This window comes from Cupressus sempervirens, chromosome 3 (assembly GCF_028749045.1).
Source record: "Cupressus sempervirens isolate cs-2001-9-10 chromosome 3, ASM2874904v1, whole genome shotgun sequence".
Lineage (NCBI taxonomy): Eukaryota > Viridiplantae > Streptophyta > Pinopsida > Cupressales > Cupressaceae > Cupressus > Cupressus sempervirens.
The window spans coordinates 1,026,596,631-1,026,668,719 of NC_143120.1; positions in this window are offsets into that span (position 1 = coordinate 1,026,596,631).

Consider the following 72,089-nt stretch of genomic DNA (forward strand, 5'->3'; position numbering starts at 1 on the left):
TTGTTTCTACCAATTCTATAGGGCACCTATTTGTAGTCCTTACCAAGTTCACTTAGTTCCTTTATCGACCAAGTCCACTCAATTGATGGTGTTGGTTGAGTGTTGATCCTACTGAGCTCTACCTTCCCATTGTTGACTAAGCTCATTCAGCAACCAATGTGGTGAGATTCACCTTCCCTTTAGTGAGTGAGATCACTCAACATCCTCTTGTGTTGAGTTGCCTCTACTACCTATTTGACTTGGCTTCTTTGTGTGCCAAGTTAGTTAGCATCATCTTCTTATCACTCAACACTCTCTTGTGCCAAGAAAAATTGTTGCTTAGTATCCTCTTCTGCGCAATGAAATTTTAAGTTGTGAAGTTGAATTATTTACATGGCATCAGAGCTTTGAGGCCCCATATCCATAGTGAATTAGGGCATTTTTTTGGGTATATTTGACATGGCAGGAGATGTAGGAAAGATATGCTAGCAACCACTATCCTTTAATAGAAATAACTATGATACATGGGTGAAGAAGCTAAAAACCATAATGGTAGCTAATTATTTGTGGGAGTTTTTTAATCAATGGACTCAATGTTCTTATAGCACCAACATTGTATGCTACCCTCACAAACACACATAAGACTCAAATGAAGTCAAGGAGCTAAAAGGATACAAAAGCATTAAGTCTAAGAGAGGCAGCAATGATAGAGGCAATCTTTCCCAAGATTGTAGCAACAAATTACTCAAAGGAAGCATGACAAATGCTTGAGAAAAACACCAAGAGGACTAATAAGTTCAAAGTAGTAAAGCTATAGATGATCGGAAGGGAGTTTGAGAACCTTCAAATGAAGGACAATGAACCTATTGTAGAGTTCAGCTCACGAATCTCTAGTTTCATAAACCAACTCAAATCAAATAGAAAAGATTATGAAAAGCAAAGGATTATGGAAAATATATTGATGAGTTTACCTCAAAAATATGACAACTTTGAGATGAACATTGAGGAAGTAAAGTACCTCACTACATTGACAATGGATGAGATGATGGAAACTCTTCAAACCTATAAGCACTAAATAAATAGATCTACAATAACTTCCCAAGAGTTGTCTTTCAAGGCTCGAGAGAATTCAACAAGTAGGGTGAGAGGAAGAAATGGGTCTAGTAGAATTCATAGAAGGAATGGTCAAAAGAATGTTGGTGCAGAAAGCTCAGGACAAGTAAGCAACCAAGAGCGAGCAAGCACCTCTCAAAATATCTCTAGAGGAGATAAGAAGAATTATAACTCTAATAAGAGAAATGTAGAATGCTATTACTATCATAGGTATGGGAATTATTCTAGTGAATTCTAGAACAAGCAAGGTGATTAGTCAAAGTAGAATGAAAATGTGGCTAATGTGAACATTGGAAATGCAAACAATTCCATAGCCTTCATCATGTGCAACATTGGTAAAGAAGGTAGCCTTAATATATGGTACCTAGATTGTGGTTGTACCAAACACATGAGTGGTAATAAAAGCCTATTATCTTCCATTGATAATAATACTTTTGAGTCTTAAATTAAGATGCGAACTAATGGAACCATTCTCATAGTGGGCAAAGGATCAATCATGATCTACAGCAAGAAAGGTGAGAAGAAAGAGATACAAAGTGTATATTTTCCCTTGTATGAAGCACAATTTGATTAATGTTGGACAACTCATACAAAATGGTTACAAGGTGTTGCTGGAAAATGACAAATGTGTCATTCATAAGAAGGACGAGAGTGATAGATTACTTGTAGTAGTCCAAATGGAAAAGAACTAGGTGTTCCCTTTGAGGATAGAGATGTGTTTCTCTTCTCAAGTAAGTGTTGTACCTCCCAAGCATTCATGCACAATAGTATGTCAAAAATCAACTCCAAGGAGTTTTATTTAAGACCCCTCCAAGCTTTGGCATCTTAGGCATGGAGATATTGCCTTTGCTGGTTTGAATTTTTTGTTCAAGAAAAGAATGGTAGACAATTTTCCAAGCATAGTAGATTCATATGACAATTGTGAGGCATACATTTTGGGTAAGCAACATAGGCTTCCCTTTAATTAATAAAATTCTAAACTAGCTAAGGAGCCATTAGAACTAGTTCACTCTAACTTGGTAGGCCCAATTCAACCCACTTCTATTGTAGGGAGTACATTTTTTATGACATTCATAGATGATTTTAGTCATAGGACATGGGTGTATTCCTTAAAGATCAAATTTGAAGAATTTGATAAATTTCTTGAATTTAAAGCCATGGCTAAAAAAGAATGTGGATACTATGTTAAGTTCCTTTGTTTGGATAAAGGAGGGAGTATACCTCCAAATTATTTATAATTTTTTGCAGGAAGAATGGTATTTATAAGCAATTTACAGCTAGTTATACTCCACAACAAAATGGAGTGGTCAAAAATAAGAAGACAATCATTGTTGAAATGGCTAGAAACATGATGAAAGAAAAAGGTCTCCCAAATAAATACTTGGGAGAGGTTGTAGGAACAAAAGTATATTTGATTAATAGGTGTCCTACAAGATCAGTTCATGACAAGATTTCTCTCAAGGCATGGTTAAGAAATAAATGAATAGTTGAACACTTGAGAGCATTAGAATGTGTAGCATATGCACATGTGCTAAAAGAACAAAGGAAAAATTTGGATGAAAAAGGTGTGAAGTGTATCTTCATGGGTTATAGCATAGAACCAAAGGCTTATAGGCTATATCATCCAATCACCAAGAAGATCATCATTTCAAGAGATATGGAGTTTCCTGAAAAGCAGCCATGGGATGGCTTGGTTGATGTATCTTCAAGCACTTTAAGAAAAGTGTCAAGTATTGATGAGGAAAAGAGAGACATTGGTGATGAGCAAGATGATGGAGCAATAAGAATGGATTGCAAACAAAGGAAAAAGGGAAATCAACCTCTTACATGTAGAGTGACAACTCAAATAGTTTAAGACAACCTCAAGCTAGTATGCAAAATAGTGGCAGAAACAATACTGAAAATTTAGATCCCACTCTCACCTCACTATTGCAAAGAAAGACTAAGAGTCTAAGGGAGTTATACCAAGATGAAAGGTACAAGAAAGTCCATGATGAGAGTGTTAATTTTTCATTATTTTATCATAGTGATCCAATTTTCTTTGAAGAAGCTATGAGGGAAAAAAAATGGTGTAATACCATCAATGAGGAAATAGATACTATTGAAAGAAATGCGGCATGGGAGTTAACTACTTTCCCTCCCAAAAAACAAGTAATTGGAGTAAAATGGCTTTACAAGACCAAGTGCAATGCTGAAGGAAAATAGATAGGCATAACACATGTTTAATAGTCAAGGGGTACAAGCAGCAATATGACAGAGATTATGATGAGACATGTGCCTTGGTTGCAAGAATGGAAACTGTGCATGATGTCATAGCAATTGCAACCCAACATAAATGGAATGTATATGAAATCAATGTGAAGTCTTCCTTCTTGAATAGTGTATTGAAAGAAGAAGTATATGTGGAGCAAACACCTAGTTATGAAGTCTTGAGTGAAGAAAACAATGTGTAAAGATTGAAGAGAGATTTATATGGGCTCAAGCAAATTTTGAGGGCATGGTACAGTAGGATTGACTTATACTTGATGAGAAATGAATTTAGCATAAATGATGGTGAGTCCACTCTTTACATGAAGGCAACATGTGGTAAAGTATTGATTATTTTCTTTATTGTAGATGATTTAATCTTCACTAGAAATAATAATTTTATAATTGTTGAGCAGAAAGAGGCCATGAAGAATGAATTGTAGATGACAAACCAAGGGCTCTTGAAGTACTTTCTAGGAATAGAAGTAAAACAAATATACAAGACAAATATTGGAGAGATTCAAAATGTAGAATAGTAAGGCAGCCCCCACACCAACAATGGTATGTTTAAAGTTGAGCAAGGAATATTGCAACAACAATGTGAATCCAACACTATAAAAGAGTATGGTTGGAACCCTGATGCATTTGACAACAACTTAGCCTAACATGATGCATGTAGTAAGTTTGATTTCCAAATTTATGGAAACACCAAAGGATTATCATTAGCAAGTAGGAAAGAGAATCCTAAGGTATGTGAATGGTACTTAGGGATTTGGGATTTCTATATACTACAAATAATGATTTTATGTTGGTTGGTTATAAAGATAGTGAATGGGCTAGAAGTCTAGATGATAGGAAGAGCACTTCCAGATACATGTTTCATATGCGATCAGGTGCAATTTCATGGGCATCCTAGATGCAACCTAGTATTTATTAATCTACAATAGAGACTAAATACATAGTAGGGAATGCAACAACATTGCAAGCTATTTGGTTAAGGAGGATTTTGATACATTTGAATGAAAGGTAAGAGGATGGAACTGCACCTTTTTGTGACAACATTTTCTTGATTGCATTGTTTCAAAATCTAGTAGTCCATGGGAGAAGAAAACACATAGAGATCAGATATCACTTCATCAGAGAGTTGGTGGAGAATGGAGATATCAAAATATGATTTTGTAAGTCTAAGAAGTAGCTAGTAGACATATTTACTAAGCTTTTGGGCATAGGAACTCTTGTGAACCTAAGAAAGTCTTGGTGTAGTTGATTTGGATCAAGAGTAATCCTTTCTTTGGTTGGCTTAGGAAAAAAGGGGAAGTGTTGAAATTAGTCATACATTCATGGGGGGCCCTTTTTATAGTAGTTAGCTATTCTCAAAGTGACAAATAGTCTCTTTGGTCCTTAAAATGTTTATGTAGTCGTACTCCTAACCCATCCTAGTCCATTATAGAACCATGTAATACCATCAACTTTTGTAATAACATGGATGTTGTAGACATTTGCAACTTCTTGAATGTGTTCTAAGGGAGAGATAGAAGTTTCACCGATAAATTTAGATATAATTTTAAGTGTAGCTACTGGAATATCATGTCTTTGGGCTAATAAAAGAGGACTTCCACCATTAAAGGTGGCAAAAAAATGACCTCTAGCCATATAAGCAAGTAGTCTATTAATATGTGTTGATGGCTTTCTTGGTTGAGATCTCCCAATGGGAGGAGTGAAGATTGATCTTGCAAGGGTATGTATTTTCTTTGTACTCATATCTAGTGATAGAGACAATCTTTTCTTTATTCTTCTAGGATATGAAAATGAAAGCTCTTGATACTGAAATTTACCTCTAGAAGATGCCCTTGTTTCAATTTTGGGCATGAAACACAACAACTTTGGTTTGGAACTCAATATGAAGGGTGTAGAGTCACCAAGTTCTTTGTAGAAATGAGCCTCTCGAAGGCCTAGAATATTGAGAGCAACATTATCTTCTCAGCATCAACTTTAAATTCTTCTCTTTAGACACTAGTAGACTTAAAATCTTCTAAATATTTGAGTCCCACTAGGAATTTAGAAAATCATTCTCACAAAGATTTTCACCCTTGTCCAAAGTATTTACCTAAGGATAACCTTGTGAAAAAAAACTACCTCCAATCTATGGGACTTTGAACTATAAGGTTAAGTCTCTAGAGAAGGTAGGCTTCCTTTTTTATTACGATGCATCTAACTACTCTTGGAGAGCAGAAGCGAGAAGGAGTGCATAGAATCAAACTACCTAATCTATTTTAAGATGGTGATGAACAAAAATAGAGTGTTCAAACCCATCTCTACCCATACATGCACATTTGAAGTATTATGACATCAAAGATGTATAGATTCAGACTTGTTTAGATCCAACAATCAAATGTAGACCAGACAACCAAAATGGATAATACTAGGAAGGAAAGAATTCACTTATATATTATTCATAGGTCAAAAAGATATACAATCATGCAAATTGTAGATAGCCACAAAACATTGAAGAAAGGAAAATAGATCTTGCATAGTCATCAATGTCTGAAGGAGATAAGGTAGGATGTCATTAAGTCTAGAGGAAAAGGGAATTTATAGTGAACTTGCAAAGCAATATTAAAGAAATAGAGAAGGGTCTACCATAAGAAAGAATTACAACTTTTCCTTTATAGTTCAAGCATAACTAAGATATTTCTCACTAAAGATACTCCACAACCACTTCCATTCAATGCTTAGCAAACAATCAAGATAATCTAAATAATAGATTTGATTTGGTACACTTGTAGAGACATGAAAAAAATGGAAATCTTTATTAGAGTAAACCCTGAAGTGATGGAAATGGTGCCAATCAATGCATAGTTGGGTAGACGAATAACCAAGTGATGAGTGCATACTCCTTGCAATTTCTAGGCATCCAAAATGCTAAAAGCAATCTACAGATGATAAAAAATCCAATCTACCATTAAAGAGTTATTTTTTACTCACTATTAGCATGCCAAGTTAGATGCATATATGGGTCAATAATATTCAATGTTCATTCCATATTTTTCTTGCAACTCTATTGGATGAAGACTCTTATCCTTTCCTACTCAAATAAGTAAAACACCTTTATCATGTCAACCATGTTGGGTGATGCGACACACTCCCCTGCCCATAGGTGGTTAATTATGTGGTGTTCCATGTTCACTAACAGTCATGGCTTTTGGTGCAACGACAAATGGGCCCTACAAGATTGCATAATATTGTTATCTTATTATTTTATTTTATTATGTAATGTTGTTCCTAGATGGGCGTGCAACATGTAAAGATTCCCATGGAATATTCTTGATGAGTTGTATTGTAACATTGTGAAAATATTTCATGTAATTATTTAATATTGGGGAAAAGAATTAAATGCCCAATATTAAATGTGGGGTCAGTGGGTTAGGTAGCACATTGTTTTAGCACATGGTTTATGTAATACCACTTGGTGGTTTTGTGGGACTTCCTACTATATAAGAAGCCACAAGGGTAGTTTTTGTAGAGTAAGAGTGACAAGGAGAAGACAAAAGGCAAGAGTCGAGCAGGACAAGGCTTGACAAGTTAGCCAAGGGAACATTTGTGAAGGTTGAAAGCATGGCATGGGATGTGTGGATTCATGCTTGTTCACATAGTTTGCTCGGTTGTGGCTATGGCCATGAAGGCTTCCATGGTTGTATGGCAATGGTATTTTTTGCTGAATAATACATGGTGATGGATGCTTTTGGAGGTTGGGTTTTTTCCTCAATGAGGGTTTCCCAGGGTATATCTTGTGTCACAATTTTGTGGGTATGTTGTCTATTCTCTTGCATGTGGATTTTAATTTCGTATTTATTTCAGATCTATTATGGGTTATGTGGAAATGGTGGTTATATTCTTTCTTGCCAAGTTTCCTTACAAGTGGTATCAGAGCTTGGTTTTGGCCTAGTCATGGGTTTAAATCTCCTCGGTGCCTTCCCGACCTGCGTAAGCACCTGGTATGTGCGTCAAGGGGGAGATTGTTGGGTGATGCAATGCACTCCCCTGCCCACACGTGGTTAATTATGTGGTGTTCCATGTTAACTAATAGTCATGGCTTTTGGTGCAACAAAAAATGGGCCCTACAAACCAAGGTTCTATGATCATAGAATCATCAACCTATCTTATGGTTAGACATGATAATCTCTATGATCTTACAATTGTTAGCTTCTCATAATATTGGGTCTCCCTTGAAGTTTCTTTGTGATCTTATGATCATCATGATGCTATGACAATTCCTTTATCTTCATGCCTTTAGAAGACCTCTATGGCTGCACTTATGATCTTACAACAACCACATAACATAAGATCATAACCATTCTTACCATCTTCTATGACCATATGCTTTTATGATGTTGTGATAGCTGAATATCATAACATCCACAACATTGTTAATTAACTTCGTGATCTTATGCTAGATCATAAGATCATAACATGGAACATAGTCATATTATCATAGCCTTGACCATACACCATTCATGATCTAAAGAAATAGTGGCTTGCCAAACTAACGATGTTAGAGACTCATCAAATGAAATGCCCATCGTACGCCAGCTTAGTCTATCTCATCACCTTGTCACATCACAACCCACATAACACAACCTAGCCCACAAGTCCACATGTCATTATGTCATTTCCCTGTATTATCATAAAATTTGACAAAATATAGAATGAGAGAAAGAAAAAATTGATAGAATTCTAGTCATATTCAAACTCACATCAACATGCTAGGATAGTCAAAAGATGATCCATCAAAGAAGCTTAGACCCACACATACACATGACTAGATGTTGCATGAAATAAAGAATGTGCACTTCTACAAAGTCACAAACTATTGGTTGTAGATCATGAAAAGATCTAATGGTGGGTGAAATATAGGCCTACAAAGATATTAAATCACATAAACACTTATGGAAAAAGGTGATAACCTAAGTTTAATATAAAGTATTTTCATGCCACATATTTGAGTATTTGAATATTATGAACATTAAGTGGGTTTGAATTCCAATATGGAAATTTTTGTGGGAAGGCAAAAAATGATCAATAAATCTGGTGACTCAAGGGGAATGCAAGCTAACTTTGTATAGACTAGTATCCTACACATTCATTCAGCAACATAGTCATAGTAATCATGAAGATTTTCCTAGCAAAAACCCTAAAATCATAGAAAAAATGACCATGAACCTCAAAACTACCTCTCTACAACTGAAACTGGGAACCAAAATCTTCTTTAACCTTTACAAAAAATAAATGTTCTCGTGCACTTCTTGGAAAATAGGAAACCATAGGAAGGAAACTAACCTTACTATATACATGAAATACTCATATTTTATCAAAAGTAGGACTTAAGATATAATCCATTAACTAGAACATGCAAAATTTTACCATTAGGTCTACTTAATTGAAAGCATTTTCCTATTTGCAACTAATAACCATGTAGGGACCACTCCATAGTGCATCAAATTTTGATTATCTCCCTAGTTTTTGTCTATCTATACCGGACTTGAGCACAAGGTCACCCTCTCTAAAAATTGTGACCTTAGTCTTCTTATCAAAGCTCTTTTACATCTATTACTAATATGCTTCTAGGGTCTACATGGCTTGATTTTATTTCTCTTCCAACTATATCAGCTCCACCATTCTTACTGTCATGTCATCACTTTCCATTAGCTCCAATTGATGAGCTAGTTCTAGAGATGGTAATTCTAATGAAATTGGAAGCCTTGTTTCCTTGCCATATACCAACATAAAGGGTGAATTCCCAATTGCCCTCTTAGGTGTTATTCTATCAACCCACAATTTTGTCTTCAAATTTTGATGCCAACACCTTTGGTTATTCTATATAGTCCTTTTTATAATCCTAATTAGGTTTTTTCCTAGTTATCCTCCATAGTCATTTTTATAATCTTGATTAGGTTTTTGCTATATGACTCAATGAATACATTTCCATGAGGATAGTAGTTTAAGGATGTTGTCAAATAGATATTGTGATTAATCATCCATGCACAAATTGAAGTTCCTACAAAATGTTTTTCATTATCTGAATTAATGGTTGAAGGGGCAATAAACTTGGTTATAATTCCACAAAGGAATTCAAAAAGTGAATATGCTATGGCATCCTTCAATGATAATGCCTTTATCCATCTAGTAAAGTAAGTCATAGTAGCTAGAATCCATTTTTGACTAGATCTAGAAGGTGAATTGATAGGGCCTATGAAATCCAATCCCCATTGAGAAAAAGGTTGATCCACCTAGAAGGGGTGAAGAGGAAGAGTTACAAATCTCTATTTACTTGAAAAGAAAGAACATTTTTCAAACTTCTTCACATACTTATGACAATCATGAAACAAGGATTTCCAATAGTAACTAGCTCTCATGATCTTCATTGTAGTTGTCTTTGCTAAAAAGTGACCACCATTAGAACCATCATGAAGCTCTTTGATCATTCTTTCAGCTTGGTCTATATCAATGCATCTCAATAGGGCTCCATTGAAATCCCTCATGAAAAGGATACCATCAAGTATGGCATAAGGAATTGATTGTAGCCTATACTATATCCTTTTAGTTCTATCCAACCCCTGAGGATATCCATTACTTGACAAGAAGGTCATCATTCCATCCATCTGATTTCTTGGATTATCATTTCTTTCTTGTTGTTGTTCTGTTAATACCATAGTGACTTCCTCATTTGATACCAAATATGAAGTCATCTATTTGCACAATCCCTTTCCCTTACCAACTTGGTAATCTAGATGTCCACATCATACTCCATTTCCTTAGTGATCCACCCAACTCTCTTCTCACTAATATCTTTTCTCAAAAGATATTCTTTCATACTAGAACGGGGTGCTAACAAATGGGTCTTGTTGTGTGATAGAAGGTGCCTGATTTTCTTCAAATGTATTATGAATGCAAGGGCTTTCTTTTCTACATAATTGTATTTATCATCGTATTCCTTAAGGCCTTCACTAAAGAAGGCAATAGGTTGCTCTTTATTCTTATTATTTGTTTGATTCAAGACAATAGAGATGCTCGACTCATGCCCTAAGGTAGAAAGAATAAAATCCTTCTCAAAATTTGGATTGATGAGAGTAGGAGTTGAGGCTATGGTTATCTTGATCTTTTCAAAAATTTCTTTCCCTTCCTTGGTCTATGAAAAGACCATATTTTTCTTAAGCATGACCATTTGAGGTATAACCATATTAGCTAAATTAGGGATAAATCTCCTCACAAAATTTATTCTACCAAGAAAATTTTGTAGACCTTTCTTATGACCAGGAAGGGAGAGAGAAAGTATGTCATTTTTTCTTTTTGGATCAATGGTTAAACCATCATTAGATACAATAATATGTCCTAACAATTTCCCTTGATTAGTATCAATGACATATTTTCTTGGATTCAAAGATACTCCAAACTCTCTACATCTTATGAACACATGTCTAAGATGACCCAAATGATCTACTATATTCTTTATATATACTATGATATCATCAAGGTAAACTAATAGAAACCTTTCAATCATGATCTTGAAGGCCATGTCCATTTCCTTTTGAAATGTGGCTCCCGCATTTCTTGCCCAAAAATCATTTTACTATAAGCATAGGTGCCCCACTTCATTGTGAATACAGTCTTATATCTGCCAGACTCTTTGACTAGCTCTTGATTATAACTAGAGAATCCATTAAGAAATGAGAACCTCTCTAAACCACTAACCTTGGACAATATTTTCTCCATGGAAGGAAGGGGATGATGATATTTAAGGGAACCTTGGTTAAGATCCCTAAAATCCACACATAGTCTAATTTCTTTGTTCTTCTTCCTAATAGGGACAAGGTTTTCTACCCATGACGAGTGTTTGATAGGGAAAATTATATTAGCATCAATCAAATTGGATAGCTCTTTTTTCATCAATGGCTCAATTTTAGGATTCACTAGCCTCTATTTTTTCCTTGTAGGTTTGGCATTATCAATTAAATTTATGGTATGCTAAAATAGACTTGGGTCAAAGCCCTTCAAATCATCATATGTCAAAGAAAATACATCATTAAATTCTTGACATAGATGAATGAAATTTTCTTTCTCATTTTAAGAATATACCTTTCCCATGTTTAAGAACATTCCACCATCAACCACAATTAGTGTGTAATCATCTCTATCCATAGCTAGGTTCATGCTTCTATTCCTTTCTTGGTCATTAGGGTTGAAGACACTCTCTTAGGTAATAAGACCCTTAGGAAACTTATTAAAACTATGATTGGTGACTTGATCCTCATACTGGTAATGCAACCTAGATTGGTTTCTCTTTGAGAATTCTGCTTCATTCTATAAAAAACTTACAATTTGTGCATCAGATTCAAACACTTGCCAATTAGTATTATTATTAGGAATAGTAGGCCTTGCTACCACTTCAATATTCTTCTTCTTTATAGCTTTAAGGTTCTTTAGGATATCATAATATGTACCTACTACTGCAAGGCTATCAACATGTCTATTCTCTTTTCTAAAGATGCTTTGAAAATTAAATGCATTGAAACTTTCAAAAAAATCCCATACTCTATATGTATAAGACTTGAGCAAACTATTCTTGGTGATATTTAGATTTCTCACCTAATTAACCACCAACTCACTATCTCTATATACATTTAATGCTTAAATTATTCTTTTTTGAGCAAGGAGGAGACCTTGAACCAAGGATTCATTCTTGGCTATAGTATTGGTACAACTAAATTGGATCCTAAAGGAGAAGTAGTACCTTACTAGTGTAGGAGAAATCAACATCACACTAGCCCCTAATCCATTATTATTTCTTGGTCCATAAAAATACATATTCCATATCCCACTCATATCTTCTTTGGTCTTTATAAGGCTAGGGACAAGAGCATCCTTCTCTGACACAAATTATGTACTAAGGAATGTCTCAAGGGTTTCTAATACATGATCAAATTGATATGCACTAGCCCATTCATCTAAGAGAAAATTAGGTGTTTTTGTTAGAGAAGTGGCAAGCTCATTTACTATGTCATTCTCATCCATCTCTAGGATAGTGCAATTCATATTGATGAGATTAGGGGTGTAGGGCTCAATATGATGGAGGGCTAGAGGCTCTACTTTGATTGAAGCCTTAGTCCTATATCTTGTTGTAAAAAACATATACAACCAATCATAAGATATGTAACCACCTATTTGGGCAATGAAGTCTCTTGACAAACAAATGGTAAAGTGTGGCTTGACCTCAATAGTTGATATATCTTGAGTTATAGTACAACTAGGGCATGCATGTAGGATCATTTCAACATTCCTAAGGATCCCTACACTCTTAATAGTGCTACTATCCAATTCCAATACATCCCTAACAATGGGATCATATTTCATTTCTAAAGCATCAACAACACACGTAGGCATCACTGAAGTACTAGCCCCTGAATCAATCATGCAATAGTGGACTATTTTATCCCCTATAATTAGAGAAACATAAAATGAAGGAGTTATAACATTTTAATTTTTTTCTACCTCCCTTGATGGTTTTACTAGGCTTGTGGCACTTTCCATGCTAGGTGTTTGATCCTTTGGTTCAATGATTTCCAATTCTTCTTGCAACAACCTCTTTTACATGGGTATAATAGCAACATCATCCCACATGGAAATATTCACACCTATCTTCTTCACCTACTCTACCATAATGAACAAGGCATTAGGTAATTTGTTAGAAGTCTTAGGAGCTGCACGTGTAGGAGATTGAAATGAAATAAGTTAGGGACTATTCACATCTCCTCTATATTATTCTATCTTTGTTGTTGAGGAGAATTGGGTTGCTAATTTTCTACCCCTACATGATGTATTGCATTTGATGTTGATTCTTTATTAGGAGAAGGATGGTTAGCATCTTTTTCAACTCTTCTTTTGCTCCTAGTATTGTGAGCAATAGAGTCCTATTTACATTACAATGTTCTTGTACTTGATGATTCATCAAGGAGCAATCACCCTATGTTTGCATATGTGAGGCATCTTTAGGTTGGCTTTCATTATATGACTATCATACAATAGGCTCCTAGGTGGTCAAATCCAAAGAATATTCAATCTTTTGACACATACAATAGGAATAGGAGTAATTGCAGGAGGAGCAAAAGTATTGGTCTCAAGCCATGTTATTTAGAGTGATTGTGGCCCTACTTTGATTTGCATTTGAAGTAGAATCATGACTATACTTGGTACACAGGATTGACTTATACTTGATGAGAAATTATTTTAGTTAAAGCAATGGTGAGCCCACTCTTTACATCGAGGTAGCATATAGTAAAGTATTTATTATTTTCTTGTATGAAAATGATTTAATCTTTAATCAAAATTATAATTTTCTAATTTTTGAGTACAAAGAGGCCATGAAGAATGAATTTGAGATGACAGACCTAGGTCTGTTGAAGTACTTTCTAGGCATAGAATTAAAACAAATGCATGATGACATCTTCATCTCTCAAGGAAAATATACAAACCAAACCTTGGAGAGATTCAAAATGTAGAATAGTTAGGTAGCCCCCATAGTAGCAATGACAAGTTTGAAGTTGAGCAAGGAAGATTGTAACAATAGTGTGAATCCAACACTATACAAGAGTATAGTTGGAAGCTTGATGTATTTGACAACAACTTAGCCTAACATGATGCATGTAGTAAGTTTAATTTCTAGATTTATAGAAACACCAAAGGATTCTCATTAGCAAGAGGGAAAGAGGATCCTAAAATATGTGAATGGTAGCAAGGGATTTATGATTTTGTATACTAAAAAAATGGTTTTATGTTTGTTGGTTACATAGATACTGATTGGGCTACAAGTCCATATGATAGGAAGAGCACTTCTAGATACATTTTTCATATGGGATTGGGTGAAATTTCATGGGAATCCTAGAAGCAACCTATTTTTTCTTAATCTATAATAGAGGATGAATACATAGCTACGAATGTAGTAGCATGCCAAGCTATTTGGTTAAGGATGATGCTGATAAATTTGAATAAAAGGCAAGAGGATGGAATCACAATTTTTTGTGACTACATTTTCTTGATTGCACTATCTAAGAATCTAGTATTCCATGGGAGAAGAAAACACATAGAGATCAGATATCACTTCATCAAAGAATTGGTGGAGAATGGATATATTAAAATGGAATTTTTTAAGTTTGAACAACAGCTAGTAGACATATTTACTAAGCCTTTGGGCATAGGAACTTTTGTGCACCTTGGTCCACCTCATAATAGGTGTATCAGAGTCATGCTCTAGGCTATACTTAGGAATAATATATTCAAACTAAGGACTATTTTTCCCACTATGAGGTGCATCTAATCTTGTCAACCCAGGGATGTATACTTGAAATGGTCACATGGTATGTGCACTAGGTCTCTTAATGAGTCACTAAGGTTATGTTGTAGGAAAGTAAAATGCAAGGAAAAGAACTTACACTATTTTTGTAGGAAACTAACACACTTAACTCTATGAATACTACAAATACAATGAAAGAGTAACAAATAATTTGACTTAGTTCATCCACTATAGCTATTCTCACATATGTTGTAGGAACATTCACAAAGTGTAATGCTATAGGAAGGAACTTACAACTTCTACTTACAATACTAAGAATGCTTAGAAATAAATCTATACTAACCTAGTCTAATCCACCTACCCAAGTGGGCCCCCTTGGTCGACTTCAAGTAAACTACTAACATGGGATAGAAGCCAAAATCTTATTTCATTACATTTCAGTAATTCATTACATAACACATAGAATTGTAAAAACACAACTCACTATAAAAGTTAATAGTCTATTCTCATAAACTCTTTCTTCTCTAAAAACTTGCACACAACTGGTCTGATCCCTATATATAGGAAATTGACACTTATTCCAAAAATAGAAAAACTAACTAACTAACTAAAAATCTATAGATGAGAAAGAAGGAAGAGTAATAGTTCATGGTGGGAAGAACAAAGTCTAAACAACAACCGCTTGACCTAAATGCAAAGAATATAGTAAGTCTTTAGAGTTCCTCAATTCTCATAGACATGCCCTTCAGTAGTGGTATGATTCTTCTCCACCATGACTTAAACTTCAACATTCCTTCTCCTCTCAAATGCTATTAACTATATTCAACATTCATCTTTAACTTCGCCCAATCATCTTTTAGCTTCATTGCTAATAGGTTAGTTATGATATAGAGATAATTGCAAATAAGCATTTTCAAATTAAATTCAAATATAAGAACATGGCATAGTATCTATTGATAGGTTTATCATAGGTTTTGGTAAACATAGGTCCACAAATGTTTTGGAAAAAATAAAATAGAGTATCAACAAAGTGTTTTAAAACTATCATAAAATAAAGGCAACATTTGGGCTCATCATCTGACCCGGCTAAACTAATGCATGTCCTCAAGCATTGCACTTTCTTTTTAATGACCTAAACTCTCCAATCTTAGTCCTTAATTTATTACTACTCTTGAAGGTATACTAAAGTCCTCTTGTTCTTTCCCACACTTCCCTTCTACGATCTTCCTATATCTTATCAAGTCTGTTGGCATTAATGTCATATAAAATCCATAGGAGCATTGGAGGCTGCATGGTTAGGGGACACCACAATTATGGTCTAGCCTGATTCCCTAACTCGAGATACTTTAGAACCCTGTGAAATGTTGCCTCTAAGTTAATGGAACTATGTGGTTGTGAATTTTTAACTAACTTAGGTAATCTGGCCCATCCACTTTTGACACTAGTCATAGCTCTATGGAAGGAAAAATATGGTAAGTTCTCATAATTAGCATAGGCTTTGGTTCTTGTAGAAAAGATTCTATCCCTTAGTTCTAGATTCTTCTTTCCATAAGTTAATGTGAACCAATCCCTAAGAACTTCATCTAGCTTGCTACTCTTGGATCTTAAAGGCAAGGGCTCTGTCTTTTCCTCATCCTTGTAATTATTCAACTGCTTGTCATAATTTGCTTCATTGGACACCTAGGACATGAGGGCTCTTAAATGTATATCTCCTATATAAAACAAGGGATTCCATTTAGTCTTTGAAGGGATAGTAAAATTATGAACATATAATTCACAAAGAAAATTCTCTTGCCAAGGTGGCAGAGTTTGATATAATCCATAAAATTCTTGTGCTGATTTGTTCTTTGCATTAATATCCTTAAGAGTTAACATTAGTTGAAACAAAAGAAATTTTAATTTTAAATAGAGAGCATAAACTCTTTGTGGTGGTCTACAAGTGCTTCATCAACCAACTTGAGTGCATGATACATCTATTGCTTTTGACTTGCTAATTGTTCCTTTAAATTTGCAATTTCTTCACCTTGAGATGCTATGACTTTATTCATCTTTTTCCTCTCTTCTTCCCATAAGTCCTTAGCAAACATATGTTGTCCAAACAACTAAAAAAGGAGGTTCTACAATGTAATAGAACCACTATCTTCTTCATGATTTCTTTTTCTCTTCCTTTATTCCTTCCATAAATATTCTACAAAACTAGTAATCCATGTTGATTTATGAGGAACAAGGGTAGTGTTTGGATAGTCTTTCTCAAGAACGGTTTCATCTTTACTACCTGAAATATCTAATTGACCTACTAGGGTATCATTTGGACTTTCTTTTATTTCATCCCTACATTCCTCATTACAATTTTCAAGAATGCTTATAATTTCAAGATGGGGAGGAGAGTGATCAAAGACAATTTGCATAGTGGATTCATTAGTAGATGTTTTGGACAAAGTAAAATCTTTAGAAACTTGCCCTCTCATCCTTGGGCTTTTCCTTATGGGGGTTTCTTCTTGTATCATAGACTTTTATCTAAATTTCCCTTTGGGTGTCTCTACTATAGGAGTACTTGTTGCAATACTTTTCTTAGTTCTCTTTTGTCTCACAATTGTAAGGTTTAGCTCTTCCTTTTCCTAAATAGAGATTTCTTCTTGTAGTTTTCATTTCCTCTTTGCTCTACTAGAAGTAGGTTTCTGAGTTTCTTGAATAGCTAAGGTATATTCTCTTTAATAGGGATAGTTTCTTACACATTTTCTTGGGTATTTTTTGCTTCAACCTCTTGGTTATTTTGTTCAGTAGGTTCATTTGTGAGGACTACGTTTTCCTCACTAGGTTGTTCACTAGGGGCAGCTTGGGGTTGTAGAGTTTTGGCTTGTACAAATTCATCCCATGTCATGGGAGACACATCCCTAAGCAACCTTTCTACCAATAATTTAATTAGGGCATGATGGGTAATAGAATTATCTTTTCCTTTTTGAGTATCTTATGCACTAATATAGAGCATATTGTACAAGAAATTTGGAATGATTACTAAAAAATCTATGCCTTATACAACTAAGTAATTTGAAATGATGTGCATGTGAGTATGAGAATCACCCTTTTCATGTAAGGTACCTAATAATATGCATGGCTAATTCATTGTATGGTAGTAGCAGTGACAATTTTTTGCAACCTTGCTTTGTAATTTCAATTTGAGGATCAGTCGGTCTAGTAAATTGAGTTCTTCTTGACCTCGTATCATGTGTGCTAAGATAATGTTCTCTAATTATAGGCAACCCAGTTACTTTAGCAATGTGTTCATCTATTGTAGTCACCATTAAACCTTAAATGGAAGCTTCACCTTCATTAAATGTCCTTGTGAATTTTGTGATTGCCTCCTCATCAAATGCAGTCAAACTTAGGAAATGCCCTAACCATCCACATGTATTAAACCTTCTTACAACCTCTACATTTGAGAGCAACACAATATGTTCCATTAGTTCTCTCCTCTACAACTATCCACCCATTTTCTTAACACTTTCTCTATCTAGTTTGTTTCCCCCCTTTTGAATTCAAGCTGCTTTGTTGTTTTACAGACTCAACTCACATTTCTTTGTTTTAACAGGTAATTAATTTCATAACAAATTGTTATGCACAATAATATGGCTTTAATGAAGGTAAATCATGAATATTTGTGAGAATCATTTGAAAATGAGGTTCAGATTACATAAAATCTAAACACAAGTCATATCACAGCCTGAAAATAAAATCATTCAAAAATAAGGGGTACAAAAACTCACTTGTGTACTTATGGCAATTGAATTCCATCAATGAAGGAAATACAAAGATTTGGAATAATCTTTATGAATAAATAGAAATGTCATTGGATATTAGTAACCTTCCATGCCCCGTGCTAAATATGGACAAGTGTTACACCTAGTATAGGTAAGGGACTAGCATAATGCCACCATCATATAAAGAATGCAGTATTAAATATAATTAAAAAAATCTATGGACTATAAATGAATTATAATTTGAAAATTTTATACCTATTAAATTATCTTCACACATATCAAAAAGGTGGTGGAAGTGATATCAGCAATAGCATCCATTAGCATCTCGTGAGGTTTATTGAAAATATGAGAAATTGATGACATGGAAAGTGGGTGGATGGAAGGTAAAGAACTAAGATGGGGTGGATAGGTGGAAGGTAAAGAGATGAGATGGAATGATAAAATAAACTTTATGTGGTTATAAAGTTTTTATTATGAGCATACTCAAAGAAACTAATGTTGAAGTACAACAGGCAGAAGGTTAACACCTTCTGTCGCAGGAAGAGCTACCTTGGTTGTATTTGAATTTGGCCATTGGAACTATTGCAGGAAGTCTTCTTTTATTTGTGTCCATTTATATAATTTGATTCTATGACCATTGAATAATAATTTCAAAGGTACTAGATCAATGGTAGTTAATTGAACAGCTCCATTATCAAAGACATGACTAATTTCATATAGTCCCAGCCATCTTGTCAGCAACTTTCCTAGGATATCTTTAAATTTGGAATCATATAGTAGTGCCCAGTCACCAACTTGAAATTGTTTACTGATAATATGGGAGTCATGTCATCATTTCTTTTATTTCTGTATATGTTTAGTGTGTTCCAAAGTAGCTTTGTACATTTCATCCAAAGAGTTAAGATGTAGAAGATGTTCTCTTTGTGCTACAGGAAGTTCAATTTCTAGCTCCATTATAGTTCTCAAAGTTTTATGTTCAAATTCAATGGAGATCATTGCTACGCTTCCATACAAGAGCTCAAATGGTGTGAATCCTATAGTAGTCTTCCATGTTGTTCTCTAAGCCCAAACAACTTCTTTTAATCTACTAGTGCAATCCCTATAATGTAGATGAACTATTTTTGTTAGGATGTTCTCCAGTTCATAGTTTGTGACCTCTGCAACTTGAGGGTGATAAGTACTAGATTTCTAATGCCTAATGTTATATTGTTTCATTAACTCTGTGATTAGATTAGAGGTAAATTGTGCACCTTGGTCAGTGACTAGCCCTTTGGGTACACCATATCAACTAAATATTTCTTCATACATAAATTTTGCAACTTTTTCATCACTAACATGCTTCATAGCTTTAACTTCAACCCATTTTGTTAGGTAATCAGTGCACACAAGAATATAAGATTTCCCATTAGATGTAAGATCAATTGGACCAATGAAGTCCATGCCCCATTTGTCAAATGGTGTTAACACCATTTGAAAGTTAAGAGGCATTTCATCTATTCCTTTTGGTCAATCCATCCTTTGACACTTGTCACACTTCCATGTATAGTTGGTTGCATCATTGTGAATTGTAGGCCAATAATAACAAGTTGTAAAGATTTGCAAGGCTATTTATTTTGTGGAAAAGTGTCCTCGATATGGTTCATTATGATATGCATGTAGAATATCATATATTCATCTTCTCTCACAGATCTTCTCAAGATTTGATCACATCTAATGTAAAACAAGAGATTATCTATCTAGAAGAAATGAAAACTTTTCTCTACAGATAGTTTCTTTTCCTTCTACAAAAAATGTTCTAGTATTTTATTAACTACAATGTAATTAGAAATGTCTACATACCATGGAGTTTGAACAAAAATATGAAATAAATTCTCATCCAAAAATGCATCATCTACCAAAGTAGTGTTAGTATCATCATGATGGATTCTTGATAAATAATTAGCTACAACATTGGCTTTTCTAGGATTATCAACAATAGTTATATCAAATTCTTGCAATAACAGTAACCATCTTTCTAATCTACCATCTATAGTAGGTTTATTCATGAGATATTTAATTGCCACATGATTAGTATGAAAAAAATTGGAATAGTCAGTTATGTATTGGCAAAAATTTTTTAGGGCATAAATTACTGCAAATAGTTCATTTTCTATCACCGTGTAGTTTAATTCCGGTCCATGAAGGCTCTTGCTAATATAATAGATTACATTTTCAAGATTTTAGGATTGATGTGCTAGGACTGCACCTATGGCATAATCAAAGGCATCTGTATATATGTGAAAAGGTAAATTCCAATTAGGGCCTTGTAAAACTAGGGCTGTAGTTAGAAGTTTCTTAAGCTATAGGAAGGCTTCATCACATTCGGATGTCCAAGTAAATTCAGCTTCATTTGTGAGTAACCTATACAAGGGACTAGCTATTTTTCTAAAATCTCTAATAAAACATCTATAATATCTAGCATGACCTAGAAAAGATCTTACATCTTTTGATTTTTTAAGTAAGGACAATGTTTGAATTACCTCTATCTTAGCTGGATCCACTTGTATTCCTACAACTGATATGAAATGACCAAGTACCACACCTTCTTACATGAGCATAAAATACCTTTCACTATTAAGTATCAAATTATGTTCTTGACACCTTACCGAAACCTTTCAAGATTCACTGTTGCTTCCTCAAAAGTGACTCCAAATGTTGTGAAGTCATCCATGTATATTTCCATACAATCATGTGATATATCAACAAAAATGCTAATAACTACTCATTGGAACATTGCAGAAGCTTTACATAGACTAAATGGTAAAATAAAGTATGCAAAAGTACCCCATGGGCATGTCAATGTGGTTTTTTCTTAGTCTTCAGGAGCAATATTGATTTGATTATAACCACTATACCCATCTAGAAAAGAAAAATACTTCTGTCTAGCTAGAGTGTCTAGAACTTGGTTTATAAATGTTAAAGGCAAGTGATCCTTTTTGGTGGCCTTGTTCAATTCTCTATAATCTACAAAAATTCTCCATTTTCCTCCATTTTTAGGCACTATGACCAAGGGTGACACCCATCTACTATCAGATATAGGATAAAGAAAACTAGCATCAAGAAATTTTCACAATTCAGTTTTAACTATCTCTCTAATGCTTGGATTTATCCTTCTCTGGGGTTGATGGAGAGGTAGAAAACCTTCATTGATGTATATCCTATGGGTGCATAGTGTAGGACTCAAGCCTTTTATATCACTATAGTCCCATGCAAAGACCTTTTCATGCCTTTGAAGTAACTCTTTTAACTGTTCCATCTGTGTTGGTATTAGTTTGGGATTGACATGGAGATTATAGCATCTTCAATAGTGGTGGACTCTATCATAGCATCTTCAAAGATTGGACTTGCTTTTAATTCACATGGTAAGAGTGGATGAAGAATATTAGGTTCTTTGAGAAAAGTACAATTCTTATCACATTCTTCATATGTGATTAATTCTATCACAAAACTTTTAGATACATCTATTAGTAAGGATATTTTGAAGTACTAAATCTTCCACTTGCAATTTTAGAAAAGATTGTCTACACAACATCATGAGTTGTACTATAGAATTTAACCCTTCTTCTTCATTCCCTAAATCTGACCAAATAGATGTGCCCAAATCTAGTCACCATTGTGTTGGATGATATAAATCAAATTTCTTTGTTGCTTGGCCATTTGATATGGTCATATTCCTTGATATGCAACTTATATTTGCATCAATTGTGGCTAACCACAGTTGACCTAGTATGATAGGGTAACTAGATAGATTAACTTTGGGGGATAAAATCATGAAGTCTGTAGGATACTCTAGAGATTTTAAGGTTACAAGTATGTTTTCTACCATCCCATCAAGGGTGACAATAGAACTATTTGCATGTTGTAGAATTTTTAGTGTAGCCCTTAGTCCTTGTATTTTAACCTTCTTCATAGTGTACTTGGTCATGACATTTATTACAACACCAAGATCTATTAAAGCACTTTTAACAAACTAACCATTTATACTAACATTCACTACTAGACTTCCTAGATTAGAATATTTTTGTCCAATCAATTTCCTTAACATGATGTCAGCCAATTCTCCCAAAACATGGACTATGGTGGGGTCCTTTTTCTTCCTTCCAGGCTTCTTTAGGCAAGCATCTCTAATGGATTTTCCATAAACTGGAACATCCTTAATGGCTTGAAACAAGGGTATTTGGACATGTATGTTTTTCAACTGATCGACTATACCAAAAGGTTGTTCCTCTTCTTGTATAGGTTTTCTTTGTATCAACTTTTCTAGAAAAGGAGATTCTACTATTGGTTGAGCTTGGGTTGACATGGTAACATTGGTTGGGTCAACTATTTCAATAATTAAGGGTTCTAATTCTATAGGAGCATCTAGTATTTTAGTTATAAGAGGTGGTTTAGGTGCTAGTAAAGTTTTATAAAAACTTAGATGTATATCTGCAACACCTAAAATGTAAGCAAGATACTACTAAGCATCAACACTATACATGGGCTATTGTGGCCATTGGCTATTTTAGCTTAGCTGAGGTTGTGTAGGTAACTATGTTTGCCTTTGAGGTCCTGTTGGTGTTTGAAACTACTAAGCAACAAAATGCCCAATATCACAATGAAATGATCCACACAATCTAAGGATTAGCCAATTCCCAGTCGCAATCACATGAACAAACCACTATGACCCAACTTCAACAAAACCTGAGGATGGTTTCCTACTCTTTCGGTTTTGCCAAACCAAGGTTGGTATACCTAGGGATGATTCAAATGCAAACTATGGTATACAATTATTTTAGTTTCATTCTTATTCTCATCTTTTATCCTCTTGCACATACATATTTTATCAACCTTCCCTAAAAGCTTCTCCAATTTATATACATCCCCTATAAATAGATCTGGTTATAAATCTCCTATAGTTTACAAGTATTTTTGGAATCAGCAGCTATCTAAAACTCAGAAAACTATATGCAAACGAGTTGTAACCAGCATTTGTAACTCTAAACAAAATGGAATGAAATGATTTTGATTTTTAAAAAATGATTTGATATGCAGCAGCAGAATTCACCCTTGCTTACTTCTGACTTATGAGACCAATGCCTTATCCATTAGGCAGAGGATTAACTATTGGTAGGAGATCTAATTCAAACAACTTGTAAATGAATTAATCAGTCGTAATCATCCATGTCCATTCTTATTAAATATCCTTTCTATAAACTCATAAACCCTACTGATTCATTGAAGCATTTCTATAATTCCTTGAAATTAAAAGCAATAGTGATATTAGCATACAACCCATCCATATTGCATTTAGCCAAATTAAACCTTATTTAAAATGACTTCAAAGTAGAAAAACCCATAAAAAGGAGATAGAAATTGATGACACAAATATACTGTAAGTACCCCTTTGTATTATCCTTTTAGATGACTAATACAACGACCAATAAAAACCAATTGAAAGCCCATAATAGATTTCTTTTTCTGTGATTTCAATTTGTTATTAGGGAGTACGATTTGAAGCAAACTCAAAACACCTACATACTATTGGACTGACTGGATGTACTTTTCTTGAGAAACACAAAAATTCTACAAGTTTCAAACCATCACATTGCCTTGAAATCTCACTTATATAAGCATGAGTTGCAACAAGCAAAGGGAAAATGTGATTAATAGGTGTCCTTTTACAACAATGAGTATACTACCCCTTTACAGAAATATCTAGATACCTTAACTCGAAAAGAAACAATAAAAACAATCGTAGATGATAGCTGGAGCATAAAATCTTTAACTTTGTCCTTTTCTCCAATTGCTCCCTATTGGTAAAGCTTTGATTTTTGTAATTGCTTCCCACACAAATATTTCTCTTTTGGTGGGCCATTCACATTACTTGACTGTTGTTAATTCACTAATAGTTTTCTACCACCTGGCATCAGTAATCACCTTCCCCTCTATGATAAACCTACTCATTTCAATTTCAACCTTGAATAGGGTATCAACTAGTTTATTGAAAGCACATTCATTAATATCATCCATGAAGATTTATGCCACCTATGGAAAGTCTACAATATAATCAAAAGAACTAGACCATTCATTGAAATCTTTTAGTTTGTAATCGGGATTAATAATAGAAAGAATTAAAGAATAAAAACCATTTGTTAATACTTTCATTTTACTTTGAATTATTGCTAGCTTCCCTATGAAAATTCACAATAAATCTTTCACCTTATCCATACCATCCTTCACAGTGATAACTTTTTCTAGGAGATCTGGTTTCTTGGCTAACAAGGGTATCAGTCTGTCAAAGAATTGCATATATAGCCCCCATTGTTGAAAATTCTTCTCAAGCCATCCAATTGCATCCTTACATACCTATTCTACAGACTATAGATTTATGAATGCATTATAAGCATCTTGAGATATCCTTTCCAAAGTGCTTATTATGTGGTTTAATACATTCATCAAAACATCTCTCTTGGTAGCACTATCAGAGTGAGAATCTCCTGACTCCAAACTGACCATAGGCACTGGCACTGTCACCCCTATAGGTAATTATTCTATTTCGACCTTTGCTTCTACAATGTTCCTTCTTTCTTCCTCTTCCCTTGCTGCATGTTTTTCCTCTGCTACTACCTTGAGTTGTTCTTTGAGGGATATTATTTATATTTCTAGATTTTTAATTTTCTCCTCCAACTCTTCTATTCTCTGCTTTTGTACATGGCTCATTTTGAGCTCTTCTTCATGCATTTTTCTAATGTCAAGGAACTCATTGCACATTGTAGCAACCTTATCCTCAATTTCATCAAACTTTTCCTCATTCATGAGAGCAAAGTGTTTAACCAAAATAGAAATCTCTTTCCCAGTAGTGTTCTCCAATGTCCACACAATCATATTGCCCTCCGTAGTCTCCTCTGTATCCATCATTTTGGGCTTCTTAGTGTGAGGGGCTACACTCCATACTACTAGGGTTTTTGAGTCTATATTAAAACTCAATCCTCTTTTGAAACCCTCACTACTAGTGGCTTCATAACTAATGGCTTTAACTTGTCTTCTCATTTGATCCAGAACAAAGGCCCTCTCAATATCCCAATGTGGTATTAGACTCATAGCACACCTATGTACCAACTCCCTGGCTTCTGTAGCAGTCATTTCTTCACTCTCACGATCATAAGCCAATAGTTTTTCAACTAATTCATTATTCTTCTCTGGGTCCTCTCTTGGCATGAGACTCAATGTGAGCTCATTCTGTTTGATTTTGTAAAGAAAACTTTTTAACTCTAATGATTTAATGAAATCATCATCCTCCATGAACTTTTTAGATTAAATGAGCTTTTCGTCCAATCTTGATCCTGCAACTTGAAGATCAGTAGAGGCCTTCCCTACTTCTATATCCTTTTGGTGAAAATAATTTTTCCTAATATTAGCAAAATACTCACTACTCCCTAACATTACTTGTAGGGCTCTGCTTACCACCTTTTCAGGGATGTGCATTGTATTTTTTCTCTCATTTCCTAGTGTCACCCAAGTTGAAGCTGATGGTTGCTCCTCTTCTAACTCAATCTCCCATTGTGTATCTAGCTCAGGGGATTCTCTATTTACAATGGCTTCCTCTCCCTCTGGCTTGTGCAACATTTGTGACATAATGTCATCAAAATTATCCACCATTCTTCTCAAGTTATTAGAATATGGAATCTCTGTATAGAAACCGTTAAAATTAGGGTTGGCGCTCTTCAAAGCCTCCTCTACTCTCCTTATCTCCTCATATTTCCTCAATAACTCATTAGCTTCCCCTGGTGCTACTATGTTAGCAATTAAGTCCTCTAGAGGGATTGCCTTGCTTGGAGGCAGAATGTGTTACCTAATGGCCTTGACCTCATTGTAATGTAATTTTTAGGGTCATACATCCTATAGGGCCCAGTAGCAAATTTGTACTGGCCTAAATACTGACTTAATTCCTCAAATGCATTCTTGCCTATTTCAAAATCTCCTACTTTAAAGGTTCTATAAACAAAAGTAGGCTTGTGCAGAGAGGGAGGGATCATTTCTTTATTCATCAATAAAAATTGCTAGAAGAATTCAATAATGGCCAATCTAGGGGGTAAATATCTAGGCAAAAGATGAGGAGGCTGTGGGCATGTAAACACTTTGATTAAAGTGCACTACTTAAACAAAAAGATACTCCCTCAGTTATGATCTAATTTGGTTTTTTCATCTAAGAATGAGGGTCTAAGAAAAGTCTTCAAGACATTGTGCCCTAACGAAAGTATGATGTAATTGCCTCATAATAATAGAACTGAATAAATAGAAGAACACCAGGACATTTGAATAATATAAATTCTTATGCCAAATACGAGTCCAGAATTGCCCAGGTAACTCACCAAGTTCATCATAAGTTTGATCATTGAAGTCCTCACTAATGTATCCAATGTTGTTATATAGGATAAGGTGCATCAGCAGTCAATAATGGTGGAACATGAAATCTTTCATCTCTCCCTTCTTTGCATACTATCAATGATGAAGGCCACATAATCATACTCCTTGTAGTGGAAAGGGTCCTGTATGTCACATGCCATCAGAAAAAAAGAACCATACATGCAATCCTCTGCACCATCACTTCCCAACACTTTGTGGAACCCATACATTGCATTTTTGAAATAATTCTTAAACCTACTTAGAGGTAGAAAATCCCCCACCTTTTTTGGAAATAACCCTATTGTTTTTACCCTGTAAGGAATATGTGGCAACATAACATTGTTCACAAAGTAGGTTTTATTCCTGTCAAACTTTCCTTCTAAATCTACAATTTCAATAGGTACATCCATTTGTCCCATTAATCCAAAGGCCTCAACAAAAGAAGTTCTGTCCAATGTGCATAATACACTCCCATTATGCCTATGGAATGTCCTGGTTATTGGATATTAAGATTTTATTAGGGCCTTCAACAAATCAACATCAATGAAAACTTCTTGAAATATCATTTTTTCCATGTTTCTATTCCATGGGCTACACACTAGCACATTTTTTGTTCTATTCTCATAAAAGTACATAAAAAGATCATAACCAGTCACTCTAGGGCATTCAACATCTCAAACAAAAAAATATGGGTCTCAAAAAATATGGTCATTTGCAAAAATTGCATTCGATGATCCTGGGAGAATTCTCAACCTATCCTCAGCATGCTTATTTGGTTTCCTGATCCTTGTCTTCTTCTTAGTCTTAATAGTAGATTTTTTCCTTTTTCCTTCAGGTGTGACCTCTACAACATTGTCACCCTCATCTTCGACTTCAAATTCTTCTTCATGCATCTCTTCATTTTCTTTGTGAACCATGTTCTCTTCAAATTATATTTTGAATTTTTTCATAGTAGCATAGAACATAGAAAACTCTAGAACTTTCAAATTTCAGAATGGGCCAGAAAACAAGCTTCTTCATAGTGGCAAATACACTGACATTAAATCAAATCTTTGATGTTTTAATCATACAACTACAAATTTTTTTAATAAATTTAGCATGCATGAGCTTTAAAACCATTAATGCAAGTTGCAAGCAATGTATATAAATGAAAAATTCTAATCTAGGTGTACTTTTCAATGTTTTATTTTACTTGGCTATGGCAGTTCTATCCTTTTTGCTTACTTGGTATGACATGTCAGTAGCTTTCCTTTGAAAATTTGGTCTTTCACCCTTATGCTAAATCAAGATCTCCAATCTTTCTAACCCTGTAAATACCTTTGGCAAGCCATTATGTTCCTCCAAAGATGCCTTAAAACATCCCATGCATAAGAGTGTTAAGCCCTTTTAAACATTGCATTGAAATCCTTGTATGCCTTTACGCTACCCTGTACACTATAAGATCTCAAACCTTCTCAATTGACACCTTCGCTATTACAATTTAACCACTCCTAGTATGAGCATAAAAACCCTTGTTAAGACTTTCTCTTTACCCTTTACGCTCACATGTGCATGTATTAGCGAAAACCCTAAAAATTTATCCTACATTACTCTGCTTACTTCATTACCCAAGACACCGTAAGACTTCAAAATTTATCTTCTGATCATATGCTCTTAGCTTCACCCATAGCATCAAAAAATCTTTTACCTTTCTTTTACTAATCCTTTGTAAAGCCCTTTCCTTTATTTCATTTATTTACCATTTTACGCGTATATGCTGAGATTGAATTCATAACCATGGAGAAATGATAAAATAGCCCTTCGCTCATATGCTTTCTTTGCAGGTGTAAGGACGTAATGACAAAACCTCTTTTCCCACCTATCAACAACCCAGATCTAATCTTTAAAAAATGAAAAAAAAAACATCGTTGTTGATTTTGTGCACATGTAGAATTTGGAACTTAAGTTGTATGCCATGAGGGTTGGGCCCATCTAACATGGATGTCGTGTCTTTAGTTGATTTTCTTGCACTAGAGCCCATTTGACACTTCAGCAGGTCCCACTTGACTCTTTTATTGCTAGAACATGGTGTTACGATTGTCTACAAGCTCAAAAATGTATGCACATAAACACATTTGAACCTTACTTTCATTCTTATGGAATCCTTTTACCCATAGAACCGTAGAAACTTTCATGCACCCTTTCAGATCAAGCTTTATGCCATGTTGGGGTATCACACCCCTACGCTATCCATGGAAATTTATAAGCATAAATCATAACTCAATACTTCTCTGCCCTTTCATTCAACTATTTACTCGTATCCCCACAAAGAAATATAACTTCTTCCTTTAAAATCATTATACTTACTCACAAATTACCTTATGTGTATGCCCAAGAAAGCCTTTTCAAACCCTTTGCACTTACCCACTCAACCCTACACCATAAGACTATAAAGGGAAAATTTTAAGTGCTCTACAAATCCTTTTGAAAATTTAAAAGAGACCTAGGGTTTTTCAGACTTAGGATATTTTTCATGGTTGTGTTAAGGGAAACACTTTGAGAATTTAATATATTTTGACATCACATGAAATAGGGCATGACTAGGGCAACCTAAAAATTTGAAAAAATATGTGGAATGAAAACCCTAATTTTCTTAATTCAAAGACGTAAATGATTTTTGACCCAAATTTTCAAAATTTTTCTACACTATGAAAAATCAGACCAACAATGGCTCTGTCTGGGGATGATTGACTACTTGAGTCTATGCAAGAATTAAAAATCTATGGAGGAGTAGACCACATACTTGGTGAAAAAATGACAACTTCTTTAGAGAGCACAAAGCACACACAAGGACAAGAAACTAGACTGTATAGAAGAACTAATTACAAGGATTTAAAGAATGTACAAAAACACCAGGAAACCCTAAAACTATTGTTCATGGAAAATAGAAAATTTTAAGAAAAGTACCTCTTCAAGAATTTTCCATAAACTAGCAATTCAAGAATATCTCCAGTTACATCCATCAGAAAATATGAATCTTCTCCATTTTATCACAAATGTTATAAGGGGAAAGCTAGATTGGGCCAGATTTATCATGCTTTCCCTTATCTTTGATTCTAGCATTCCACATTAGTACCATATCTCCTATTTCAAATTTTCTCTCAATGGCCTTTTTATCATATAAGTGCTTCATCTATGACTGGAGCTTACCATTCTGAACAGATGAATCTCTTCTTGTCTCTTCTAACTGTTTAATGTCGTCCATTCTGAGTTGCATCTCATCAATGATATCACCTTCATATAGCTGAATGAATTTATACATCTCCCTTAGATTATTCTAGGGAAGTCTAGCCTATATACCATAAACCAAGTCAAATGGGGCACAACCAATGGCCTTTTTCATAATAACCCTGTCAGCCCACAAGGCTAGTGGCAATTTTGAATCCCATGCTTTCTTGTTCTCCCCCAAAATCCTCTTGATAATCTTTAGTATACTCTTATTGCTTGATTCTGCATGACCATTCACTTGAGGATGATAAGGTGAGGATGCATATTCTGTAATGCCATATTTTTTGCAAAACTCTTTGTATTCATCACATCTGAAACACATAGCATTATCAGTTATTATCTTCTGTGGGCAACCAAATCTAGTTATAATATTGTTCAAAATGAAATTGATCACCACTTTGCTTGTAGAATTCTTGGTAGGGATTGCTTCAACCCATTTAGTGAAGTAATCAGTTGCCACCAGAATCCAAGAATGTCCACCACTGGATTTGTTCAAGATTTAACCTATGAAATCAATTCCCCACTAGTAAAATGGTGCCTGTACTTCTACAAGTCTTAATGGTAAATTCCCAAAAAATTTCAACTTTCCACTGAATCTTTGACAAGTATCACATGTCTTAACAAATTCATGAGCATCTTTGAAAAGTGTTGACCACCAAAAACTAGATCTAAGGACTTTGTGGGCTATGGTTTTAGCCATGTAATGACCTCCACACACACCTTCATGCATATCTTTAAAAATTCTCCCAGCCTCAGTTTCATCTACACATTTCAAAAGTACTCCTTCCATGCTCCTCCACCACAACTATCCTTGGAATATAACATATCTTATAGCATGCAACTTAAGACTTCTCTTTTGATTATCAGTTAACTCTGGTGGAGATTTTGTTGTTTTCAAATAATAGATTACATCTTTGTACCAATCAGAGATGTCCATATCATAGAGGTCTTCTCTACAATTATCATCCAATTGGTTAATTTGGTTTGCCTCTAGATTTGCATCTATCATTAACTTGGCCAAACCTTGACCTCTGACTAATTTAGTAATCTAATTGTCAATGTTGAATTCTTGTATTATATTGATCCACCTACACCTCCTACTAGATACCTCTTGTTGTGAGAAAATGTCTTTCATAGCAGCAGTAGGGACAAAAGCAATAATTGTAGGCCCCATTAAATAGCATTTGAAGGAATTCATTCCTTGGACCAATGCATATGCTTTTTTTCCATTAATATCATAGTTTAGCTCAGCAGCTTGCAATGACTTGCTAAAGAATGCAATGGGTTGTTCATAACCTTCTTCATTTTTTTGTAATAGTACCATAGCAACAGTGTGAAATGATTCAAAAGAAAATATATGCATTGGTTTGTTATAATTAGGAGCTCTAAGAATAGGGGCATCTTTAATAGCTTGCTTAATTTTTTGAAATCCAATACTAGGTTCACCATCCATTTTATCTCAGATCCTTTCTTTAAAATTCTTGATATAGACCTACTAATTTCTACAAAATTTGTGACAAATATCCTAAGAAAGTTGATCTATCCAAAGAATGACTAGATACCTTTAACACTCTTGGGTTTTTGAATCTTATCTATTCCTTCTACCCTTTCAGGGTCAATCCTCACTCGATGTTTGCCAACTAGATGTCCTAACAATTTTCCTTCAATGACACCAAAGTTACATTTCCTTGGATTTAAAGATATTCCATATTTAAGGGCTCTGATAAATACCTTTTCTAAGTGCATGCAATGATCATTTTCATCCTTGGAGTAAGTAGCCAGGTCATCCTAATACACAACTAGAAACTTGTTAATAATATCAGCAAAAGCCACGTCCATGGCCCTTTGGAAAGTAGCTCTAGCATTAGTAAGCCCAAAAGGCATCTTGACATAAACATATGTACCCCATGGAGTAGTGAAAGTAGTCTTAAACTATTCTTTTTCTTTGACAACCACTTGATTATATCCTGAAAACCCATCCATCATGGGCATCAATTCTGAACCACTGACCCTTTGCAGCATGGCTTCCATATTTGGCAAACCATAATTATCCTTTAATGAAGATATGTTAAGATTCATGAAATCAACACATAACCTTATATCTCCATTTTTCTTTCTTACTAGTACTAGATTGGATACCCAATAAGAATGTATGATAGGCTTAATGATGCCATCATCTCTTAACTTAATCAATTATTCCTGCATTTTGGGAGCCAAGATTAGATTTATTGGCCTTTATTTTTGTTTGAAAGGCTTATCATCTGGTTTCAAAGGGATTCCATGTTGAAATAGATCTTCCCTATAGGCCTTTAGATCATCATATGACCATGTCTATACTTCCTTAGCAAGTCTATCAAACCTTGTCTTATCTTAGGTGACAATTTCTTACCAATATATACCTTCTTAGGGGTTTATTTAGTTCCCAAATTTATCTCCTCCAAATCCTTAGCATTATAGTTTTGAGGACAACTAAACCTTTTGGTATTTTGTTTGTTTTCAATTGCACAACTTATTTTCCAAAAACAATATCTTTTCCATCTATGTTTTCTACATATGCTGCACAATCAATTTCTTGCCCTAATAACATATAATTACAATTCAAAAACCTTAAAATATCCTTATCATCCTCAAATACTTGCCAATTTTGGACATTTTCAGGAATAGAAGGCCTGATCTAAGTTTCAATTTTAGATATGCCAGCAAATGTAATATCATCAAGTTTTATTGCTATATTTGCTAGCAAATCTGCCATCTTATTATTATATATATCCTTCCAAATTATCCCAAATGCATCAAAGCACTCAATCATGTCCCATACTGCATTTCTATATTGTTTTAACCTTTTATTCTTTGATGCATAAACATTTCTCACCTGGGATACAATTAACTCAGAATCTGCTATTACATGTATACACTTTATCCCATGCTTATGAGCTAGTCTAAGTCCTAACAACAAAGCCTCATATTTTGCTATGTTATTAGTATAGGGGAAATTCAATGTGAAGGAAAATTTGTAAGTTACCCCAGTAGGAGAAATTAATAAAATACCTGCAACTACTCCATCTTTGCAATAAGCACCATCAAAGAACATAGACCATAAGTCACCTTTATTTGACTTTGTATCAACTTCCATTTCTATCTGAGATCTTTGCTTGCTTTTCTTCAAATTTAAGACCTTAGCTCTGAATGGATTGAGATTTGTATCCACAAAATTTGTCATATCATCCTTAACTTCCTCTACTATCATATATATACTTTTTGGCTCTCTATTGATCTTTACAAAATTTCCATCAACATTAAAAGTAGCAAATGATAGGTCACATTGTAAACTTCCTCCCATGGCAGCACTCCATTTTCTAGATAATAACATGCCATATTGAGATGGTATGTCAACAACCAATACGCTCATAGTAAGTTCTTTATTTGGATAGGCTACCAATCTATAGGGTAGGGCACTAATAGTGCCTATGACTATAACTTCCTTTTTATCCATGGCACAACATCTTCCTTGAGTAGTGTCAACCTTTAGACCTTATTCTTTTATTATCCCAAAAGGCATAACAGTACTAGAAGCACTAGAATCAATCATACAATTCTTTAATGTCTTACCATTCACTAGGATACTTAAGAAAAATGGCTCAACATTTCCCAAGCATTCATTGACAGAGTTATCCAAAAACATCTGAGGAATTTGAGACACGACCACTTTAGTGTCCTATTCCTTCATCTTTTTCTTTTTCTCTTCCTTAAGAAAATGATTTTCATTACATTCTTGACTTACCTTTAACTCAATGTTCCCCAACCATGCTATGGCTTTATCTCAGTGCTCTAGGATTCTTAGTAACTCAGGCAGAGGAACCTTAATATTAATCTGAGACAAAACAACAAACATATCTATAGAAAAATTAGAAAGGTTATCATTATTCACATTCCCTTTCTCATCATGCTTACCCAAAGTATTCAAAGGATTATGATGACTCTTATCTTGCTCAGGGACATTTTGTGATATCTTCCCATCTCTTTTCTTGGAGATGTTATTTGAGCACTCTATATTCTCTGGGTTGCCCCCTTTCCTTGCTTCTCATTTTTTATTTGCAAATTTAACCTTCACAGCAAGGGACTCTTTAGATTTTGCAATCTCCCCTTTCTTATGGTCGGTCCCCTTTATGAAAATACTAGCTGCCTTATTTCCCTCCTTTCCTTAAACCATACTTCTAGTCTGAACATGAGCCACCATATTAGTAGTAATTTGGTCAATTTCTTCACTATAGGGTTTTCTTAGGGTCACTTCTTCCTTTGAACCTACCATGTTACACAAATTATCCTCAACATCACTTTCATCAGAAAATACTTGTTGTTGATTGACATTATGAAAGTGTCTCTGATCATTTACATCTCTGTCACAACCTTCATTTTCAAAAAAATGTGAATCAAACATGTTACACCCTACATCATCATTGGTTTCCTCATGTTCCTAACATTTTTCCACTACATTCTAATTTCTAGGGAAAGACAAGGCTACCGCACAAGATTCAAGAGCATGAGACAATTGGCACACAAAACACCATATAGGTTCAATAGTAAATTTAGGTTCATCTACCATATTTACAAAATTTTTAGATAAGGGATCAGGGGTAACCTTGTTGTTCATATTCTTGGGGGAAGAGACATTAGGTTGACCATCTTTCCAAGTAGTAGTATAAGCGAAATTTTGCAACCTATTCTATCTCATGAAATTTGATTGATAAGGGGCTCTATTTTTAGTGGGATTCCTATCATTTTTTACTTGAGAAAGATTTAAATTCTTTATGGCATTGAGAACTTGAGTTATCTCACTAGGCTCCTATTTCTTCCCACCTACACCTTTGTTATCCTCCTTTCTATTTCCCTTATTACCAAACAATCTAGGTTCATCCCTTTTTCTTTCTAATCTACCTAAAATTCTTAGATTATTTTCAATGTTAACATCATCCCTAAAAGCTTCCCTTAAAGTTCTAGGCTCCTTGTCCCTAAGCTGATATGCTATTTTACCATCAAAAGAATTCAAATAAGTGATCAGGCATACCTTTTCATCAACTCACATGGCTTGGATTAGCTTATACATCTATTTTTGGAACCTATTGTTGAACTTAGTAATGGATTCATTTGGCAATCTCTTGATGTTATTAAATTCAGTCAGAATGTAACTCTGACTCAACTTGTCACCATATTGTTCCTTAAAACAATATTCAATATCTTTCCAATCCATAATAGACAATTCAAGAAGTGTTTTAAACCATTCCCTAGCATCTTAAGTAAGTGGCTGAACAAACAACTTCATTATAACATCTTTTGCTTCAACCTCATAGTCACTCATCATATCCAAAAAGCTTCTTAAGTGATCTTCACAGGTAATAGCATTATTTCCAGCAAATTTAGGCAATCATTTTCTCATCTCTTGTGGAATAGGATTAGGGAAGTTACTAGGAATTCCATCAAAACATATTTTCCTGTATCCTTCTAAATGGATAGGTCTTCTTTGCAAATCAATTCTAGAATGAGAGGGAATATTTCTTTTGACATTATCATTAGCATTGCTAGTACTAGCATCACCAAGAGACTTATTCTGATCTACCATTTGTGAAAAAGAAGATAAAAGAGAAAAAGGTACCTGATTCATATCTTGATCTGCCTTATCATATCCACCATCTATATTACCCCTAGGTATAGCTGTAGATTGCTTCTTAGCAATTTCTAGGAACTTGATCTTATTATTCATCTCAGCTATAGTGGCCTCATTTTTTGCAATCTCCAATTTCTTAGCTAAAGCATCTCTCTCTTTTATTTTCTTTTCTAGCTCAATATCTGATGGTGACAGAGAATCATGAATTTGGACAACTTGTACTAGTTCATTGATCCTAATACCAACTTCCTTCTATTTTCCTTTGTCCTTAGGCCCTACAACTAGTTCCACATTTTTTACTCTATTGTTATCAACTTCTAGAGCAATGTAGTTCCTAACCTATTGTACTACATGTCCCTCTAAATTCATTTTTTGAGTTTCCAGCAATTTCTGCTCCTACCTCTTAAGCTGTTCAACTTGTCCTATAATCTCAGGCTGCCAGGCACTAGCTTCTATCTAATTTTTCTTTTTTAGAGCAGCAATTCTCCTCAGTAATTCTTGTTTTTCTTCATAGTTCTTCATAATCACTTCTTCCCTTTCCTTCTAAAATCTCCTATTAATAGCTTCTTGCTTAGCAAGTTGCACTCTCAAAATTTCATTCTCATTAGTATCAGGGATAGTGAATTCAGACCCAGATGTTTTCTCATCATTAAAACTTTTGGGTTCTAAGTGTCTAGGTCTGACCTTTTTAGGGGAATAATCTGACATGAAAGGGCTTTTGCTATGCTAGAAAAGATTGTTACTAGTCCCATCCTCTAGACTAAATACAAGTGGTTGCACAACCTTTTCCTAACATATCATTTCAAGGGTATTATAGAAATCATCATCAGACAAAGTTGGATGAGATCTCGAACCTTTGGAGAAAGGGACCCTTTCAAAAGCAGAATGGTGAATGTTATCTTTCCCTACTAGGTGCTCATGTGAATAACTTCCTTTCTACATCTGACTTGCCTTCATAGCCCAATTCTATCTTCCTTTAGGAGGTAGATCAGTTTGTAATTTGATTCCTAGGTTTTTTTACACATTTTTCTATGTATTTCTTTTATTTTCCATAATTTGGGACAACAATTTTTCTAATCTTGACACTGGTTAAAACATTTTGAGTTGCTAGCCACTCTATCAGAATGGGAAAAGGAACTAAACAAATGATATATCCTTTAGCGATAGTCTTAGGAAAAATGTAGATAAATTCAAAATCCATGGGAACTTTAGCATGAACAATCTACAAGTCTACCCAAGGGGACACAAATCTCTAATAATTCACTATTTATGACAACACTAAGTGTAATTCCCCAATAGAGTCACCATTTTGTTGGTGTTTTAAACTATTGAGCAAAAAAATGCCCAATATCAAAAATGAAATGATCCACACAATCTAAGGATTACCCAATTCCTAATAGCAATCACATGAAGAAACAACTATGACCCAACTTCAACAAAACCAAAGGATGGTTTCCTACTCTTTAGGTTCTGCTAAACCAAGGCAGGTATACCTAGGGATGATTCAAATTCAAAATATGGTATAAAATTATTTTAGTTTCATTCTAATTCTCATTTTTTATCCTCATGCACATACACAGTTGATCAACTTTCTCTAAAAGCTTCTCCAATTTATATACATACCCTATAAATAGATCTGGTTATAAATCTCCTATAGTTTACACGTATTTCTGGAATTAGTGGCTATCTAAAACTTAGAAAACTATATGCAAAGGATTGGTAACTAGCATTTGTAACTCTAAACAAAATGGAATGAAATGATTTTGATTTTTTAAAAATGATTTGATATGCAACAGTAGAATTCACCCTTGCTTACTTTTGACTTATGAGACCAGTGCCTTATCCATTGGGTAGAGGATTAACTAGTGGTGGGAGATTTAATTCAAAAAACTTGTAAATTAATTAATTAGTTGCAATCATCCATTTCCATTCTTATGAAATATCATTTCTATAAACTCATAAACCCTACTAATTCATTGAAGCATTTCTATAATTCCTTGGATTAAAAGCAACAGTGATATCAGCATACAACCCATCCCAATTGCATTTAGCCAAATTAAACCTTATTTAAAATGACATTAAAGTAGACAAACCCATAAAAAGGAGACAAAAATTGATGACACAAATATACTATAAGTACCCCTTTGTATTATCCTTTCAGATGACTAATACAATGACCAATAGAAACCAATTGAAAGCCTAGAATAGATTGCTTTTTCTATCATTTCAATTTGTTATCAGAGAGTACAATTTGAAACCAACTCAAAATGCCTGCATACTATTGGATGGACTGAATGTACTTTTCTTGAGAAACACAAAAATTCTACAAGTTTCAGACCATCACATTGCCTTAAAAACTCACTTATATAAGTGTGAGTTACAACAAGCAAAGGGAAAATGTGATTGATAGGTGTCCTTTTACAACAATGAGTATACTACTCCTTTGCAAAAATATCTAGATACCTTAACTCAAAAAGAAACAATAAAAGCAATTGTAGATGATAGCTAGAGCATAAAATCTTTAACTTTGTCTTTCATCTTTCATCTCTCCCTTCTTTGCATGACAAATCTACATGTGCATATTGTCAATGATGAAGGTGAAATAATCATACTCCTTATGGTGGAAAGGGTCATGTATATCACATGCCATCAGAAAAAGAGAACCATATACACAATCCTCTGCATCATCACTTCCCAACACTTTGTGCAACCCATACATTGTGTTTTTGAAATAATTCTTAAACCTACTCAGAGGTAGAAAATCCCCCACCTTTTTTGAAAGTAACCTTGTTGTTTTTACCTTGTAAGGAATATGTGGCAACATAACATTGTCCACAAAGTAGGTTTTATTCCTGTCAAACTTTCCTTGTAAATCTACAATGTCAATAGGTACATCCATTTGTCCCATTAATCCAAAGGCCTCAACAAAAGAAGTTTTGTCTAGTGTGCATAATACACTCCCATTATGCCTATGGAATGTCCTAGTTATTGGATTATAGGAATTTATTAGGGCTTTCAACAAATCAACAACAATGAAAACTTCTCAAAATATCAATTTTGCCATGTTTCTGTTCCATGGGTTACACACTAGCACATTTTTTGCTCTATTCTGATAAAAGTACATAAAAAGATCATAACCAATCACTCTAGGGCATTCAACATCTCGAACAAAAATGTATGGGTCTCAAAATATATGGTCATTTGCAAAAATTGCATTCAATGATTCGAGGAGAATTCTGATCCTTGTCTTCTTCTCAATCTTAGTAGCAAATTTTTTCCTTTTTCCTTCAGGTGTGACCTCTACAACATCGTCACCCTCATCTTCAACTTTGACTTCTTCTTCATGCATCTCTTCAACTTCTTTGTTAGCCATGTTCTCTTCAAATTATATTTTGAATTATTTCATAGTAGCACATAACACAAAAAGCTCTACAACTTTCAAATTTTAGAATGGGCCAGAAAACAAGCTTCTTCACAGTGGAAAATATGCTGACATTAAATCAAATCTTTGATGTTTTAATCATACAACTACTAGCTTTTTAAATAAATTTAGCATGCATGAGCTTTAGAACCATTAAGGGAAGTTTCCAACAAGGTATATCAACCACAAATTCTGATCTGAATGTACTTTTCAATGCTTTATTTTACTTGGCTATGGAAATTCTATCCTTTTTGCTTACTTGGTATGACACGTTAGTAACTTTCCTTTCAAAATTTGGTCTTCTGCCCTTATGCTAAATCAGGATCTCCAATATTTGTAACCCCAAAAATAGATTTGGGAAGAAATCATATTCCTCCAGTGATGCCTTAAAACATCCTAGGCGTAAGAGCATTAAGCCCTTTTAAACACCACATTGAAATCCTTTTACACCTTTACAGAACCCTATACACTGTAAGATCTCAAAACTTCTCAACTGATACCTTAACTGTTATGATTTAACCACTCCTCATATGAATGTAAAAATCATTCTTAAGACTTTCTCTTTACCCTTTATGCTCACATGAACATGTATCAGTAGAAACCTTGAAAATATCTCCTAAGTTTCTCCTCTTACTTCATTACCTGGGACACCATAAGACTTCAAAATTTATCTTCTGATCATATTCTCTTAGCTTCACCCCTAGCATCAAAATATCTTTTAGCTTTCTTTTACTAATCCTTTATGCCTTTACGAGTTACCTTTACCTCGTATGCTTGGAGAGCCTTCTCAAATAATAGCCTGCTCCTATGTTTACCCTTTTTCATGGAAGTGTAAAGCCCTTTCCTTTATTTCCTTTATTTACCATTTTATGCGTATACACTAAGACTAGAATCATAACCATGGAGAAAGGATAAAACAGCCCTTCACTCATACACTTTCTTTGCAGGCATAAGCACGCAATGACAGAACTTCTTTTCCCACCTATCAACGACCCAGATCTTATCTTAAAAAAATGAAAAATGCATTGTCGTTGATTTTGTGCACATCCAAAATTTAGAACTTAATTTGTATGCCATGTGGGCTTGGCCCATCTAACATGGATGTCACGTCTTCATCTCATTTTCTTGCACCAGAGCCCATCTGACACTTCAATCGGTCCCACTCGACTCTTTTACTGCTAGAACATGGCTTTATGGTTATTTGCGAGCTCAAAAATGTATGCATGTAAACACATTTGAACCTTACTTTCATTCTTATAGAATCCTTTTACCCGTAGAATTGTAGAACCTTTCATGCACCCTTTTAGATCAAGCTTTATGCCATGTTAGGGTATCATGCCCTTATGCTATCCATGGAAACGTACAAGCATAAATCATAACTCAATACTTCTCTACCCTTTTGTTCAACTATTTACTCGTATCCCCACAAAGAAATATAACTTCTTCCTTCAAAATCATTATGCTTACTCGCAAATTACCTTATGTGTATGTTTGGGAAAGCATTTTCAAACCCTTTGTGCTTACCTGCTCAACCCTACACTATAAGACCATAAAGGGAAAATTTTAAGCGCTCTATCAATCCTTTTGAAAATTTAAAAGATACATAGGGTTTTTCAAACTTAGTATATTTTTCATGGTTGTGTTAAGGGACACACCTTGAGAATTTAATAGAGTTTGAAAACACATGAAACAGGGCATGACTAGGGCAACCTAAAAATTTGAAAAAATATGAGGAATGAAAACCCTAATCTGCTTAATTCAAAGACAAATGATTTTTCACCCAAATTTTTAGAATTTTTCTACACTATAAAAAATTAGACCAATAGGTCCAAGATTTGCAAGAAGTGGCATTAGAGTAGATTGTTGAACTAGAGGTGGTAATTGTGGAGTACTAGTATTTTGGTTAGGCCACTATTGAGATCCCCTCCATTGGTTCATAGACTACTAATTACCTTGGGGTGGTTGCCATTGGTTCTACTAGTTTTGTCAGTAGTTCTATTGGTTTTACCATTGGTTACTCTATTGGTTAGGCTAGGGTGGTTGGGAATCCTGAGGCCATTAGGATTGTTGTGGGTTTTTGCGCCTAGCATTGTTCCAATTAAGTTAATGTTGTGGAGGACCTTGGGGATTATAGTTTTTCCATTGATTACCAGATAAATTTTAATTTTGCAAGGGGTCTTGAAGAATACCTTGATGTTGGGCCCATGGTCAGCATTAAGTGACAAAGAATACTTGCTCATTAGCTCCATCATTCTTGATGTACTCTGTTGGAAGATGTTGGTTCTCCATGCTTGCAACTAATTTGCATTGGCAATCCTTCTTTTGCTTCTGGCAATGAGGGCAGTATTTAGCTAGTTGTAGCTTAGCTTTTGCATACTTATTCTTTGTAATCCTTGTGTCCAACTATGTAGTGACATCATTGATTGCAACTAATTTACATTGGCAATCCATGTTTTGCTTCTGGCAATGAGGGCAGTATTTAGCTAGTTGTAGCTTAGCTTTTGCATACTTATTCTTTGTAATCATTGTGTCCAAATGTGTAGTGACATTGTTGATGATGTCTTATTTGAAATCTGACAATAGGTTAGATATCTCAAGATTTAAAATGCCTTGACTGATTTCTTTAGTGACTTTGGAATGAGGTCCTCAACCTTTCTTCATGGTTAACCTTGAATAGATCTAACAGATCTTCTTGAGGTCTTCCCAAGAATCTTGATATGCATCACCACTAGTCATCAGGTCTAGTGCTTCTAGATAGTTATCATTCACACCTCTTATCAAAGACTAGCTTTTTTGAATCCTCAAACAAGACATGCTGAGGGTCCTTCTACAATGTATATAAGAAATGTGAAACATAGTCTTCCAATGTTTCTTCCTCCTTTTGAGATATCTTGAAGACATCATCTCCTCTTGAACTAGATGCTTTGCAATACTCTTTGTACTTATCCAGAAATAGAATTTGCATTTCATCCCAACTTCCTGCTACATTGGCTTCGAAGCCCATCATAGAGCTAATTCTTTCAATGTTGCTGGAAATAATTTAATCTTATGGGTATCACTATTGTAGTTAAAACTATGAAAAAGTATATCAAACTCAAACAAGAAAGTATCAGGGTCTTCAGTTGCAAGGCCATAGAACTTTGGAAGGGCAGCTATAGGTATATTCTTGAGATTATTATTATTTATAAGGCTTGGGAGAGGAAATGGAAAAGTAGGTTGTGCCATTGTTGGAGGTATTAGATTAAGAGGTTGCTACTGAAAAGGAACATTATGTACTGGATGATTAACAACTGGTGGATTCAAAGTAGTGTTATTAAGAAAGCTAGCCAAAACTTTAGTAAAAGGTTGAAGATCACTTGTATCTATTGGTTCAGCTCTTGATGATGATGCTATGAGAAAAATAGGGCTTGCATCTTCAAAAGGTAACTCAACTTCTTCTTCTTAAATTTCTTCATTCAAATTAATAGAATCCCATGGAAGAAATCTACCATATTCATCTCATTGTCTTCCTCTTCAATGCATGCAATTAAACTTTTCACACTGGTGAAAGAATCTTTGAGACTAGAAAGTTCTAAAAAACCTTTATCTAAGAAATATGACTAAAGAATGCTCCTAGCTTAACACCATCCCCAACAACGGTGCCAAAAATGGTCCACCTCATAATAGGTGTATCATAGTCATTCTTTGGGCCATACTTAGGAATAATATATTCAAACTAAGGACTATTTTTCCCACTATGAGGTACATTTAATCTTGTCAACCTAGGGATGTATACTTCAAATGGTCAGCATAGTATGTGTACTAGGTCTCTAAATGAGTCACTAAGCTTATGTTGTAGGAAAGTAAATTGCAAGGAAAAGAACTTACACTATTGCTGCAAGAAACTAACACACTTAACTCTATGAATAGTAGAAATACAATGAAAGACTAACAAATATTTTGACTCAATTCATCCACTATAATTGTTCTCACATGTGGTATAGGAACATTCACAAAGTGTGATGCTATAGGAAGGAACTTACAACTTCTACTTACAATACTAAGAATGCTTGGAAATAAATCTATACTAACCTAGTCTAATTCACCTTTCATGTGGGCCACCTTGTTCAGCTTCAACTAAACTACTAACACAGGGTAAAGGCCAAATACTTTTTTCATTACATTTCAAAAATTCATTACATAACACATAGAACTCTAAAAAGAAAACTCATTGTAAAAGTTAACAGTCTATTCTCATAAACTCTTTCTTCTCTAAAAACTTGCACACAACTTGTCTGATCACTATATATTGGAAATTGACACTTATTCCAAAAATAGGAAAACTAACTAACTAACTACAAATCCATAGGCGAGAAATAAGGAAGAGTAAAAGTTCAAGGTGGGAAGAATAAAATCTAAACAACAACCACTTGACATAAATATAGAGAATATAGTAAGTCTTTAGAGTTCCTCCATTCTAGCAGCTATGTCCTTAGGTAATTATATGATTCTTCTCCATCATGACTTAAACTTCAATGTTCTTTCTCCTCTTGAATGTTACTAACTATATTCAATGTTCATCTTTAACTTTGCCCAATGATCTTTCAACTTCATTGCTAATAGGTTAGTTATAATACAAAGATAATTGCAAATAAGCATTTTCGAATTAAATTCAAATATAAGAACACACATTTTGATAATTATATGAAATACTACATAATATATATAATACTAGAAAAAAATGACATAGTATTTACCCATAGGTCTATCATAGGTTTCAGTAAACATAGGTCCACAAATGTTTTGACAAAAATAAAAAAAATATCAACAAAGTGTTTTAAAACTATCATAAAATAAAGACAATATTTGGCTTCATCATACCCAAGAAAGAGTCTTGGTGTAGCTGATTTGGATCAAGAGTGATCCTTTCTTTCTTTTCTCAAGACAAAGGGGGGGTGTTGAAATTAGTCATACATTCATTGCAGGGGGGGAGGTGTTTATAGTAGTTAGTTATTCTAAAAGTGACAAATAGTCACTTTTGTCATCAAAATGTGTACATAGTCCTACTCCTAATCCATCCAAGTCCGTTATAGAACCATGTGATAGACCCTGTACCATTGTGGGGCTTTTTCTTTTAAAGATGAAGCTAGGAGTCTAATGACCACATAATCTTTTGTTATACCATGGATATTGCATACATTTTCAACATCTTGAATGTGTTCTAAGGGAGAGATATAAGTTTCACCAATAAATTTAGGTATACTTTTAAGTGCAGCTATTGGTATATCATCTCTTTGGGCTAATAAAAGAGGACTTCCACCATTAAAGGTGGCAAAAGCATGAGCTCTTGCCTTATAAGCAAGTAGTCTACTAATATGAGCTGATGACTTTCTTGGTTGAGATCTCCCAATGGGTGGAGTGGAAATTGATCTTGTAAGGGTATGTATTTCCTATGTACTCCTAACTAGTGGGTATATGTAAGATCATGGTCAACCAAACTATGTTCTTAAGTGGCAATAAAAAATTAGAAAATTAGGGTTATGTCAACATGATGTGCAATTTTCTATTTGTTATTATCTTTATATCAAAAAGTTGAGAGAAAAGAATCTCTAGGAAATTGAATCTAGTTTCTAAACTACTAGGACATATCTCAAAAAAATAAAAATTGATTGGTCAAAATTATGAAGTTTAATGCAATATTACAAATATTTCAGCACAAAAATAAGAAGTAGGCGTATGTCTGATCACCATAATTAAAATCAAGTAATAGTATTTTTTTATAATATTCTAGATATAAGTAGTAGACTCATGCTTGGCTGTGACATGTAATTTTTGGTATTTTTATTCTAAATAAGTAATTAATAATTAATTTTTGACTTTAGTAGTTTTGGAATTAAAAAAACTCTCGTATTTGAGCACCTTAACTAATTCAAAACTTTGCAAAATTTAAGTTTTCATTTATTTTTCCTTATAGTGGAAGAAACATAGAATGTGATGCATCTTTTGGATTTAAAAGATGTTTTACCATTTGAAAGTTATAGTTTTTTTTTCAATTAGTATGTCAATCAACACTTTATAAGTAACTCCATTAGAAAATAAGTAATAATTACTTACAAAACTCATAATTTGACAAACCTTACATTTATGGAAAGATAAGAACATTCTTAAGAAACCCTTTTCATTTCATAAAATTTTGGAAAAAAGAAAGTTGTCAGCTACATGTTTGAAGTAAAAATCACATAAAAATAGGCCAAAAACACATTTTTAGGATGTTTTAAAAGTTGACCATATAGGGTTGGTATCAAGAGATATAGTAGACCTTATAAAGATATTAATTGTTTTCATTTAGCATCAGGGTGGGTGGGAAAAAAGTTGGAATAGATTTTAAAATGGTTTGAGGCATTTCAAAACTACATAGTTTTTAGATCACCACTTTTTGGCACACCATGATCCTACACATAGCCTAGTGATAGAGACAATCTAGTTTTTTTTGTTCTAGGATTTGAAAATGAAAGCTCTTGATACTAAAATTTACATCTAGAAGATGCTCTTATTTCGGCTTTGGGCATGAATCATTGCAACTTTGGTCTAGAACTAGATATAAAGGGTGTATAGTCTCCAAGTTATTGTTAGAAATGAGCCTCTTCAAGGGATGGAATACTAAGAGCAACATTATTTTCTCAACATCAACTTAAAAATGTTCTCTTTTGACACCAGAAAACTTAAAGTCTTCTAAATATTCAAGTCCCACTAGGCATGCCAAAAGCTATTGTTGAAAAAGTTTGCACTCTTGTCCAAAGTTTTTACCTAAGGATAACCTGGTGAAATATGGAAATAACCTCCAAGCTATGTAACTTTGAACTGTGAGGTTGAGTCAGCAGAGAAGGTTGGTTTCTTTTTCTATCAAGATGCACCTAACTACTCCTAGAGAGGAAAAGGGAGAAGGAATACATAAAATCAAACTACCTAATCTATTCTAAGGGTGTGATGAACAAAAATAGAATGTTCAAACTAATCTCTATCCATACATGCACATTTGAACTATTATGACATCAAAGATATAGTGATTCAAACTTTTTTAGATCCAACAATCACATGCAAATTAGACAACCAAACTAGATAGTACAAGGAGAGAATGCACTTATATATTATTCATAGGTCAAAAAGAGATACAATCATGCAAATTGTAGATAGCCAAAAGCATTTAAGAATGTCAAATAGATCTTGCAAAGTCATCAATCTCTGAAGGAGATAAGGTAGGATGTCATTAGGTCCAGAGGCAAAGGGAATTTATAGTGAACTTGCAGAGCAATATCAGAGAAAAAAAGAAGGGTATGCCATAAGGAACAATTACAACTTTTTTTTTATAGTTCAAGCATAATAAAGATATTTATCACTGAAGTTACTCCACAACCACTACCATTAAGTGCTTAGTGAACAATCAAGATTATCCAAACAATAAATTTGATTTGGTACACTTGTAGAGGCATGAAAAGAATGGAAACCATGATCATCAACCTATCTTATGGTTAAAGTAACTCTTGATAATCTCTACAATCTTACAATCATCATGCTCTCATAAAATTGGATCTCCCTTGAAGTTTCTTTAAGATCTTATGTTCATCATGGTTCTACAACAATTACTTTATCTTTGTGCACTTACGATCTGACAACAACTACATTTTGTAAGATTATAACCCTTCTTACCATATCCTATAACCATACACTTTTACAATGTTATGATAGCTGAATATTGTAACATCAACAACCTTTTTAATTAACTTCATGATTTTATGCTATATCATAAGATTGTAACATGGAGCATAGTCATTTTATTGTAACCCTAACCTTTCACCTTTCATGATCTAAAAAATTGGGGGCCCACCAAAATGATCATGTTAGAGACTTGACCAATGAAATGCTCATCATACACCATCTTAGTCTAACTCATTACCTTGTCACATCATAGCCCACACAACATGACCTAGCCCACAAGTCCACATGTCATAATGTTGCTTCCTTGCAATCTCAAAAAATATGACAAAATATAGAATGCAGGAAAGCAATAACTGGTAGAATTCTAGTTGTATTCCAACTCACATTGACATGTCATTATAGTCAAAATATGATCCACCAAAGAAAAATGGACCCACACATACATGCGGCATAATATCTCTTTGTCATATGATATGAAGAATGAGCACTTCTACAAGCAAAAAAGTGATGGCTTGGATCATGAAAAGATCTGATAGTGGATGAAATATGAGCCCACAAAGATATTAAATCATGCAAACACTTAAGAAAAAATGTGATAACCTATATTTAATATAAATTTTTTTTGTGCCCCATATTTGAATACTATGAATGTTAACTGGGTTTAAATTCCAATATGGAAATTTTGGTGGGAAGGCAAAACAATGACCAATAGTACCTCCCTTCTGTGAGTCATGATATTTATCTCTAAGTACCTCAAAAAATCTCTTATAAGAACCAATGATCTAATACCAATTATTAGAATGTTTATAATAACTAAGATGGTGTGGGTGGGGGGGTGGTGAATTAGTTACTCATGGTCCATAAGTACCATCTAAACAATCAAACATTAAACATTATCAATTATGCTTATCATATTGTTCTTCTTATCTTAATACAGTAGACTTGTTGAGTGTAAACATTTAGAATATAAAACACCATAAAACATTCAACACAAGTTTGACACTAGGATTTAATGTGGAAACCCGATTTTGGAAAAACCACCACAATATGTCACCACATTTTGACTCTTTTGAAGTGATCCCTATTAGGAGCCAACCCTATTAAGGGTTACAATACACAATGTTAAATGTGACATGTTTAGACAATTTAATCACCCTGTTAGGAATGGCCTTGTTAGAGTACTTTAGAAAAATCCATTAGAATGTCACTTTGCTAAAGGATTTACATAGATTGTTAGGTCCTTCAATGATTGTTACATCAACTTTTGATTAAAAGGATTTCAATACAAATTATTTGCAATGATTAGAAAGAAAGCAGTAGGGTTTGATCTATATCATTACAGCTCACTTTGCAATCTTAGATCTTTTTTAGTTCATTTTTTGATTCCTTGATAAGCCTTCCTTTTAACCTCTATCCTTGATTCACTTGGGAATGCTTCTAGAAATTGTCATTCTCTTCTCAATAAACTTAAGCCTTCTTATATTTACTTATCAACCTCAACAACTTTGTTCTATCTCAGTGGAAACACACACATAATCTCCATTTTACCTCTTTACATCTCACACTTCATGCTTATATCACCCTCTTCATGCACTTGATCTGTCACTGATACTACAAAGTTTGGATATACACCTCTTTAAATAGGTAATTCTAGTCCTTTCCCATTTTCCATGATCACTATAGATCTTAGGGCTAACAATCTAATTTAACTGATTCATTGTATATTTCATCTTCCTCCTTTTCTAGAAACTTCTCATTAAATTTGTTTATTAGGCATCTTACCTAATCCTCTCATTGAATTAAATGATCCAACCCATCAATTTAATCTTCAACATAGTTTCCATATCCCAAGAAATCAACCGAGTCAGCTAGAAATGAAAATTTCTCATATGCATTCAAAATATTGTCACTCAACCATCACTCAGTTTTGACACTCAATGATCATTGAATTTCTCTATCACTATAGAAACTATAGCTTGATATCAACTTATTTTCTCCATTGATACTAATACTTAGTCAAAACTAAACTTTCTTTTCACTTACTATGGCTCAGTTGACACTAGCATCACTCAGCATAAACTTAAAAGTTCCTTGATTTTTTACTCTCTTGCTCAGTTAGTCTTTATATAAGTGATGTATCTTGACTTGTACTATACAGAATTGAACATAAACATTATTTAAAGAATATCTTTGTTTTGTTAAAGTCTAATGAATCAAATGTCCATTGCAGCTTTGTTTCATAACTCAACCTTTCCTCTAAGTGCTTTCATTATGAGAAATCTCTCAAATAATCTTCATTAATCAAATAGATATGACATTTAGATCACATTTCAACATGTCTCATCAATAGATTTGACATCAATGAAAATACAAAAGTTTTCCCAATTGTAGTTTCCAACAATCCTTTCAATAATAACCTACATATCAAGTTAGAAAATAAATTTTGTGGAGTTTGGGTTTGATAAGGTCTTTCCTTGGTCAAGCATGTTGATATGTTAAACTACCAAGTAGCAAAATACTTGATATCAAGATGGTGAAGAGAAATTTCATACAAGGATTAGATATTTCCTATACTCAACTAAGAAGTCTTTAGATCTGGACCCAGCTTCAACAAAAGCATAAAGATTTTCTACTCTTTAGGCACTACAAAAGCAAGGTTAGTGTACCTAAGGGATAAAAAGATTCAAACCTTCATATTGTAGTGCCTCTCATGTTTGTAGACTGTACCTTGTCTATTTTGATTCAAAAGATACTTGATACTCTTATTTTATGTACTTTGAGATGAACTAAGGGTAACTGGCTATTTTCCCTAATTGACTATTCAATCAAAAAGTGAATAAGTATTGAAAAATGGATTTTATTATTCACTTCTCACTTTTAAAAATAAAAATTTGAGAGCTTTTCTAAAATCCTCTTCTTGAAGGATTATAATTTTGTTTGTTCTAGGAGCTATGAGTGTGGGATCTTCATGAGGTTGGTCTTGTTGGATCCAACTTAGGTAGACCTTGCTTTTCCATGATTTTCAATAGTTTTGGTGGATCTTTTATTTTATTGTGTGGGTTTCAATTTCTATCCCTTTTGCTATCAGGTAGGGCTTTCTCATTTTGTTGTTTTGGTTCTCTTTGAGGTTTTATTGTTGGTATATATTTATCTAGAGGTGGAGAACTAGTGTTCCCCTCCATTTTTGTTTGTTGGTTCTCCCCAGTTGTTTAGGTATGAATATTTTCCCAATTTTTGGGATGGGGGTTTGGCATTTTGTACCATTATGCTAACCATTTTTGTATATGGTGTCCAAACCCAAATATTATTAGATTTTTGGGGATTTTGTACCCAAAGGCAAAATGAGTTTGAATTTTGAAGTTTTCCAATTTTTGGGGCTTTTACCTCATTTTGCATGCAACACTAATTTCTCAAGTTTTCTTGTCATGAGTTTCATCATGGACCTGGATTATATATTTGGATTTCAGTTAGACCTTTGTTGCACTTTTATGTTGCATTGTGATATGTGTTGCATTCATCCTCTTGAGTCTATTTTTGGTTGAGTGATTTTCTACATTATTTTTTCATTCATTCCTTGTGTTATGATCTTCGTGATGGTGGTGTACCACATACGAGTATGTACACATAGATTTGTTGAGTGAATTGTGAGTCCTAATATTCTATGGTACTTCTAGAAGTTATGATCATTGGGGTTGGGTTGGGAATTTTCATGGGTACGAGCACTCATCATTGGATCAACATGGCTAGGGTGTGGTAGTATATGGAGGGGGCTTCTATCTCATAGCCTGGTGACCTTGTCCCATAGGATTGGCAAAGGAAGTTTTAACTAAGTGATAAATAAAGAAAAAATTGGGTGATAATAAAACTTAAGATAATAAAATGTGTGTGCAAGGTCCTTTGCTGAGGAGTTGAAATGCACAATCTAAGCTTGGGCTTGTTGATGCCAAATGACTCTCCATGATGTCAACCCCTACTTAGTAGCCCATTAAGTGTTTGGCCAGGACATGTAGTTTATCCATATTCTATGTCTTGATTTTTGTCATCATTCTATCTGGTGTCTGTCTTAGCCATGTATGTTGTGCTTTATGCATGTTTGTGGTTGGATCGTTATCTCCATCAACATGGTGGGAGTGGATCTATAGGTCCCACATGGTTTGGAGGCATAGCTACCCATACCATGCTAGGGACTGGTATACATAGATAGTCTATTGTTCTAGCACAATTGATGCCAGATGTTTTCACTTGGTACTTTGGCTTCCAGAGTATGATTTCTTATGATTTATGTTTTCATTGGTATGCTTGTATATCATGTTTAGATAATGTTACTTATTGACATATTTCATTATTATAATGATTACCATATGATAGATGATGTTATCTGATTTTGTAGGATTAACTTATGCTTTACTTATAGCATGTTAGGTTTCCTTATCCTTATGTTGTAGCATGTTTTAGTAGTGGTGTCCTTATATGATAGTATTGATGATTTGATCGTTGGCTTGAAATGTTGCGCACGGGGTATGGATAGAGTCCATGATGGCCTTATGATGCTATTATGGTTGGGAGGAACCATGTATTTATTTTGGTTGTAGTGTGTTTTACAATATTATTTCTATTAGTACAATGTTGGTTTTGTACATTGTGATGTTTCTTTCTATACTTTCCTTCATGGTAATGGTAGATGGTTAGGTGTTGTGTCCTTATTGTTGTCTTATGTTTGAGTTTCTATGCCTTGACTTGTGGATCTAGTACTTCCCAGTGTGAAGGGTCTAACCCTGCTTTCTACCTTGAGATTCCTTTATAATCTACTTTATAACTTTTCTAGGAAATCATGTTCTAGCATGAGGTGATACTTCTAAAGGATCACATACCTTAAGAGAGATTGTCATACAATATTGTAAAGTATTACACATCCATTTGAGAAGTATCATGCGATATTGGTAAAGTATCACATGGTCTTTGAAGAAGTATCATATGGTCCCTAATAGTATCATATGACTTTTTTAGAAGTATTATATGATACTAGAAAATATTGTACAATGCTACATCAATGTATTGCCTTGTATTTGTAGAAAACCTTGTCTAGGCGGACAGTAGACAATTTTTGGTTTGACCCAAACTTTTCAAGAAGTGTTTAGGGCACTCTCTTAGGTATTATTTATTCATTTCGTGTCACATTTTGGATTTGGAATGTTTAGATTCAAATCCAATTTTGTGTCTCCCATTGTTAAGTCATTTTGGTTAGTAGTGGTGTTTGGAGATCTATTGGTGTTAGGATGTTTGATTAGTCTTCTGTTGCAATCTTTGTGATCCTTGTATGTTGTTTTCATGTGCATAAATACTTGTTTAAATACAAATTTATCTTGGCTTATATTTATCCTTATTTCCAAGGATCTCTAGTTGGGGCATTACATCTAGTATTAGAGTCATGTTGAAACATTGGGATCTCTATGTTATGCTTCCACTACAATTTTGTTTTCCATTATGTATTGTTATATTATGTTTGATTATTCAATATATTGTGAGTGGTAACTAGTAGGTTATTCAAGAAGAAAAACACCATGAGGAGGAATGTTAGGATAGAGGAGGAGAATAAGGTAATGCTAATCAGAATTTCATGGGAGCATTAATGCTAGTGCTTCAAGAAATTATTGCTCAATTGGGCCATTGTGTGGAGAAGTGCCAACAGGACCATAACCAAGAGGAGGGATCCCATCAGTGGGATTCCCATCATTTAGAGCATGAAGAGGAGGAATGTGAATGGGAATATTCTCATATGCCACTCAGTGGAAGAAGGCACCAATGGTGGGGCCATGGTTTTGATGATGACGATATCATGTAGGAACTTTAGAGGTCCAAACCACCAGTGTTTGATGGCCAGGGAATAGGACTCAAGGCTAAGACCTAGTTGCTTGGTATGGGGCATTATTTCTCCCTATTACCTTATGGGAGTAATGTGAAGGCATGTTGTTTGATCACACAAATAAGGAAACATGATTCCCTTTGGTGGGATTTAGAGCACAATAGGCTCTAGATCAATGTCATAGATCTAACCTGGGAGATCTTTATAGAGTGGTTTAGTGAGAAATTTATTTCACCATAGTATCATGAGGCTCATGTTGATGAATTCTATGAGCTTAGATAGCACTTTATGATGGTTGATCAGTATGTGAAGAAGTTCCTTGGTTTAAAGTAGTACTCAAGCTATGGGCATGATGAGGCACTCACCACTCAACATTTTGTCAAGGTCCTTAGAGAATCCACAATCAAAGATGCTTTTGCTCATTAACCAAGGACATTTTCTTTTGCCATTGAGAAGGTAAGGATCATAAGGAGTAATGTGGCTAGGGGTTTCAGTGGTAAGTTAGGTTCTCATAACTAAAGTGCTTGACCTTTAGGATAAGATGCATAGTTTTCCTACTCCTTGAAGAAGGGCCAAACCTAGTCATCACCATCTTAGGGTTGATCTCATCGTAATTGACCAAAGGGGTATTGGACCAAGGGTGGATAGGATTTTGGTACCTCAGGTAAGAAAGGAGATAACTAGAACCAAGGATAGAAATCTCAATAGGATCACCCTCCTTAGAGTGGTTAGTAGAATTCTAGTAGTAGTGCACCTTATCCTAGTACTACCCAGGGTGGTCATGGAATAGGTTCTAACTTTGGAAGAAATTATTATTTTTGTGGCCAACCTAGCCATAAATATTTTGAGTGCTCCATTAAACCATCTTTAGGACCTAGTAAGGGTGCAATGAGATCTGAGCCTACTATAGGAGATGTGGATAGGAATCACTAAGTCTTTGTAGTGGTTGACAACTATCAAGCTAATCGTCAGGGTATAGTAGCTGAGGCTACATTATGTTGCATGGTATTTCATCTTCTATTTTATTTCACTCAGGTGCTTTTGATTCTTTCATATTGCTATCTCTTGTTTAACAATTTGCGCTAGTGGTGGTGCATCAGGTCAATAGGTGGCAGGTTGAGTTAGCCATGGGTTCCAAAGTGGCTATTAACTCATTGGTTAGGAGTTATTTTTTGAATTTGGAAATCCTCACCACCATAGTTGATCTACGCATTCTACCTCTGGGATCATATGACATTGTATTATGAATGGATTGGTTAGCCACCCATCAAGAAAATATCGATTACCATCATAAGATGGCATAGTATGTTGATGACACACTTGGATATGTGGAACTCTTGGGAGTCCCAAGACCAATCTCACTTTAGATGATCTTACCTAATCAGCTAAAGTGGAATGTGTAGAGAGGTTGTTAGTTGTTTCTTCTATCTATTAGTAATCTCGAGGAAGCTAAGAGTTGTATGGTGACACTTGATGATCACCCACTCCTTTATGAGTATGTAGATGTGTTTCCTAATGAGATTCTAGGTATGCTACCACAACATGAAATTGATTTATGGTTGATCTTGTATTAGGAGTGGAGTCAATTTCACTAGCTCCTTACCACATAACTACTCAAGAGTTGAGTGAGCTTCAATTGTAGTTGGAGGAATTGTTGGACAATGACCATATTCATGCTAGTGTATCCCCCTAGGGTGCACCAGTTATCTTTGTGAAGAAGAAGGATGGTCCTTTGCATTTGTGCATTGACTACCAGTGGTTGAATAAGGTGATGGTGAAGAACCATTATCCTTTATTGAGGATATATAACTTGTTCAATCAGATGAAGGGAGCACAAGTGTTCTCGAAGATTGATCTTATTTCAATATATGATCAGCTTCATATCTAGGAGGTTGATATTCATCAAACAACTTTTTGTACATGGTATGGGCATTATGAGTTCATGATTATGCCTTTTGGTTTAACCAATGTGCCATCAGTATTTATGACTTTGATGAATGGTGTATTTTGCATGTATGTTAATCGATGTGTCATTATTTTCTTGAATAACATATTGATCTATTCAAAGACTATGGAGGAGCATGAAGTCCATTTATTTTAGGTATTGCAGTTCTTGAGAGACCATCAGTTGTATGGCAACTTGAGTAAATGTGGGTTCTTTTAGTCAAAGATGAATCATTAGAGACACATCATTATCGGTGATAGAATTGTAGTGGATCTAGAGAAGATTCATGCTATCATGGATTGGTCAGTACCTGCTAATGTCTCAGAAGTTTGTAGTTTCATGGGATTGGCAAGTTACTACCATCGCTTTGTGAGCGATTTTTCACAAGTAGCTCATCCCATCACTTCTCCTCAGAGGAAAAGGAAGAAGTATGTTTGGTTAGACTAGTGTAAGGTAACATTTAATGATCTTAAGGAGTATTTGACTAGTGCACTAGTCCTTACAGTGCCTAATCCTTTAGGTGATTTCATGGTTTGCACAGATGCTTTGTTGGAAGGCGTGGGTATGGTGTTGATGCAGGATGGTCACATAATTGTGTATGAGTCTAGGAAATACAAGGACCATGAGCTTAACTACTCTACTGATGATTTGGAGCTTGCATCCATAGTGCATGCCCTTGTCCACTAGAGGCATTTTCTTTTAGGACATAGGTTTGAGTTGTATAGTGATCATAGGAGCTTGTAGTATATCTTTACTTAGCCAAACTTGAATGCATGACAACTTTATTTGATGGAGTTCTTATGGGAGTATGACTTTAATGTTCATTACATTAAAGGGAAGGAGAATATTGTCATAGATGCCTTGAGTAAGAGGTGGCAAGAGGTATTAGTGACACATGGTATTAGGAGGTGAGGGCAGAGATCGAGTCTAGATGTACCCTTGAGGGGATATTTTTAGGTTAAATTCTTGAATTTGATGGACTAATATGACATTTGGGGCATATCTATGTACACTATCAAATGAATTTTTTACTTTATTCTTGTTGGAAGTGCATTGTGCACTGTATTTCTCACATCTTAGTGTTAAGAAGATGCATGCTTATCTCAAATAGTTGTACTTTTAGGAAGGGATGATGCATGTTGTTACTAATTTTGTTGCTATATGTCTTGAGTGCCAGAGAGTGAAGGTAGAGAATTAGCATCTAGTGGGTCTTTTATAGCCACATATCATTCTGGAGTGGAAGTGGGATACAATATCTATTGATTTTATCACAGGGTTTCCTATGTCATCATGGAGACATGATTTTATCATGGTGATAGTTGACAAGTTGTCCAATGTATCACATTTTACACCCATGAGAGCATCATACATAGCTTCTTCTATAGCACATGTTTTCTTGGAGGATAGTATTTGTTTACATGGGATCCCTTGTCAAATCATTTTAGATAGAAATTCATTGTTTACTTCTGCATTGTGAATGTCTCTCTAGCAAGCTTTGGGTGTGCAACTCAATTTTAGCTTAGCTTATCACCAAGAGACTACTGGTTAGACTGAGATAGTGAATTAGGTTCTAGAGGATATGCTTCACATGTATGTTATGGATAGGCAAGTGAAGTGGGAGGAATATATATACCTTATTGAATTTGCATACAACAATGGATATCATAATTCTCTTAGCATGTCACCTTTTCAAGTCTTGTATGGTAGACCATGCCATACCCCTTTGAGTTTGGATCACTTAGATGACTGAGTTATTTTTGGTCCAAAGATGCTTTAGGATGTGGAGTAACATGTTGTTTAGATTAGGCAACATCTAGTTACTGCTCAGGACTAGTAGAAGAAGTATGTAGATTCCCATAGGGTGGATCATCACATTTCTACTGGTGATAGGGTATATTTTTGAGTGTGTCCAAGGAAGAGTCCCATCCATTATGGGAAATGCTCTAAGTTGGCACCATATTTTTTCAAATAATTTGAGATCCTCAAGAGGATTTATCCTATTGCTTATTGACTAGGGTTGCCACCTATCCTATCACACATCTATTATGTCTTTCATGTTTCTATTTTGAGGCAATATACTCTAGATGTGACCCATGTTCTTGATTGAGATTATTTGAAAGTAGTAGATGGGCAGCTTGCTTTGGAGCCCATTCATATCCTACAACACCACAAGTTGATCTTGAGAGGTCAAGACATCAAGCAGGTAAGGGTCCAATAGGACTGGAGTGTTGAGACCTCTACCACTTGGGAAGATGCTACATGATTAAGAGGATTGTACCCCTATCCTTTTGCTAGCTTGCAGGAGTAAGTGTATACTAGTGGAGGAGGATGTAGTGCCTCTCATCTTTATAGTATGTACCTTGTCTATTTTGATTTGAAAAATACTTGATACTCTTATTTTATGTACTTTGAAATGACTTGAGCATCAAATGTTATAATTTGATTCAATACCATAGATGCCCTATTGCTATACTATTCAATTTATCATATTTGCATGTTGATGTCATTTTAAGATGATAGTAGACTTATGATGATATTTGATTATTTGGTATTTGGATACATATTTTTTGATTATGTTATGTGATGGATTTTATGCTATGGTGATTTATGTCATTCCTATCTCTCTATTCTTTATGCAAATGTGAGTGATGTGAATGGACTAATTAGGTATTTAATGCATTATTACTTTGGATATGATATTATATGCAATTGCACTTGATCATGTGTTTTAGTGTGTAGGAATTATATCCCTGGCAGTGGCACATGGAGTTAGTGATTCAGCCATTCATATTTTGCAGATGTCATCCCTATGTGGTTGATGTATCCTTATTTAATTATTTAAATTAAAACTTTTGGTGATTAATAAATTTGAACTCATCTACATTATCTGATTAGACCAAGGAGTGTATTTTTGCATTTAGATGTTCACATTGTCACGAAAGTTGTTTAGTGATTTATGTGATTTTGGGTTTTTAGCCTTTAAATCTTCTCAAATTTTTTTTTGGCATCTTTTCCTTATGTGAATTCTCATTATGTAGAATAACCTATTTTCATTTGGGTTGATTCAAAGTCTAGCTAGGATAACTAGCTATTTTCCCTAATTGACTATTCACTCAAAAAGTGAATAAGTATTGAAAAAGGGATTTTATTATTCACTTCTCACTTTTGAAAATACAAATTTGAGAGCTTTTCTAAAACCTTATTCCTAGAGGATTGGATTTTTATTCATTCTAGGAGCTGTGACCATGGGATCTTCATGAGGTAGGTCTTATTGTATCTGGCTCGGGTAGACCTTGCTTTGCTGTGATTTTTGGTAGATTTGGTAGACATTTTATTTTATTGTGTGAGTTTAAGTTTCTACCCCTTTTGTTGTCAGGTAGGGCTTTCCTATTTCCTTGTTTTAGTTCCATTTTAGGTTCTATTTTTGGTAGTTGTTTATCTAGAGGATGAGAACTACTGTTCTCCTTCATTTCTATTTGTTGGTTCTGCCCAGTTGGTCTAGTATGAATATTTTCCTAGTTTTGTAGATGGGGGTTTGGGTTTTCACACTATTATGATAGTCATTTTTGCATATGGTGTTTGTGTTGGCCCTCAAAATTGCATTTCCATTTTGAGTTTTTATTTCAAATTTTGAATCACTTTGAGCCCCCTATAAATGCTTTTTGATGCCTATGTACCGAGTTGTACTTGAGAAGCTTATGAGGTTTTTAATGCTTCTAGAACCTTTCATTCAGTATGCCTACTCATTTCATGAAGTTAAATTGACATTCTAAGCTATTCTGTGAAATCTTGTTTTGAGTAATTGTCAAATCTAAATTTTCACCCAAGTGTTAAACATCAACAGGAGGTTGTGTTTGCAACTAAATATCTTGCACATAGTAATGTTTCATGACACACCACTTTGTGAGTGTTTAATTTCCATACCTAAGAGCTTATGTTTCATATTTTGAGTCATTTTGAGTTTTTTTGACTAGGTTTCAAATCCATCAAAGTTGGTCATTTACTGATGTCATGCTGATGTGAATTGTTCTAAATTTTAGAAGGCCCTATTTGATGAGTTATAACTTTTCACCAGTTGATAAAAATGATGAAATTCCTATTGTATTGCATTTTTGAGGTCAAATACATGTTAGTTTTCAATTTTGAGCTTATGAACAATTCATTTGATCAGTTTTCAAATGCAATTCCAAATATAATTTCTAACTTTTTACTAGTGTCAGCATATGTAGATTTTTTGGAACCGCTGTTTGTGATGTCATATCTTGAAATATGTGATAGGTAAGATCAAATGGATTATACCACTATGTTGTACTACAAAAATACTTTAAAAATGCCAATTTTTAAGTCTTGACAAATCCATTTGCCCACTTTCCCAAGTCAATTCCCTTTGCAAAAACTATTTTTCTGCCATTTGTTTCTAGTGTGCAAATTTGAGTAGCCTACTTTGATTGTTTGCCAAATGCACCATATTACTAGTCATGAGCCTAAATAATAGAATTATACTCTCCTCATGATAGAGAATCAATACACCAGCTTTTTTCTTCCCATGTGTCAGTTTGCCCAATTTCCAAAGCCAAATCTGAACATAATTTATTGTTTTCTAACATGTTTATTTATAGGTAATTTTGAGAGGGCAACTTCATTAGTCAATATCTTTGATTGAGAATTTTTCATAGGGAAAGATTTGATAGGGTAGGAGTGTATGAAACAAAGAATTAGTATGTCAAATTTCATAGCCTGTTCAAGGGTTCTAGTAAATTTTTAAGGCCAGTCAAAGGACCACCTAACATGAAATTGACTAGTTGTAGAAAGTGATAAAATGAGCTTTAATGGATGGTTCAGTGATCAAACTTGATTCTAATCAGTTTGAGATGATCAATAGATAAGTTTGACATTTAAGTTGTTTGGAAATGAAATTTCTTTTAGCCAGACCTGCTTTGGGGCCTGACTAATCTTGTCATAAATGATAGGGCATTGTGGAATTTTCAAAGGGGCTAAAATGAATTATAATGAAGGTATATCATTGGAATTTTGTAATTCATTACTTCTCATCTCTATTTACTCTTATATTAGTCATCAATGGCTATAGTATCTACAAGGTTGTTAGAGTTCTGACTTTCATGCGTTAGCCATGACGATAACCTCAGCTTCAAAGGACATTGCATTTTTCTTCAATTGTCAAATGGGCCATGGGTAGACAATAATAGGAACTGTGATACCGCCTTGTTAAGATCAAACTCCATTATGGGAAACTTCTTAGATTGCCTTCTACACATACATCTCTTTTAGAAACAAATAGTGGTTTTTCTAGTGGAAAAGAGATAGATGGTGATAATGGAAAGTGTGGTCAGCACGATAAAAGTTCATAACAAATATTGTATCAAGACTTCTTAGGTGGTAAAAAGAGAGAAAAATTAGCTTCTCCTAGTAATTCTGATGATATGGAGTGTAGTGATGATGATGACAATGGTGATGAGCTGGATGCAAATCAGTGAAAATATAATTCTTCTATCAATGAAGATGCATGAAAAAGATTCAAAAGAAAATAGAAAAACTGGAGAAGACAAATCTAGAGACAAAGTCTTGGACCATGCAAGGAAAGTTTACAACTATGAAAAGAACCAAGAATAGTGCACTTGGACTAGTGTTCAGAAGGAACACGTAAACAAGAAGGAGAAAAAAAGAAACCAAAGGAAAGGGCATTCAAGTACTATGAAGGAATGCCACCAGAGATGTTCATGTAACCATTAATAGGTCCAAATCTCTAAATTTCCTAACAAAGCCCATGCTTAATGATTTGGTGAAAGCTTTTAAGTCTTTGAATGCAGATGTAGATGTGAAAATTATTATCTTTATTGGAGTTAGTCATGCATTCTATTCTGGTGTGGATTTGATGGATGCACAATCTATTTTCAAAGGAGATTATGAAAGTGGGTATAATGAAAAATTGATGGAGGATTAATGCAGGTATAATGTAGGGGGAAATAAGTCACAAGGGAGCTGGAAGGACACACACATCACAAGAAGCCCATAGCCCATGACTTGGGTGAGAAATGAGCACCAAGTAATGAGCACCCACACAAAGATAAAAGAGAGCTACGTAATAAGACATAGGAACTTGTGCATAGAAAGGAAAACCTGCAGCATGGACAAGAGAAAAATTCATTTTCTAATGGTCACCATAGAGTTTTAGGGAATGCATGGTGTTACTTTGTCTAGCTTTCCTCATGCTTAGATGGTGATCTAAGTTGCAAGACCAAAATTTCAATGGAAGGAAGACACACCATTACAATAGGAGACCCTGCACATAAAAAAATAGCAACCAAAGAAAAGAAGCCTCAGATGATGAAAACAAGATGGGTTTCATGCCATGGAAGGAGATGTTGCAAGGTAGAAGGATTGCATACTGAAAATCCTACATCACATATTGGGGATGGACCAACAATGAGGAAAAAGAGAGTTCAAAAACATCAAAGATCATATGAGATCAAGGAAATAGGGATAGAAGAAGCCATTGATAGTAGGTTACAGAACCTATGGCAAAAAAGAGGATTCTCTACATATCCTACACCAAGCAAAAGGAAGGTTCAACTTAAAGAATCCCCATGCAACACTCTACAGCTCGAGGGAAAAAACAAAGGAAGCACACCCACACATACCAAGGAAAAGCAACCCACAATAATAACTAGGCATTCATGTGAGATATAAAAGTCGTAGGTCAAATATAAAAGGAACCCCATGCTAAGAAGAAGGGAGCACAGGCAACACTCAAGGAAGATAAGAAGACCCATGTAGTCCAAAGAGGTAGCATTAACAACAAAGCCCTGACCCATAGACATTTCAAGACAGAGCAGGGGCAAGAATAGTCTAAAACAATATATCCCACATTGGTGTCATGGGAATCATTTTTTATTTTTAAATACTCAAATAGACAATAGCCTTGGTGTCTAATGACACACAACTTTTGAAGCCACAAGCTCATGTGGTGGAGCCTGCCTATGGCCGGTGGTCAACAAGTAATGTGGATGTATTTTGACATGTGGCGTAGTCTAAAACTTCATGCATATGAGTGGACGTTGAAGCAATAAGCCTTCCCGATGCTACACAAAAGCTTCAAACATATGCCCATAAGTCAAATTTCAAAGCCTTACACTACCCTACTCAAGTTGTGGAAGTGTAAGAAAATTTTAAAGGAGTCTCAATGATACGAATGCTCATATGAGCATAAAGGGAATTAAAGCCCATGTGCACATAAAAAAACTTTAAAAGGCTTCTGGTTGTTCAAGAATTAATGAGCCCTATATGAGCATAAAGGTAATATAGAAGGGTCATAGTGCTACTGGATATGAATTAATTAATATATTAACCATGCTATGAGAGATGGATTAATTAAAATATTAATCAATTAATTAATTAATTCAAATGTGGTGACCAATAGAAAATGAACAAGTGGCAACTAGCAAGGAGATTTGAATATGAAGTGAAAATTCAAATTGAGAGATCTCATCAACGCATCATGTTTTCATTGGAAAGATTCAAATGAATTTAGAATTTTATATAGTTCAGACTATATAAAATTTTAAATTTTTTCATTTTAAAACCAAGCCATAGTTGAGGAGCCTATTTTTCAAACTACTTCTAAGGGGCATTTTTTGTTCGAAATGGGCACTATAATATATTGTTGGAATCGGAGAATATGAGTTTTCTAGATTTGAGGTCAATTTTTGAGCAGGTCTTCACTGGTTCGAGTTATAAGCAATTTTGTAATTTTTGGGGCCTTCTCAGTGGAATGGGTAAAATTAATTATGAAGCATCAAAATAGGATAGGAGGTAGATATAAAGGCTTGTTGAAGTCTGAATGTGAAGAAAATTGATTTTAAAGGGTTTTCTTGGCTTTTAGAAGTCATTTTTTTAATTGATTTTCACTTTTACCTTGAGTAAAGTTTAGGAATCAAAATCAATTATTGGTTTCTATCAAATATCTCAAATATTTTGTGCTCTTAGAGGCCAAATGATAAGGATTTGATTTGGAAGTTGAGGGGAGAGATTAGAGAGATATTTTTAGCTTCTTGGGAAAGAATTCTAAGGGGATACTTGTCATTGTTTGATCAAATCCAAGAATTCTTTCTCCTATATCATTTTCTCTCTTTCTCATTATTGGGGGTTAGCAATTTTCTCTATGATACCAACAAGGTTATAGTGTTCTATTGTGAAACCATGGTTGTTGATGGTTTTACTTCTTGTCTAATTGCACTGAGCTCTAGCACTGAAGGCCACACATCTGTTCTTATGAAATTTTTTAGTTCATTTCATGTGTTGTTGTTCTGAGATATTAAAAATTGATGATAGATTATGTGACATGTCTAGAGTTTCATTTAGTTTTACTAGTTTATGTATTTAGTCTTTCCAAGGATGAATAAAAAGGGGATTTATAATGAATCGTCTAGGTTTTCTTATTCTATCTCCTAGTTCTTCATATGCTATTGACTTTCACATTAAATGATTAAGGTTCATTTGATTTAAGGTAGCTTGGATGAGTTGTATGTTAGATCTATTGTTACTTTTAACTCAAGGGGTCAAGTAAATGCCTCAATGTTCTAATAGGGTTTCTAGGTGTATGGAGGAGATATTTCATAGGTATGGGATTTGGAGATTTCAGTTGACAAACTTAATTGTAAGGCAATCAAGTTAGGCCGTCCTACTGATAATGACTCTATGTCTTAATGGATAAGGCACTGATCACTAAGTCAGATGCAAGCTAATATGAATGTCATTTTCACAAATCTTTTAATCAAATCAATTTAGTATTTCACATTTTTTAGTGGGCTAAAACAAAATTAAGCCTCACTTAGCTTATAGTTTCATAGGTTATGATCTATAGCTATTTCATTCCTATGTCATTACATAAGTGTTAGAAGATAAAAGGGGTTTTAATCTAGTAATATTAGGTTCAGATTTATGTTTAATAACACTAGTACCATTTCTCAATACCTCAAGGTTAACCTACCTAGGTCTTGTAGAGCCTGAAGTGGAGAAGGAGTAATGCCTTATAGTTGGCCCAGGATCACAGTAAAGTGTATCAGTCATAGGATGTTGCTAGCCTTGGATCCATTGGCCTTGTTTCTTGGTTATTTTAAAAATTGTTAAATTAGGAACCAATAGTTTGAACCCAAATATTATTATATTTTTGGGGGTTTTGTACCCAAATACCAAATGGATTTTAATTTCAAAGCTTTCCAATTTTTGGGATTTTTACCCCATTTTTCATGCCACCCTATTTTCTAAGGTTTCTTGGCATGAGTTTTGTTTTGGACCTAGATTATCCATTTGGATGTTGGTCAGACCTTTGTTTCACTTGTATATTGCATTGGGATGCATTCTATATTTATCCTCCTAAGTCTATTTTTGGTTGAGTCACTTTCTACATTGTTTTCTCATCTAATTCTTGTGTTGTGATCTTCGTGATGGTGGTGCACCACACACAAGTATGTGCGTGTACATTTTTTGAGTGACTTGTGAATCTTGATATTCTATGGTACTTCTAAAAGTTATGATCATTGGGGTTGGGTTGGGAATTTGCATGCCTATAGGCACTTATCATTGGATGAGCATGGGTAGGATAGGGTAGCATATGGATGGGAATTATATCTTGTAGCATGGTGACCTTGTCCCATAGGGTTAGTAGAGAAAGTTTTAACTAAGTGATGACTAAAGAAAAAATTGGGCCAAACTTGAGATAATAAAATGTGTATGGGGCCCTCTATTTAGGATTTGAAATGCACAATTTGAGCTTGGACTTGTCAATTCCAAGCGACTCTCCATGATGTCAACCCCTATTTAATAGCCCATTGAGTGTCTGACTAGGACCTGTAGTTTATGCATTGTCTATATCTTGGTTTCAGTCATCATGTTGCCTAGCTTGAGTGTTAGCCATGGACATTGTGCTTTATGTGAGTTTGTGGTTGGATCATTATCTCCATCAGCACAGCAGGAGTAGACCTAGGGGTGCACCATGGTTGGGAGGCATAGCTACCCATACCACTACTAGGGACTAGTGTACATAGATGGTCTATTATTCTAGCATGACCATTGTTGGATGTTTTCACTTGGTACTTTGTGTTCTGGAGTATATTTTCTTGTGATTTATGCTTGCATTAGGATTGTTTTATATAATGCATGGTCATCTAATGGTGTAAGGGCAATCTTTTATCACTCAAAAAATGCTCAGTGTTAATCTCTATTTAATTTGTTTTCATTTCTAGATACCCATTTGGGTCAAATTGAGATTCCAAATCTCATAGATCCACTATTGGTTTTCTGGGTTAGAGTTTTTGAGCACCTTGGGATATGTGCTAATGTAGAAAATAGTTTATTTTTTAATTGAGCCATAATTATTATGAGTTAGAGGGTTTAATTTGGATGGATGATTATATTTGTAATTTAAAGCACTCTAGAAAAAGAATCAAGTCAAAAGGCTTTATGGTTTGAAAGTTAGTACAGTTTTAAGCTAGTTGGAGACCCCTTAAGAGCATTCCAAGATAGATTTGAGGAATTAAACAGCCTTGTACAAGCATAAAAAATGGGGGATGAGCATAACTGGTCCATAAGGCTATAGAGAACTTGAAGAGCTTTCTACAAATATAAACAGTTCATTATTCAGAGTTTCAGATCAAAAGTTATGCCTCCTTAAAGTTTGACTACCATTTCTGGATTCTTCTAATTTTACTCTAACTTCTAATATGTTTTTTAGAACCTTTTTTTTTGTGGTGGATGCCAAATGACATATTCTAAAATTTATTCCTAACCCTCAACCTAATTTGGGTTACTTAAGGACATTTATAGCATTATAAATGTAGTTTTTGGTAGAGTTTGGGACAAGGTATTGGAGGAGGGTTTTTCTCCAAAATTAGACAACATTGTAATCCCCTAGGGCACATCATTGTGTTTATTTTTACTATAGTGAATGTAATAGCATATCACTTCTAATAATAATTTTCCACTTTTCGTATTGTCTTCAATTTGGTCTTGGATTGTGCCCTCATTAAGTGGTATCAAAGCATACCCTCATTAAGTGGTATGAGAGTGGCCCCCTCATCTATATATCATGTTTAGATGATGTTAGTTATTGACACATTTCCTTATTATGATTATTAGCATATGATAGATGATGTTATTTGGTTTTTTAGGATTATCTTAATATTTACATCTAGCATGTTAGATTTCGTTATGCTTATGTTGTAGTATGTTTTAGTAGTGCCATACGTATATGGTAGTACCAAAAATCTAATTGATACCTTGGGATGTTGTGCATGGGGGATGGCTAGGGCCCATAATGACCTTATGATGCTATTATGGTTGGGGGGAACTACATATTTATTTTGGTTGTACTGTTTATTATGATGTTATTTCTATTAGTACGATGTTGGTTTTATAGATTGCGATGTTTAATTCTATACTTCCCTTCATGGTAATGGTAGACAATTAGATGTTGTGTCCTTATTGTAGTCCTATGTCTGAGTGTCTATGAATTGACATGTGGATCTGGTACTCCCAATGTATAGGTTCTAAACCTACTTTCTTCCTTGAGATTCCTTAGTAGTCTAGTTTATAACTTTTCTGGGTGACCATGTTCTAGCATGATGTGATACTTTTAAAGTATCATAGACCTTAAGAGAGATTGTCATATGATACTAGAAAGTATCATATGGCCGTTTAAGAAGTATTGTGTGATAATGGTAAATTATTGCATAATCTTTGAAGAATTATTGTATGGTCCATGAAAGTATCATATGATACTATAAAATTATCGTATAGTGTTACATTAATGTAACACTTGGTACTTGCAAAAATCTTATCCAGGTGGATAGCTAACACTTTTTGTTTTAACCCAAACTTTTTTGGAAGTGTTTAGGGTACCCTCTTAGGTGTTCTTCAATCCTTTGGTGTTTCATTTTAGATTTGGAATGTTTAGATTTGAATCTAGTTTTATGTCTCCCATCATTAAGTTGTTCTGGTTAGTGGTCGCATTTGAAGATCCATTGGTTCTAGGATGTTTGGTTAGTCTTTCATTGCAATCTTTATGATCCTATTATGTTGTTTTCATGTGCATTCATACTTGTTTAAAAAAAATTATCTTGGCTTATATTTATCCTTGTTTTCAAGGATCTTCAGGTAGGGCATTATAGATACTATCTTCACACTTCATTCACTCAATGATATCCTATTACAATACTTATCCTCTATAGTAGGTATTTGGTCATAATTCTTCTCAAATTTACAAGTAATTTTGGGTAATCATAACTAACTTAAACATAGAGATTATATGCAAATAAGTATTGATCAACTATGATTCTCTTCATACATTTAAAGTAAAGTTGATTTTGATTTAAACATTTTTCTTGATGCTTATCCATGATCTCTTCATATGAAAACCAAAATAATTGATCAGTGCCTCATCCATTGGGATTCACAATCTATCCAACTATTTTGATGTAATTGATTGCATTATAATCAATATTATCAATAATCTTCCCTAAAACTCATTCTTATGCACATCCTTCTTACTACCTCAAAATCTTATCATAGCATTGATGTATTTACTTAATTCATTGAATTAAAAGCACTGGTGACTTGATATACAACCTATTATCATTGCTAATTGAACAAGCTTTTCCCATACAACCTCAAGATAACCAATAAAAAATAAAGGAGACAAGACTTAAAGAATATATATATGATGGTGATTCATATTTGTATTAATTCTCTTTAAAAATTGTGTAACATTGGAATAATACTCAAAACAACATAAGACTAGACAATCTTATCATTCAAAGTTAATGCATCTTCAAATTTGCAAGGAAAAATACATCACAAAATTGACAACAAGGAAACTGGACTGACTACAAGCCTAGCAAGAAAACTAAAATTTACATAATGGTGCAAACCCCCTCTCTAGCCTTGGAATCTCATTTATTTAGTATGAGATGCAAAAAGCTTCAAGCCTAGAGAGTATTGACAACTATCCTTATGATAGAAAGATATTTACAAAAGTTATTGTCACTAAAGACAAAAATTGGTGCAATAGAATGATTTACGTCATGAATTTTCTTTTGTGGGACCACCTCTATTACAAATTCATTGTTGTTGAGGATTTTATGATTATCTTTGTCATAGTTCTCATTCCTCAAAGCATGTGACCATTGAACTTGCTTGTGATGGACCCTATTGTGATATTTGAAAACTGAGCTAAACTTGAGGTTATCCATCCATATCATCTTGTACTAAAAAATTGACAATCACACTTGATTCTCCTACTACCAAGTCATCAATTTGGACCTCTATGCTTGTTGTTGTAGTTAATTATGTATCTTTGTCTTCTTCTACTTTAACTGGGGCATTAATTGTTTGCAACTCATCTTATTCCATTTCATCTTCATTAGTTTCACCAAGCACTAATTTTTTTGAAAGTATAAAATCTGCCATCCACTTGTCAAAAATTGTGTCATCTAGCCAATTATAACTTATAATCTCATGCTATTTCTTCAAAACATATTCTCCTAGTTTTTCTATTTCAATAAACTCTTCTCTTAAGGAATCATAAAATATTTGAACTTTAACAACTTCTTCAGTTGTATTTTTTAACCATCCATGTCCATTTTCATTTATGACCCTATTCATCCTAAGGAATAACAAATAATCCAATTCTTTGGCCCATTCATATTTATGTTTTAGTTTATCCTTTTTATTTAATGCATGGGGGAAAAGTTCAAAGTTTCTACTTCTCTATTTAGAAAGATAGTTTATGGTTCTCCTCTATAATGCAATACTTTTATTTAAAAAGTCAAAGAGATCATTAGTCAAGTCAAAATTCTTTTTTATTTTCTCACAAGACAAACTGATAACTAAAAAACATAAAAGAGTGATATCTTTGTCCCTATTGTTCCATTTATTGACAACTAGATTTAGAGCATCCTCATTTCCTTTCAGCTCGTTCCATAAGTTGATTACTTTTCCCAATTGTTCATAGAATGTAGGCCAACCAATTTTCTCTACCAAATACATAATTTTTTTTCTCAACTTGTCCTCATATTTGATATCTTGTTCCACATGTAATGTCCAAAGTTCGCTCTTTTCTTCTTCAAAATATTTTTTTGTATAATATTGAGGTCTCTATGTGGTGTTAGGCATTTCTATAAGAGGGTTTTATTTAAAAGGACCAACAAGAGGATGAGGATAGGTAATTTTAGGTGTGCTAGACTATCCTTAGTACCCTATCACCTTATTCTGAAGCTTTATTCTCTTTTGTACTTCTTTATTATAAGCTTCCATAACCTACTAATATTTTTCTTGTAGTTCTAATCTTTGTAATTTCTCCTTCCTGGCTATAGCTAGGGTGAGGTTAGTTGTTCCAACATTTTTCTTTGTGGCCTCTTCATTTTGAGTATCCTGTACCCATTTTACAATCAAGTTTCTTATCATGTTAGTATCATTAGGCTGAGAGTAACTAGCTCTAGATCCTCTTCTCATAAACCAAATCACTAAGGTAACATGATCTTCACTGAACTTAGCACCTCTTAGCTCCTAAACCTTTTCATTTGCACCTAACTACTTGGTAATAGTCTTAAAGACCATGGCATCTCCAATATCCCAATTTGGTAAAAGTAGAACCCTAGATGATTTTATCATTCTTCTTGCATCTTTAGGGGTCAAAATTTTAAACTCTTGCATCATCTCATCCTTTATTTGATCTTGTATGGATGCCTCTTCCATTTCAGAATTCTTTGTCTTCCTCTTATTACACCTTTCTTCAAATTTTTTAATATTTTTTCTCCATCTAGACTGATAAAAAGCTCTCAATTTAACAAAATTGTCATCAGAAAGAAATTTATGAGTAGCTTGTTCTACCATAGGGTCTAATTTGCTTCCTCTATAATCAACAATAGTTAGCTCAAGTCTAGGCATGGGAGGCTCTTGGGGATTTCCTTCTTCTAAATCTATTATAGTAATAAAAACTATGCCTTAGGATCCTACTTGCTCCATTTGGTCATTAGTTAACTATACATCTCCTACATGCAATGGGGATTGAGTGGGTGAGTATTATTCTATTTGGGATAATTATTTTTCTTCTATCATTTTCCTTTTGAGCTTTGGCTCTTTAGGTGTCTGTTCCAAAAATGTATTAGTTGATCCAACTATTTTTTTACCCTTTTCAACTATAAGCTCTTTATTCTTAACGATATTATAGCCAGACCTCCTCTAAATAACCAATTGTCCTAATCTTACTACAGGGGTAAAAGAATTAATAAAAAATGTCTTCTTTTCATCCATAGCCTCCATAATCTCTAGAAAAGTGATCATTAACTTATTCAACTTATTTTCTTCTATCTTTGCATGTTTTAAAAGCTTATATTCTTTGTCAAAATGATCAATAAACTCTAAAACTCTAGAATAAGCTCTCCATTTCTCCTTTTTGACCTCTTGTTTCTAGAGAGACAATTCATTTCTTATTACATCTTTAGGTAAGCATGGTTGATGTTTTTTAGTGCTAGTCTTAACCATCTATCTAAAAATTTCAAATATCCTTCACTATCATTGAAATGATAATGAGAGATAGCCAATTTATATGGGTCTAAGAATTTGTATAGAAACAACCAACCACCTTTTATGATTATGAACTGATGATCAACTGTACAAGATCAAAAAATAGAGCCCCTAGACTGGCTAGTCAATTGTGCTTCCTCCAAACCACCTATTTGCCATAACATCTTAGCTATTCCCACCTTAAGAGGTACTTGGTAGGAAATTACTTGTGGAGTTCTTTCAAATATATATGTAGACACCTGAATTTGATTACACCGCTTTATTAATCCTGTTTAGTTATCTCTAAAGGCATAATTAAATTCTTATTTAATTAATCCTTTGTCATCCCCTAGCTGATTAATTTAATTAATCATCTATAGTCCTAATTGATAAATCAAATAAACTATCATTTATCAATTAAATCCTTTTCTCCTATCTAATTCCAACAATCCCCATTTATTAAATAAATCTATTTGATAAATAAAATCCTCAAATCTAAAAACCCTTAACCTATCTTTAATCCTCCATTTAGCCTAATCCACCCCATCCACCCATACTAACCTAGCTTAGCCACTAACTCACCCAACCTCATTAATACCGTCCACTTGCACATCTCTAACATCCTTAATATAATCCTAAACCCAAGCCTAATCCACCCCCTAATGTTGTCACATTCCCTAAACAAGTTTAAGACTTTCCTAAACCAAATCAAAGTCCCCTCTCCAAAATATCCCAACCACAAACCATAAAAGACTCTTACAAGCCCACTCATGACTCTTACATCCCTCTTCCATACTCAATCTCCCTCATCATTCCTTTAACCAACCCCTTATCCTACCCTCTCACACTCATCCTCCTTGTGACAAGTGTCACCTTCCCATTGGTGCTAAACAAGCACAATCCATGTGCTCCCCTTTGAGTGGATCTTAGCCTTCCTTAACCATATCTCCATCCTTGCATCTTAGCCCTCCATCCCTCTACCCCTTGGCCCATAAATTGAATCCCCTCCCAAGCTATTTCAACAAAATCCATTGAGCTAAAGTTATCATACTCTTTTGAGAGCCAAAATCCATACCCATACTCACAAGGCTACCAATTTGCCATTACCCATCTCCATTGAAGCCATTTTGAGCACTTAAGCATACATCCCCAATCCATAAATAGACACATCCCAAAAAAAAGAGAACAATCTCATTGAGAGAGCCTATCCATGGCTCACATTCTCATTTGAGTTTGTCTTCTCTTTGTCTCTCATATATGTTATGCTAGTTTAATGTGTAAATGCTTTATTGAATTAGTATTTATAGCATATTAGATTAGTGTATAAAATAATTACTCTAAATACTATTGACACAGGCTATGGTATGACATCTGCCCAATTCTGGGAAACTTTTAGACCAATAGGGTTATCCATAGGCTTGATGAAGTTTAACAATGCCTTAGGTATCCTAAAATTAGAAGTAATAAAAAATGTCTTCCTTTTATTCATACCCTCCATAATCTCTATAAAAGTAATCATTAACTAATTCAACTTATCCCCCTCTATGTTTGCATATTTTAAAAGCTTATATTCTTTGTCAAAATAATCAATAAACTCTAGAACCCTAGAATAAACTCTCCATTTCTCCTTTTTGACCTCTTGTTCCAAGAGAGAGAATTCATTTCTAATTACATCTTTAGGGAAGCATAGTTATTTTTTTTTATTTCTAGTGTTAGCCCTCTCTTTGAAAATTTCAAAAAATCCTTCACTATCATTGAAATGAACAACCGACCACCTTTTGTGATTATG